Source organism: Bidens hawaiensis, unplaced genomic scaffold (assembly GCF_021521415.1).
Source record: "Bidens hawaiensis isolate Kalapana, Puna unplaced genomic scaffold, B.hawaiensis_p1.1 tig00002181_1, whole genome shotgun sequence".
NCBI lineage: Eukaryota > Viridiplantae > Streptophyta > Magnoliopsida > Asterales > Asteraceae > Bidens > Bidens hawaiensis.
In genome coordinates, this window is record NW_027491116.1 from 1,231,676 (window position 1) to 1,303,764 (window position 72,089).

The following is a 72,089-nucleotide window of genomic DNA, read 5'->3' on the forward strand; positions in this document are numbered from 1 at the left end:
TCTTTATTACGGGTGAAAGCTATGCAGGTCACTACGTACCTCAGCTTGCTTCCCTCATTTGCTCAGAGAACAAGAAAAGAAACCAAACAATTATTAATCTACGCGGGATTGCTGTTAGTACATATCATATATAATGATATACTTGGCACCCTCTAGAACATAAACACTAATTCAACAATTCACCATCTTATTGTGCAGATTGGGAATGCATTGTTAGATGAGAATACCCGTTATCAAGGGATGTATGATTACTACTGGACACATGCCTTAAACTCCGATGAGACGCATGCAGGAATCATTAAGTACTGTGATTATGTTTCTGGTAATTTCTCGAGTAAATGTGTTGCTTATCAAGACAAAGGAGACAATGAATACGGTGAAATGGACATATATAACATTTATGCTCCATTATGTCATGTCAATACACAAACTTCTGGATCCCCAGGATCTGTAAGTCTTCCGATTCCGCTACATAAATAACATACGTACATAAATAATTAGGAACCTCTAAGATGAGGCCCATTTGGTTTCAAGTCATTTAATGGTTCTCATGTGAACTTGTAACTAATTACCTGCTGATGTATACTTCTACATGTCTAATTTTGATCCTTGCTCTGATGCATATGTGAAAACCTATCTGAATAGAGCAAAAGTGCAAGAAGCTCTTCATGCCCAGAAGACCTTATGGTCTCATTACGGGTAATGTTTTTCTTTTTTTCCTAAATTTCCATAGTAACACTATAAGCTTAAATGTTTCACATGTTTGCTAGAAGTCATGAAGGGGGTGCCTAATCATTCTTTTAACATGTATAGTGGTGTTAAATACACGAAAGACCGCCCAACAACCATTTTGCCTACTATCAATCTGCTAATTGGGAGTGGTATTAGAGTCTGGATATACAGGTAAGTCCTATTTTGAGCGGTTCTGATGAATATTTGAACTTAGTAAGCACGCTGTATACACAAAAGAAGCATAAAATTTGTTTCGTGATGGACATACAGTGGAGACGCTGACGGGATGGTCCCAGTAACATCCTCAAGGTACGCAGTAAACAAGTTGAAGCTTCCTGTAGAGACTGCTTGGCGACCGTGGTACTGTAAAAAAGAGGTACTGTCAAACATCAACCATGTTGAATAACAACTGAATTGATATTACTGATACCGTAACATCCAAAATTAACAAAATGTATGGCATGAATGTAATAGGTTGGAGGATATGTGGTCGGCTACAAAAAAGGAGTGGTACTGATCACAGTATGAGGCGCGGGGCATATGGTTCCAAGCTACCAACCCGAAAGAGCATTGGTGATGATCTCCTCATTCCTTATAGGGAATCTTCCTCCATCTTTGACTGAATAATCTGGACAATCAAATAACTTCAATATGCAATATATCATGGACTTGATTTACTGTGCTTTAAGCTCTTGTTATATGAAAAGACTATTAATAGCACAGTGGAGAATACTTGTGATGCAGAGTTTTCAATAGTTCAACTTCTTGCAATATATATTGAGTACTTCAAATTATAATTATTATTTTTTTTTGGACCCAATTAGGTAACCTGTTAGTTTTAATAAATTGGATTCTAAGAAGAGGCAAATAACGTTACACCAGGTGAATTGCAGTCATGCAGAAACCTAGCTACATAATAGCCTAAGCTAAAATGTATGTCTAAGCCAAAATTAAAGAAGATACATTGTATGCTTAAGCTAAAATTATACAACTTAGTAAACACAAAGAAACAATATATCAAAATAATTTGGCATAACAAAATGCAACAATACCAAATTGCAGAAGGCGATGCAACCGCAACTATGGAAGAAGATAGGGCTTGCTGGAGAATTATTTGATCCACATGTTGAACGGTTCCTAATTAAACACCAGGTAAAAGCAGAAGTACAAGGATGTAAACATTAATTCAGTGCAAGTTTAACCCATGATATCCTTTAGTACAAGTTTAAAAGAAAGCAGATGTGATGTTGGATTATATATAATTAGCTAGACATATTATTAATTCATATATATAGTTAAGTAAAAACGTTCACATGTGGTGGTTATGGTTTGGTAGTTATAACCGTTACTTATGGCGGTTATACTCCAACCATCATGTTGCTTCGAGCTTCATTTCACACCCATTTAAAACTTGTATAAAGCATCGTAAACCTCATTTGTAAACACTGTGAAATGTACAATACCGATTAGGACAGTTTATTGGTGAGAGTCGTAACTCCTAAATAATAGCGGACCTAGGAATTTTTTTTCTACGTTTTTGGTGGTCAAATTTCGCACAGCCAAATGTTAAAGTTTTCAGGGTCTGAAAACATTATAAAATAGCGATGGTTTATTATAATATGGGTTTGGATCAAATACAAATGAAATTAACGTGCTAAACATGAGAATCAAATAGAGTTTTTATATATACAGATAGAGTAATTATGTAATTACACCATAGAGTAATTACGTAATTACTCTATGGTGTAATTACATAATTACTCTACTTGCATATATAATTACTCTACTTGATTCTCATGTTTAACACGTTAATTTCATTTGTACGTTAACCCTCTCCATTATAATATAATAGTTACAGAAAAACGGGTTTAACAAGACTAGATCTCAGGACTGTATAGGCTTCGCATGTTAGAATGACTAAGGGACAAGAAATTTACCATTAAAGCAACCTTTTAACTCTTTATTATGGGTACACTACTAAAATTCTTATTGGCTTACTCAGAAATTTTATATATCGATTCTACATAAAATTTTAAAACCGGACAAATTATCCGTCAGCAATGGTTTGGTAATCTTATCGAATGAGTTACCGAAGAATTACTGGCTAATTGCCCGTCAGCATTGGCCCCACACCGACAAACACCTGAAAACGCCTAGAGCAATTTTATCAGAACCCCATGGACGCTACAAAAACAGGTATTTGTTACGGCTAAATCCGTAGCAAACCGGGTGTTTGCTACGGATGTGGTCCATAGGTACAAGTCTCGTAGCTAACTTGTTTGCTACGGATTTTTGCTACATAATCAGAATTTTGCTACGAATTTAGTTACCAAAAGAGGCGTCATCATTTTAGCTATATTAGCTAGGGATTTTGCTACAAAATTGTTTGCTACGAACTTTTAGCTACAAATTATTAGTTACGGAATTTCGCTACATTTTTTTAGCTATGGACTTTTAGCTACGAATTGCTAGCTATGGAATTTGTTTTTTTAGCTACGGACTTTTAGCTACAAATTGTTAGCTATGGAATTTGTTTTTTTAGCTACGGGTTGTTAGCTATGGAATTTTGCTATGGATTTTTAGTGTTGCTACCGATTTTTAGCCATGGAATTTTGCTACAAAATTACGTGTTTTAGGTACGCATTTGGCTACGACTTTTATACTGATTTTTAGAATATACTAAAAAGGTTGCAGTTAATATTATTATTTTATTTACATTTTTTTGTTTTAAAAATATATTAGATCACATTAAACTGCAATCACAAAACCAATAATTTATATAAAATGACAATGATACAAATTATCCAAAATATGCCACTATTTATATAGTTTATCAAACTACAAGTATACACAGAATATCCATAAATATTATTAAGTGATGAAGCGCACAAAACAACACAACAACATAGTTATGCTTGAATGTCAAACATGCTATCATCCTCAATTCTTCATCATCAACCACATCAGAAGAGGGAGTCTTTTTGTCATCATTTGCATTGCACATCTTCTCACATAAATTGAAAATGATTACAAGTGGCATGGTGACTTCAAGGCTAAGGTCAAGTACAAATATGTATTTGGTCTGCAAAACCAAAATGGAAGATATCACAAGCAAATGAATGAACTCAAGAAGCGACTTATGTCCTGTTGTTCGTCTTTTTGGCTACCGGCTTATGCAATTGTAACTTTAATTGGCTGCTAACACCTACAAATGTATTTTTTGATATCAGTTAGTAATGACTAGCAACAAGAATGGAAAGTAGATATTGAGAATTGCTTTTTTTTTACTTACATACACATTCCATTGAAGACCACAATAGCTAGAGTAGCAAAATGGTGATCAAAGCAATTGAGAAATATGTATGCTGATGTAAATTCATATAAAGAATAATAAAGGAATTAATAGTCGTCTTTTGTAACCTCAACAGTCAACAACAACCTGCACTTGAGCGAAATTCATCAAACTGTTGGTATGCATCTTATTCGTAAACAAAACACTGATTCACGATGTTTCTGCACTAATTTAACTCAAATTAGTTGGATACATACAAGTTATAAGTAACAATGATATTAATATAATATAAACATTCATCAGATTGCATATACCAAATTATTAAACAAGTGCACGTACATAACCAGTCACCGCTTCGCTGCCAAGCATTAGTGATAAATCAATATTCATGAGAGGGCGAATTGAGAGACGCGAACAGAAATAACCTGCTAGTATCAATTGATATAGGTGAAAGTGAAGCAACAAGAGATATGATTGGGGTAGGTTGGGGAGCGGATGTGATGACCAATTGGGGTATGAACGAAATTGAAGGAGGTGATCGACGGATTTAGGGGGGAATAGGGGTGAACTGGATTTGGAATTGGGGGCAAATTTAATATTTTCGAGAACAAAAAATGGATGTAACGGAGGGAAACTAACTTTTAGGGACGTAAATAAAGTTATTTTATATAAATATTGTAACATACTAAAATAATATAAATAATGATCTATCTATAGTAAAGTTCATGGTTGGTGTCACAAGATCCTGATTGGGTTAAGTGACACCAACTCATTGGTCTAATATTTTTTTTATTTTTTATTGATGCGTAACGAACATTTTGTTATTTGTTTTACCCAATTCATGTTGACTCTTTGTCACAACGTTCGAGACAGACAATACTCGGGTTTTAAGGACCCCGAGTTTTACTGAACTTTATTTTAGTTTCGATACCTTAACAAATGTAAACGAAATTGACGAAATCCGCGTTGACCCACCATCAGGATGCTTGGAATTTTACCAGCACCCTGATTTTACCGACTCACCATCATAGCGCCCTAGTACGAGCCAACTCGCTGCTGCAATAATCGCGTTTAACAAATGCTCGGGTTTACTGAGCGAATATTAGATGTAAATATGGCTTTATAAATTGGCCTGATGGTAAGAAACTTAGGTTTTTCTTAGCAGAGACCTAAGTTTGATCTTTACTTGGGTTACTTTATTGGATTATGGTAATAAAGGATTTGAGCTAGGTCTTTTACAATGTTGTTAGTTCGAATCACAAGCCTACCCCAGGTTTTCGTCCCACCATATGTTATGCCAGAGAGTTCTGCTCTTGTGGTGGCACAACGACTGTCAAATGACAACAGGCGATATGGTTTTCCGGGGAACTCTAAAGCCAACGTGGGCCCAGTTAAAACAACATAATTAGTCTTACTAGAGTGAGCAACGGGGCTCTCCAACTTTGGAGCGCGCGGTGGCCTTACGCACAAGAAAGTCGTCATTCAAAAGAAATAATAAATAAATATGGCATAATAAAACATAAAACAAATTAAAGATAAAACGTTTTGGATGTAAAAATAACATAAAAATATAAAAAAATATAAACACATATGAAGTATAATGTTTTATATTTTATGAAAATATAGACAAGCTATATAAATGTTACATAAAATATGATGTATTAAACGATGTATAAGAAAAGAGAGATGGCCGTCGAATTCGGGATGGTGTCGATAAATGGAGTTGGAGATGAAAAAGTTTGAGTGCCATAGGCGCTAGTATATCATATCAAGGGCTTAATGTGTTAGATTTGATGAAAGATGTCCACTGATAATTAATGAATATTTCACCAACTTAACAGTGTTTTACTTTGACGATGGCAGACGTACATGTGTTAGCGAGTCATATTGAGTTGTAATAGTCGTAACAACATTTAATGGGGCATGATAACCTCTTTTGTGTTACATTTGGTTTTAATATGTTGGATTTGAATAGTTATGTCAATGTTCGACCATGAGAGACCAAAATGGACTCCAAGTTTGTAAGTCCCGTGTCGGAGGATCTTGCAATGTGATACCAAATGCACGATGAAATGCGGAAAATAACAACGTGTTGATTCAATACGTGAAAGATAATAGCATTAAGAACACACAAGAAAGGCTTCAAAACACATTATTATATAATAGTCAGGTGCTTAAGCCCTTTAGCATTACACAATGTCACGGCTTCAATACTAACAAATGACCAACCTTGAACCGTTAACATATGTTCTATATATATCCTACCAACTAGGCCCAAACCAACTAAAAGCCCACCGAGATCAATAGATCTCGGTTTACAAACAAAAGCCCAAACTATACAAAACTAAGCCCAAAATTATAAGCATAAACCACAAAATACGACCTAACAATCTCCCCCTTGGTTTATTGCTTGACTTCAGCGTTTAACATGCATATATATCTTCATCTTCTGCCTTTTGGCGTATATACTGTGGCTTCTAAAAAGACACTTGGAAGTTGAGTGTCTTATTTAGGGCCTTTATTCCGGTAATAATACCCCTGGCCAGTGATCCAGCACAGGTCATGCTACTTCCAACAGAAGTAGATAGACATGAGTTTTGTTAAAGAATGCAGCAACAAATATTAGGCTGGATTGACTCAGAAGCGTCAAACACGATGTATCTTTGGTAGAACCAACAAAACTTCGGTCACGGATTGACCGAGAACCCCTCAAAATATCTTTGATCCAAAGATCTCTCTGGTTGATCAAGAGAATCTGGTCAGTCCATACCGAAAACCTGAGAACACTATTCATCGTCATCTCCATATCACCAATCATCATAGATGACCAAACCTGTAACTGTAAATGATGACCTTTAAAGAAATCCGCTTGAGAGCATGAGGGAACAAGAAAGGATTGATGGCGGCGAGTAGATGAAGGATGTGATGGTTATACTTTAAGAGGATTTTGGAAGATATTGGAAGTTACAAATATCGAGAATGGTTAATAGAGTGTAATGAGTGACTTTTAAACTTCCAAGATGCCTCCATCTGTGCCGAGAACACATATGTACCGAGAACATGTATGGGCCGAGAACCATTATCATGAGCCGAGAACAAGAAGATTCGATGGGCCGAGAAACAAGACACCCGTTGGGTTAAAATTTAGCCCACTTTCTTTGAGGAATAAATCCCGCTTGAAAAATGATTTCTTAAAGATATTAGTTTCAATATGAGTAAATATGAGGTAAATAAAAATAAAATAGAATAAAACTAAACTTAAAAACAAAATTAATTTACCTATCCAGCCTTCAGAGCAATTAACATATATTGGGATCAAATTTCAGCTGTTTAAAAATGAGCAACTCTTTTTAAGAAAAGATCCAAACATGAAATCATATTGATTAAGATACTTTCACAATGATCCATTTTCAGCGTTATTTTGACATAGTGAAAAGGTTGATGGCAGGTATTTGGAACTTAGTATGACTTTCATTGTGCCAGTGATATGATTAGATTCAATTAGGCATAAAGCTTATATGAACATCACTTATGGACTTAATATACCCCTTATCTCTTCTCAAAGCGTATTTGGCTTTCCTCAGATCACCCCAATTTGACTCCAACCCCCTAGTGCTTGATCAAATAATTTTCTTTATACAAAAAAATTTTAAGCTTTAAGGTTGAACGTTGGACTTACATGCCATCCGGACTTACAAGCCTTACATTCAGGGTGTTTAGGACTTACTTGAATGCCCCACCCCTGTAGTTCCCTGGGACCCCTTTAAGCTTTTGGAAAACAAATTTGAATGACAATAATTTTCATAAATATTTACAGTTTTTTTTTTAGCTTCAAATGAAACATAATATTTTTGGTGATCAAGACACTAACGGGCTCGTGTATAACTGGGTAATTGCTTTTCTGCCTATCATTCGGAGAGATGTATCTAGGGACATGCACGCATCTTCAAATGTCTCCACAAAAGTTTAGCATATTTAGTTTATATTACTTCAAACTTTTACTTATCATAGAAAGCTACCATACACATCAATGACTTATCAAAAGCCTTTATTAGCTTAATAACTTCACACATTAGGCACGCAAAATCAATTTATCTATCATTTTTCAAAGGCTGGATCAATTTTCATTTGAAAATTTTTAAGCTTTTAATAAGCTTTAGCTGAATATTAATATCATTTCCCAGATGATAATCCCGAAGACAATTTTAAATCCAATCACCCTAGTTACCTTCAGTTTTCAGGTGAATGGCTATCATATGTGTCTACAAGTAGACGATAGGACCAAACACATAGTAAAATGTGTCCCTCAAACTTTAGGCGGCCGACATAATTTTCAGTGAGAGAACTTAAACCAATAGTTAAACCAAAAAATAATAATAATAAATTTTTTTTAAATGTTCAGTCGCCCCGTCAGTCCTTAGGTTAATGGCTATCCCGTGAGTCAAGAATTGATGACGGGACCAAACATATGAAATATGTCTGTTGAACCCTGAGCAACCGTCATGATTTTAAGCAACAGAGCAAAATGTTTTTTTTAATGAAAACACAGACGCACACTCTTTTTAAATATTTTTAATTTTCTCCTCATAAATTTGTGCAAAAATTTTACCAAAGACCAAAAAACTTTTATGTACAAATTTACCTCACATAAGACTCAATCATCAAAACGAAGCATCTTAAAGAATCCCACAAGCACATTGAACCTGGCTATTCCGACTGGTTTAGTAAATAAGTCCGCCACATTATTATCGGTGTGGACTTGTTCAAGATGAATCAGCTTCCGGTCGTAACAGTCACGAATAAAATGAATTTTGATATCTATGTGCTTGGTTTTAGAGTGCTGAACCGGGTTTTTTTAACAATGGCAATGGCAACATCATTATCACAAAAAATAGGAGTGTCAAGAAATTCCAAACCATAATCCAGCAATTGATGTTGCATCCAGATGACCTGTGAACAACAGGAAGAAGTAGCAACGTAATCAGCCTCAGCAGTGAATGTGGACACCGTTTGTTGTTTCTTGCATTGCCACGAGATGAGTCGATTCCCCAAGAATTTACATCCAGCACAGGTAAATTTCAGTACCCTTTTGTGTAATCTTTCTCTCCTCCCGCAAAGGAAACATACCCTCCATTAAAGATTTGAATGTCGTGCAGTTGAGAGATGTCACCTGTTATGTGCCTGGAACAGCCACTATCAACATACCATGGTCTGATGATATTCCTCCATAGCTGTTCCTACACGATGTACAAGATTAGTTAGTCTTAGGTACCCAGTCCATAGTCGTTCTGGGTAAACCTGGCTTGTTCAAACTTGTCACAGGTTGCCATGACATATCTTCATGATTATCAAAAATCGAACCAGAGGACGTTGAATACTTTGTTACTGGGAACTTAGGCAACCATCTGTATTTAGGTTTTAAAACTTTATTATTTGTACAGACGGTTGACTTTGTCTCTGGTTTGCGAACGGAATACACATTTGACTTTGATCTTCTAAACGATTTCGATTCTGAGGCCCAGTTGGGTCTCGCCGAGTTTACGTTCCGCTTTTAAATCGAATAAGTCTTGGGCTAATGGAAACTTGACCTTGACCTGTCAGCCTTGTTTCTCCTCCAATCACCGTTAGAGGGCTTTGCCTTATAATACCTTGTTTTATGTGAGTTAAAATTTTTGTAGGTATTTTAAGGCATAGTCCTCTGATAGCGTCTGTAATAAGGAACATACGGAAGACGAGAACAGTTTCTAGCAATGTGACCGGGAATGCCACAGTTGAAACAGGTTTGCCTTTTAACAAAAAAATCTGTGTGGCCGATTCCCGGTCTTGCTCTGTTAGGTGAGTCTGTTTGTCTACCTTTGGACTTAGCACTGGATTTCTCACAGTTATAAGTACATGAACTTCCTTCTTTAACAAACTTGGGTGATGAATATTTACGAAAATTCTTATTTTTATCAACTTTATTAGAAAGCATATCATTGTTTTTAGAAGTTTTAGAGAAATCAACCACATGATTGTCTTTGCTCTTTAAAACAGATCCCACACAAACATTTGTAGCAACAGTATTCGAAACAGGCAAATTCAAAGAAACATGAGAATTAATAGGTGAATTATCATCCTCGTCAGTCAAATCCTCAACTATTACTTCATCTGCACACGAAGTAAATACATTAGAATCGTTCAACCCATATTTTGATTCAGTTGCCGTGACTGAACCGACCATAACTTTGCTAGTTGCAGTTGACTTACCATACTGCATACATTTTTATTTTTCTTCCTCTTCTTTAGTAAGAGGAAGCCCAGTGTAATTATCGTTGTATGGTGGGGGGAACCATGTTGTACCCAATACCCACACCCTTATTCTCTTTCCATTTCAACTGGTTTTCTATCATTGACTCAACGACAACGCTAGAGACATCAAATTTTTTAAAATTGAATTCAGCATTTTCAAATTTATTAGTTAATTTAGCTATCTCCAACTTTTATGCATCTAACTCGGCGGTTAGTTCGTCAATTTTCTTTCTAGCATCAAGGTGGTGACAGCATTTTGTGCTGAAATCAGATTGAAGTTTTGAAAAATCCTTTGTTGTGCCTCTAATTTCTCTTTTAATACCTTTTCCAGTTTCTTAAGGGTAGCATTTTCATATTTAATTCCCTCCATTTCTCTAAGCATATTACTATAATGAATTTTATACAGTCCTACTTTATCAATACATGATTGAGAGCATAATACAGGACTTACCTCAGAGGATTTGGTGGAGGTGAAGGCCATGAAATTACCTCGTATGACTGGTCCAATGAATCATAAGCCCACTTGAACAAAATCCAAAGTCCAGCTAAGCGGGGCCCAACGCAACCAAAAACCCGAGAACCTTACAAGTAACCAAGAACCTTGAAAAGTAGATAAGAACGTTGAAATTTTACCAAAACTTTGAAAATTGGCCGAGAACTTTGATTATTGACAGAGAACTCTGATACTTAACAGAGAACTATGATTATTGACAGAGAACTCTGAAATTTTCACTAGAACCCAATAAAATCAGTCGAAAACCATCAAGGCTCTTGATATGGAAATCTTTGAAGATTTAGTCAAATCTCGAGAATTAAGGAATGTTCTTGATTTGGTAAACTTAAAGATAGAATCAAATCCCGAGAATGAAGGGATTTGAATTTAATTCAAAGATTGACCCAAATCTTTTCCAGAAAAACTTCAACAACCCGAAGAACACGAAGAACAGTCTATCTTCAAGATCCAGAATTCTTCAACCAAAACACGCACCGATAAATCACTGGTAGAATCCTTGATATCACCAATAATCGAGCCTAGAAAAGGTCTATAGGCTCTGATACCAATTGTAAGTCCCGTGTCGGAGGATCTTGCAATGTGATACCAAATGCACGATGAAATGCGGAAAATAACGTGTTGATTCAATACGTGAAAGATAATAGCAATGTCACACCCCAAACCAGGGCCTAGGAGTGTGACCATCAGTTGGTATCTGTTTTGTAAATATATCAGAGTAGCGGGTTTATTTTTAGCGGAAGTCTTTAAATATTAAAATATTAATTTACATTATCAAAACTACTCGAGAATTAAACACCCGAGTTTCAGTTTTACAAAACCGTGATATTAATAATACAAGGATTTGTAATATTCAAAAACGAGCCATCTCGAGCGATCTTCTATGACTCCAATCCTTGTATATCATCTATTATCATCTAGTTACCTGCAAGGGTGGGAAAAACACGTCAGCTATATGCTGGTGAAACGTTGACTCGATAAAACAGTTTATAACAGTCGTTAAATACAAACATAGTTTTCTGTTCACAATCTCAGCAGGAATGCCTGTCCATTCCCGGGATTTGTACCACTGCCCTACACACACAATTCAAAGGTTCCCCGAGTACATAGCCCCTGTTCGGAGACAACCTTCTCCTAAACTATGTAACCCTGTTGGAGAACCAATTATGACTGACTTGGTTTTGTATGACAATTATCAGTTATGTTTGGATCCAGACACATGTGTATTCGGTCTGAGTTGCTTTTTATTATCTATTTTGTATTATAACGATTTTAGAGATTATATCTCATGCAAACATTTATCAGACTCTTTGTAATAAACAACCAGTCTATTACAAGAGTAAAATCAGTTCAGACAGTAAAAGGTTAACGTGTTCACCTTATATTATCAGTAGGAAATATCAACCTCCTTGGCTTCAGTATGCTATTAACCTATATTCATAATAGGTATGCATAAGTACCTAGTTGGTATTATTCAGCAGACTTTAAGTCTGTTTCAGTTTCAGCAGACTCGAGGTCTGATCAGCAGACTTGAAGTCTGATTCAGTTCAGCAGACACGAGGTCTGATCAGCAGACTCTTAGGTCTGACATAACCTTAGGATAGTTATAGTCGTTTTATGAAAATACTTTGGATTTACATATAAAGTTTGGAATAGCACGCTTTGGCCTAATAAAGGATATCACATTGGCAAACTTCTCCAGGTAAGCAAACGGGTCCCGCGGTTGATTGGGATTTGTACGAATTGCTTTCCTTAGGCAAGAAAAGTCTACTAATGATACCCCCCTTCCAGTTACTACATGCCCATCAAAATAATAGTTTTGATAACATTACTTCGCATGGAAGCAACGTCTTTACTTTATAAAACATTACTTGGAAAATATTAACAGTTTAACGACTATGCTCTTAACTAAGTTGTAACTAGATATTTAAAGTAACTAGTAAAGTAACTTAACCTTATTCCTACCTTAACCGGCTTGACGGAACTTAAGAACTTAAGAAATCAGCAGCAATTCAGCTTGTACTTCGTTACAAGATCAGCAGCTCGTTAAACAGTGTAACGACACCTCGTTTCTTCATGAAAACAGCTCTCGACACCCTAGAACACCCTTGGCACGATTACCTAGGTTAAGTGTGTGAAATGAAGGTGAAAATGAGATGCATTGGCTTGAACCCATAGCTGCCCTTTTATAGGCGAGTTTTGCAGACCATCGCGTAGCGCGATGGCCTTTTCCCCAAGGCCGTCACATAGCGCGACGCCGCAATTAATCAGAAGCTGCCACGTGTTGACACGTGGTTGGCCACGTGTCCCGGGTTACTTAACCTGGTCATCGCGTATCGCGATGGACCAGTTAGGTTTGGCCGTCGCGTAGCGCGGCGCCCCCCTTTTTCTTGAACTATGTGATTCTCTGTCGTGTAGCGCAACGGAGTTAGTCAGGAGACCATTGCGCAGCGCGATGGGTCTAAAAACCCAAATTTTTCATTTTCAGTCCTTTATCTTTCAGAATTGGCATTTTTAGCCCTTTAACTTCTAATCTTTGACATTTTTGGCCCGAAACTAGATGGGGTATTTTCACGGTGTTACATCCTCCCCACCTTTAGAAAAATTTCGACCTCGAGATTTATGTAAACAGATGTGGATATTTTCGCTTCATTTCTGACTCAAGTTCCCAAGTGAATTCCGGACCACGTCGGGAATTCCATCTTACTTTTACCAATTTCAACCTTTTGCGCTTTAAGAACTTGATTTGACTATCTTCAATCTGTATCGGCTCCTCTACAAACTTGAGTTTCTCATTCACTTGTACATCTTTTAGAGGCATAGCAAGTGTCTCATCAGCTAAACATTTCCGTAGATTCAATACGTGAAATATGTCATGGATTCCTTGCATTTCTTCGGGTAACTCAAGTCGATAAGCTACAGGACCTATTCTTCCAACAATTTTTAATGGTCCAACAAAACGTGGACTTAACTTCCCTTTCTTTCCAAAACGAACCACACCTTTCCAAGGTGATACTTTGAGCAACACTTTGTCTCCTTCTTTAAATTCTAACGGTTTTCGTCTTACATCAGCATAACTCTTCTGTCTGTCACGTGCTGCTTTCAATCTTTCTCAGATTTGTATTACTTGGTCAGTTGTTCTTTGAACAATCTCGGGACCTGATAACTAATTATCACCAATTTCAAACCAACATACAGGTGTTCTACATTTCCGTCCGTATAGAGCTTCATATGGAGCCATTTGTATATTTGTGTGATAGCTATTGTTATACGAAAATTCCATCAATGCTAGGTGAGTATCCCAGCTTCCACTTAGATCTATAACACAAGCGCGAAGCATATCTTCCAATGTTTGAATTGTTCTCTCACTCTGTCCATCTGTCTGTGGGTGATAAGCAGTACTCAAATTTAAACGCGTACCCATTGCCTTTTGAAAACTTCTCCAGAAGTTAGAAGTGAAACGACTATCTCTATCGGATATGATTGACAACAGCACACCATGAAATGATACAATGTTTTTCACATATAGTTGCGCCAATTTATCCATGCTATATGTTTCTTGATGTAGGTTCCCAGCCGGATCTACACGAGATATCGCGTTCTACGTAGGTGCGGAATCCCTACGTAAGACGTTACGAGTATAGAAAACAATACGAGCTAACACACGATACGATAACCAAACACACGTTGTATTCCAACTGTAAACACGTGATACTATGATCACCGATACAAAACTCTCTGACTCGAATACACGAATAATCTAAACTGAATTTACTTCCTTTCGAATAAGCCGTAAACAATTAGCTTATATAGACACGACAACTTCGCCTGGCATGTTCAGGCGAAGTTGTCCCTAACTTCGCTTGTCTAACAAGTTCGCCCATATAAGCGAACTTGTTAGCAAGTTCGCTTACATACAAAACTCAAATCTAACTAACACGATTACAGACACTCGACACTGAACTACTGACATCATGCACCAACAGACTCCCCCTTGGCAGTAGCTTCATCTCTTTAGCTTCAAACACGTGTCTAGTAATCTTCAATCTTCTATCTTCAAGCATGCACTCCTTCTCGAACACAAACCGAGACAACTCTTTGATATTTCCTCGCTTCGTCTTTCCAAGCAGGAATATAAAATATCTTCTTATCATTCAACACCTGCAAATCAGCTTGCGATAAGTTTACCAAGTGCATCGGATCGTACACTCTAAGCAGCTCTTGTTCATCTTCGTCTTCCATCACTGCCTCAGCTGTCTCACAATCTACAAACCACCACTTCAGGTCTTTAAGCACATCCTTGGGCATTAGCTTCATCGGTACTTCTTTCAAACACCGGATCGGTTTATACTTCATAATCATCCAAGGCTTTCCATCAGCTCTCAAACCTCTATCCTTGTCTTCAACAAGTTTTCCCTTTTGTGGTTTCAACAGCTCAAATTTCTTCTCTTTTATACTCTCTTTCCACACAATTTTCCCAATGACTCTAGCCATATTATCGTCACTTCTGTTTATCAATCCCAATCTGGCTAAGTCTTTCACTTCACATTCTGGCAGTGTATTCAACGATCTTAACATCCTTCTAAAGTACTGAACACCATCATACCTTTTAATCACGAAGAGCCTCAACTGCTCATCATATATCCAGCATATAATCCCTTTCTTCGCTTCAGCATAACCTTTAATGTTGTAACTCTTCTTAAACAATGTAGGGACCGCCGGTTTCTTCGTTTTGACGAACCACTGAGCATAGCGTTCTTTCCATCTAGGCTGCTCTTCCCATTCAGTCTCATCATTTGCCATCTCTTTACTCATATCTGCTTTCTCAACATCTGGAATGTCATGCTCAATATTTTCCTCAACTATCTCTCCCTCTTCTATCTCTGTATCAATCACAATCTCTTCACCAATCTTCTCTATCACATCACTCGGTAGTACATCATCATCACCAACCAAAACATCATCCATCTCCTCTACATCCACCACCACCACATCATCACCACCAGCTGCAGTTGTCGACTCCCCCTGAGTTGTGGAAGTCCCAAGAGCTTGACCAGTTCTTGGCAACTCAACACCTGCATCTTTCGATGCATTGGGATCATCGTCTCTATCATTTCGTCTCTTGGTCCTCAACTCGTCGCCTTTACAGCTCGTCTCCCCCTGAGATGCCAAGAACTCCTTGAAAGCATCTATGATTTTTCCATGTTGTACCATCAGGGACGACTGCATCTGATTCTCTGCAACTAGGCGTTGAATAGCCTGGGTCTGGATAAGATTAATCCTTGACTGCTCTGCCACGACCCGTTCAAGTGCTGCTATTCGTTCAGAGTCTGATAGGGTTGCATCGAAATCGAACCTCATATGTGATATATCTTGAGTGTACTGAGGAGGGATTTCCGATGTCACCGGGACCTCAGAAGTAGAGATAGACGTAACCGCAGGTGGTATCGTCACCGATAGCCCTGCAGTGGCCACAACAGTCGACTCTATAAATTGTGCCACGACCTCCGATGGAGTAACAGTCGGAGGCGGCAATGAAACGATCTCAGGAGTCGAAAGTTGGAAAGTAGTGGGTGGGAGGCCAAATGTAGATGAGGTAGCCACCACGGGAACAACCGTAGCGCTTGGCCCTGTAACCTGTAGTGATGAGGGAACCATTGTCATACCGGATAGTGCTGGTGGAGTGAAACGTACCACCCTAGAGCTCTCACCGGCTCCCGATCCTGCACCTATCCGTTCCCTTCTTGACCTCCGGATCAACAGTTGTACCTCTTCCTCATAATCAGACTCGCTATCATCATCTGTTCTCTTTCTTTTCCCATGTAGTCTTTCTCGAGTTACCATAATCCTTCTTGCCTCTGCCACTTCATCATCAGAATCTGAGCCAGCCACCGTTGTAGCTGCCCTAGTAACATTCACAGTAGAAGCACGTTCAACCGGGACCTGTACGTTTTCCTCTGGATCCACCCGATCCATATCAAAGAAGCCTTGACCACCAAATTCTGCATCAAGGTCCACGTTCTCCTTCGGTGACACAACAGGAGCAGCAGGTATAGCTTGAGGTGCTCCTGCCTGTTGTGGTGTCGGGTCCCTAAACTCGTCCCCTCGAGCAGGCACATACCCCGGGTTGATCAAGTACCCAAAGAGTGGAGTATGTCGAGGACGGAGCTCAGGTTTGCTCCTCGCACTGGAGGATCTACATTGGGCGAAGATCCGTTTGTTCACACTCTCTACATATCGGATCGGACGGCGCTGAGGAAGCGTTGGAGCAACATGATTCAAGATCATTTGTAGGAATCTTGGATACATGATGAATCGCTCACGCGCCATCGCTCTTCTTTGACGATCAATCTCATAAAAGACCATCTGACTAAAGCTGAATTGCTTGTTGTAAGTCAGAGCAGTCATCGCTGACTGCATGGTCGCGCCCATGCCATCAGTGCCCGCCTTTCTCCCTGACATGCATGAGAAAGCGCCACTGGTCAAGTAAAAATCCCTTCCTCCTCTGCGTATCCCCCAAGGGACCAGAGTATCCCATTCTCAAAAACGCTCCATCACGGAAAGGAGCTACAAACTCTGTTGGGTCATCCCTTGTCTCATTCCCAAATCGTAAAGCCGCCCGGATTTGTTCAGAAGAGAACTGAACAATCTGATTGTTGACTGTTACGCGCATCACCGAGGGCTCGACTCTACAGTCGTATTCCACGGTCTGCCAAAAATCCTCAATATTGGGCAAGGATATTGGCAGAGTTGTTGTAATCGCGTGGAATATCCTCGAGTGTAAAAGAAATTTGATGATTTCGCGGAAATCATCAACTCCGCTCGCCTCCGGGTCTAATGTTATGTACATGTTGTGACCCGGGAAGAACTGTCTCTGGTGATCACCTCCGTCATCACCGCCTGCACCACCTGCTCCAGCAACAGCAGCTGTGACATCTGACCCGATCCGACCCGACCCAGGTACCCGTTTCTCCGATCCGATCTCTTTCTTTTATGATTTAATATTTATTTATACTTATACTTTATTTTTAATAATAATATATTTTCCTTCCCGCCTCTTTCTCTCTCTTTCTTTCCGCCGTCCCGTCCCTCTTCCTTCTTCCTCTTTTCTTTCCTCCTTCCTTTTCTCTTGTCGCCGTCCCGCCCTCCTGTTTAACCCCTCAGCCTTGTTTCCCTCTTTTTCTTCTAACTCTTTGCTTGTCCTTTGTTTCTCCCCGCCTAAGGTTGTCTGCGCAGCTCCACGCGCCAGACTCCTTACAAGGAAGCCTGCGCGAAGACCAGTTGTTCCTGCGATACGCGAGGCGAACTGTTCTCGCATCGCGCTAAGAATTGTAGTTCTTCTCGCAGCGCGCTAAGAACGGTAGTTCTTCCCGCGACGCGCTAAGAACGGTAGTTCTTCCCGCGACGCGCTAAGAATTGTAGTTCTTCTCGCAGCGCGCTAAGAACGGTAGTTCTTCCCGCGACGCGCTAAGAATTGTAGTTCTTCTCGCAGCGCGCTAAGAACGGTAGTTCTTCCCGCGACGCGCTAAGAATTGTAGTTCTTCTCGCAGCGCGCTAAGAACGGTAGTTCTTCCCGCGACGCGCTAAGAATTGTAGTTCTTCTCGCATCGCGCTAAGAATGGTAGTTCTTCCCGCGGCGCGCTGTGGACTGTTCTCTGTCTGCCTTCGCCCTCGCGCGTGCGCTCGATGCCTTCTCGCGCTAAACCCCTTTGAGTCTTTTCTTCTGTTTAATCCAGCCGTTTACTTTTGTGATGTCTTATCTTCTGGGCTTTTGACCTGACCTATCTTATGTCTGAAAAGCCACTTTTGGCGCAGCATGCGCACCAACCCCATTGGTTGACAGAAAAAGTGACTGACATTATCTTTTGAGATCTGCTTTTCCATGCTTGACCAGTACCTTTATCTGACCCGCCCATGCCTGTTTACTGTTACCTGTCAGCTTTTCCTTTGCCCCCTGCAGCTGCCATATCTTTTGATATCTTTTGCTTTTGGAATCTTTTACTTTTTGGAGTTTTTTCCCCTTTTCTAGGGATTGTGTTCCCTAGGGTTTCCCTATAAATAATAATGTTAATTTCCTAACACTACACACACAAAGCACTTAAACTCTCCTGTTCTCTCTTACTCCTTGCCGTTGTTCTTCCTCTGCCGTCTCCTTTCTCTTTGCCTTCGTCTTCTATCCTGTTCTGCCCTGCTTTTCCGGTAATATATATATATTATATATAATAATTTACTTATTAATTATGCTAACTTATAATCAAGACTTAAATCAAATCATTAAAACAATAATCTTATTTATAGGTTAACTTGTGCTTGTTTAAAGTTGGTTCTTGCTTTATCTTACACCGCATCGTTTATCAAGTGAGTAATCTCGTACCTAATCCCTTTTTATTTTAATGTTTTGGGATGTTCATGTGTTCGTACAAACTTAGAGTCTTAAACTTGTTTATGAACTTTAGTCGCGCAGTATCTCATGTGTTGAGGACGTAGACTTGGCTGTTTATTTGTATGTGTGGATCATTAACCGTCTTGTCGGTCTATTCCGCAGTTCTCATGGTACCATTAGATGAACACGGGAGAACAATCGTTTATGATTTTCTCTTTTGTTTACACGTGCACAGTTTTTCTTGTTTGTGAGCTCAATTGTGAGCACTGGCAGTCTATGAATCTTAGAGTTGGTCCCGATCGGATTACACCCATGTTGAAAACCAGACATACACATGTTGCGCGCAGATTTATTGATATCTATGTATTGTAATTAAACTTGATTTCTCACCAACACGCAAGTGTTTGACGTTTTATTTTAATACATGTTCAGGTTTGCTGTAGCTACATTTGGAGCTTGTGGACACGTAGGACGTTTTTACTTTTGGACCTAGATTAAAATGTATCAAGACAAGTTATTGTTGTTCGAATATTTTGCCTTATAATATATTGATTTATGTTGATTTATGTTATCTTGTGTTTACGTTGCGCGTGCGTGAATGAATATATTTATTAAATATTGACACCCAATAGTGTCACGAGTAATGAAACAATATGTGGCGCCCCGATGTATAATCCGCCTTTGGTCGGGGTGTTACAGATTGGTATCAGAGCTCGTTGACTTTAGGATAGGTGGTTAGACGTAACGGCCTAGAATACCTAAGAGTCCCTTCTCGCGCATGAGAGAAATCTCATGTTTGCGCGCTTATTGTTAATTACTCGTTATTTATAAATATGCTTGCGCAGACGCAGCGTATGGTTTTATGTTTTATTTCGCGATATTTCGATTTTTGCTGAATTTCGATTTTTATTGATTTTACTTACATATTCGTTTGTTGGATTTGAAAATCCGAAAAGTCATGGTGATACATGAATAGTTGATTTTCAAATTCCATTTACGATTATGTTCTGAGGTTGGAGACTTGAAAAGTCATGGTGATACATGAATTGTCAACCTCCAATACTCATTTTCTTGTATATTTTATATTGAAGATTGAAAAGTCATGGTGATACATGAATCGTCAATCTCCAATACTCGTTTACTCGTATATTTTAAATTGGGAATTCGGAAAGTCATGGTGATACATGAATTGTCGATTCTTGATTCGAATTAACCTTTATTAAGTCTGCATTTAGGGTCATTTATTTTACTTTTAACTTTTGACAGTAACTGACTCCGCGAAACCAAGCTTTATAAGATTATACTTTGCGCCAAGACATTAACCAAAAATTAAAACTTTTATAGAATGCCTCCGCTATCTCACCGATTTCAGAGAAGAGAAGCCTCGCGCAGGCGTAGACAGCAACGTTCCCAGGAAATGGCCGCCGCAATAGCCCAAGCTTTGAGCCAAAACAATACCTCCAGTTATAACATTAAGTCCTTTAATACGGGTAACCCTCCGAAGTTCACAGGGCTTGAAGGAGCCACCGTGATGCTCCAATGGCTCGAGAAGATAGAAAACACTTTCCTCCACACCCAATGCCCCTCAGACAGACGAACCCTATATGCCTCCAGTGTCCTGGAAGCAAGGGCGCTTACATGGTGGAATGGAGTAGCTCATGCGCGTGGCGCAGAAGCTGCTTCTAGCATGACATGGGAGGAATTCAAGGAAATTCTGACGCGAGAATTCTGCCCTCCCAACGAAGTTAAGCGCCTGGAGGAGGAATTTTGGAATCTTAAGCAATACAGCGGTGAAGCGCGCGAGTACGCGACGCGCTTCCATGAACTAAGCCTGCTTGTCCCTCACCTTGTTACCCCTTCCCGCCGAGCCATCGAGAAATTCCTTGGGGGTCTCCCCATGGAAATTCAAGATTCTGTATGGGCCAGAAACCCAGCAACCCTCTCTGACGCCATCGAGTTGGCCGCTGTGCTCAGCGACAACCATGTCAGAGCAGGAACCCTGTTCCTGCGGGGAGCTGAGAAGACCAAACCCACCAAGACTGCCCCTGAACCAACAGAAACCAAACCAGAACCCTCAAACCGTAACAACCTCAAGCGCAGGCGCAAAGCCTATGCGCTTACCAGCCCGCCCATTGTCCAGCAACCCACCTACCAACCTCCAGTATACGCTCCTAACCCACTGTCGACCTACCCAACACCTCCTGTAGTCCACAACTATGCCTTAACCAACCCCGCACTCCCTGCCCCGCCAACTAAGAAACCTTACACAGGAAACCACCCCTTTTGCCCAACCTGTAGATTTCACCACCCAACCCAAACCCCGTGTCGACTTTGTCACCGATGTGGCCGCGCTGGTCACATGGCGGAAAACTGTAGAGTTCTTCCCGCCAATCCAATTACGCCAACACCACCAGTCTACCCGCAGAACCCACAACCAACCTACCAAAACCCACGACCCAGATCGTGCTTTAACTGCGGTGATCCCAGTCATTTCCGGAACGCGTGCCCGAGACTACAAGTTCAGATTACGCAAGCAAATCCGGTGAACCAGATTTCGAATCAAGTGACGCGCGGACAAGCTTTTAACATAACCGCGCACCAAGCGCAGGCGAATAATGACGTAGTTAATGGTACATTTTTGCTTAACGGATTTTATGCTTCTGTACTTTTTGATACTGGCGCCGATCGAAGTTTTATTTCTCGCGCGTTTGAGCAGAAGCTTGCGCGACCGCGCAACGATTTAAAAGAAAATTTTTCAGTTGAATTGGCTAATGGCGAAACTGTTTTAATTAACTCAGTGATTAAAAATTGCACGCTTAACCTTAACGAAAACGATTTTCTGATCGACCTCATCCCCATGCCTCTTGGAAGCTTTGATGTTATTATTGGTATGGACTGGCTCTCGAATAATCGCGCCGAAGTTATTTGCGCCAAGAAGTTGATTCGCATTTCTCGAGAAAACGGTGATCTTCATATCTATGGCGAGAAACCCTCCAGTGGACTTAAACTTATGTCTTGCGCCGAAGCCCGAAGGCTCATGCGGAAAAGGTGTATTGCATTCTTAGCCCATGTGGTTAAACCTGCTGAAGAAAAGAAGCTTCGCGATATCCCTGTTATGCGTGATTTCCCTGAAGTTTTTCCTGATGATCTTCCTGGTATCCCTCCCGCTCGTGAAGTCGAGTTCCGTATTGATCTTGTCCCTGGTGCTTCCCCCGTAGCTAAATCTCCTTACCGTCTTGCGCCCGCTGAGATGCAAGAATTGGCAAGTCAACTTCAAGAGTTGACCGCTAAGGGATTCATTCGCCCTAGCTCTTCGCCCTGGGGTGCTCCGGTGTTGTTCGTTAAAAAGAAAGATGGTTCGTTTCGCATGTGTATCGATTACCGCGAGTTGAACAAACTCACATTAAGAACCGGTATCCCTTACCGCGTATTGACGACCTCTTTGATCAACTCCAAGGTGCCTCTTGTTTCTCCAAGATTGATCTCCGCTCTGGCTATCACCAGTTGCGCATCCGCGATGAAGATGTTCCGAAGACTGCTTTTCGAACTCGTTATGGCCATTTTGAATTCTTGGTCATGTCCTTCGGTTTAACCAACGCACCCGCCGTTTTCATGGATCTAATGAATCGGGTGTGTAGGCCTTTCTTGGATAAATTCGTGATTGTGTTTATCGATGACGTTCTGATTTATTCTAAGACCAAGGCCGAGCATGAGCAACATCTTCGATTGGTATTGCAAAAGCTTCGAACCGAGCAGCTCTTTGCCAAGCTCTCCAAGTGTGAATTCTGGTCTGATGAAGTACAGTTTCTTGGCCATGTTGTGAACAAGATGGGGATTCATGTCGACCCATCCAAAATTGAAGCAATCAAGAACTGGATTACGCCGACCACTCCTACCGAGATCCGTTCCTTTCTGGGCTTAGCTGGTTATTACCGGCGCTTCATTTCGAACTTCTCGAAGATCGCTTTGCCTTTAACAGCTCTAACGCACAAAGGTAAACCGTATATTTGGGGCTCGAAGCAAGAAGAAGCCTTTCTGACGCTCAAGCGTTTGTTGTGTGAAGCTCCTGTTCTTGCGCTACCTGAGGGTAATGATGATTTTGTCGTGTATTGCGATGCATCCAACCAGGGTCTCGGTTGTGTTCTTATGCAACGAGGCAAGGTTATCGCTTACGCATCAAGGCAACTCAAGGTTCATGAAAAGAATTATACAACTCACGACCTCAAACTAGGCGCGGTTGTATTCGCCTTGAAGATCTGGAGACACTACCTTTATGGTACTAAGTGTATCCTCTACACTGACCATAAAAGCCTTCAGCATATCTTTAATCAAAAGGAACTCAACATGAGACAACGCCGATGGAACGAACTCATCGGCGATTACGATTGTGAGATCCGGTATCATCCTGGTAAGGCTAATGTGGTAGCTGATGCGCTCAGCCGAAAACCCAGCCAGCTTAACTGTATTTTGCCGCGCACGCAGCTTCACTTCGCGCCGATCCAAAGCAACCTTGAATCGCGCATTCGTGACGCGCAGCGCGCATCCATCAGTAATGGTAACCTTCGCGCCGAGTTAGCGTGTGGCGCGGAAGCGCACTTTGTCCCTAATCTGAGTGAAATTCTCTGCTATCTCAATCGCATCTGGATTCCCTTTGATGAGAATCTTCGCGCTGATATCCTGAGTGAAGCGCATAAATCTCGGTATTCTATTCATCCCGGCGCTGATAAAATGTACAAAGATTTGCGCATTACTTATTGGTGGCCCGGTATGAAAAAGGATATTGCTGTGTTCGTAGCTAAATGCCTGACTTGTTCCAAGGTAAAAGCTGAACACCAACGCCCATCTGGTTTGCTCGAACAACCAGAAATTCCTACGTGGAAATGGGAATGTGTAGCGATGGACTTTATTACCAAGTTACCATTGACAGCAAGCAAACATGATAGCATTTGGGTAATAGTGGATCGATTGACTAAGTCTGCTCACTTTCTGCCCATTCGTGAAAACTACCGTGTTGAGCAACTCGCGCAGCTTTATGTCAAGGAAATTGTCTGCCGCCATGGTACTCCTTTGAGCATCATATCCGATAGCGATGGCCGTTTTATATCTCGCTTTTGGAAATCTCTCCAATCTGTGCTAGGAACTCGCTTGGACATGAGTACGGCATATCATCCTCAGACTGACGGTCAGTCTGAGCGAACTATTCAAACTCTTGAGGATATGCTCCGATCTAGTGTTCTTGATTTTGGAGGTAATTGGGATTCGCACCTGCCTTTGATCGAGTTCTCTTATAATAACAGCTATCATTCCAGTATTGGTATGGCCCCATTTGAAGCACTTTACGGTCGTAAGTGCCGCTCCCCGATTTGTTGGAGCGAAGTGGGTGAAGCTCAAATCACAGGACCTGAACTTGTTCAAGAGACAACCGATAAAATTGCCAAGATCCGTGATCATCTGCTGACTGCCAGAAGCCGACAGAAGAGTTACGCAGATCGCAGGCGAAAGCCTCTCGAATTTCAAGTTGGTGATCTTGTTCTCCTCAAAGTGTCGCCTTGGAAAGGTGTTGTCCGCTTTGGGAAGAAAGGTAAGCTTGCTCCTCGTTATGTTGGTCCATTTAAGATTCTCGCGCGTGTGGGAAAAGTTGCCTACAGACTTGACCTGCCGCCCGCGCTCAGTAATGTGCATCCAACGTTCCATGTATCCAATCTCAAGAAGTGTTTAGCTGACGAGAACCTTCACATTCCACTTGATGAAGTTCAAGTTGATGAATCCATGCATTTCGTTGAGAAGCCTGTTGAGATTATGGATCGCGAGGTTAAGCAAACCAAGCGCAGTCGTATCCCTATCGTGAAAGTTCGCTGGGAGTCCAAGCGCGGAGCCGAGTTTACATGGGAAAGGGAAGATCAAATGAAGATCAAGTACCCGCACCTGTTCTCTGCGCAACCTACTTCGAGATAAATTTCGGGACGAAATTTCTTAAAGTAGGGGAGACTGTGACATCTGACCCGATCCGACCCGACCCAGGTACCCGTTTCTCCGATCCGATCTCTTTCTTTTATGATTTAATATTTATTTATACTTATACTTTATTTTTAATAATAATATATTTTCCTTCCCGCCTCTTTCTCTCTCTTTCTTTCCGCCGTCCCGTCCCTCTTCCTTCTTCCTCTTTTCTTTCCGCCTTCCTTTTCTCTTGTCGCCGTCCCGCCCTCCTGTTTAACCCCTCAGCCTTGTTTCCCTCTTTTTCTTCTAACTCTTTGCTTGTCCTTTGTTTCTCCCCGCCTAAGGTTGTCTGCGCAGCTCCACGCGCCAGACTCCTTACAAGGAAGCCTGCGCGAAGACCAGTTGTTCTTGCGATACGCGAGGCGAACTGTTCTCGCATCGCGCTAAGAATTGTAGTTCTTCTCGCAGCGCGCTAAGAACGGTAGTTCTTCCCGCGACGCGCTAAGAATTGTAGTTCTTCTCGCAGCGCGCTAAGAACGGTAGTTCTTCCCGCGACGCGCTAAGAATTGTAGTTCTTCTCGCAGCGCGCTAAGAACGGTAGTTCTTCCCGCGACGCGCTAAGAATTGTAGTTCTTCTCGCAGCGCGCTAAGAATGGTAGTTCTTCCCCCGGCGCGCTGTGGACTGTTCTCTGTCTGCCTTCGCCCTCGCGCGTGCGCTCGATGCCTTCTAGCGCTAAACCCCTTTGAGTCTTTTCTTCTGTTTAATCCAGCCGTTTACTTTTGTGATGTCTTATCTTCTGAGCTTTTGACCTGACCTATCTTATGTCTGAAAAGCCACTTTTGGCGCAGCATGCGCACCAACCCCATTGGTTGATAGAAAAAGTGACTGACATTATCTTTTGAGATCTGCTTTTCCATGCTTGACCAGTACCTTTATCTGACCCGCCCATGCCTGTTTACTGTTACCTGTCAGCTTTTCCTTTGCCCCCTGCAGCTGCCATATCTTTTGAAATCTTTTGCTTTTGGAATCTTTTACTTTTTGGAGATCTTTTCCCCTTTTCTAGGGATTGTGTTCCCTAGGGTTTCCCTATAAATAATAATGTTAATTTCCTAACACTACACACACAAAGCACTTAAACTCTCCTGTTCTCTCTTACTCCTTGCCGTTGTTCTTCCTCTGCCGTCTCCTTTCTCTTTGCCTTCGTCTTCTATCCTGTTCTGCCCTGCTTTTCCGGTAATATATATATATTATATATAATAATTTACTTATTAATTATGCTAACTTATAATCAAGACTTAAATCAAATCATTAAAACAATAATCTTATTTATAGGTTAACTTGTGCTTGTTTAAAGTTGGTTCTTGCTTTATCTTACACCGCATCGTTTATCAAGTGAGTAATCTCGTACCTAATCCCTTTTTATTTTAATGTTTTGGGATGTTCATGTGTTCGTACAAACTTAGAGTCTTAAACTTGTTTATGAACTTTAGTCGCGCAGTATCCCATGTGTTGAGGACGTAGACTTGGCTGTTTATTTGTATGTGTGGATCATTAACCGTCTTGTCGGTCTATTCCGCACTTCTCAGGGTACCATTAGATGAACACGGGAGAACAATCGTTTATGATTTTCTCTTTTGTTTACACGTGCACAGTTTTTCTTGTTTGTGAGCTCAATTGTGAGCACTGGCAGTCTATGAATCTTAGAGTTGGTCCCGATCGGATTACACCCTTGTTGAAAACCAGACATACACATGTTGCGCGCAGATTTATTGATATCTATGTATTGTAATTAAACTTGATTTCTCACCAACACGCAAGTGTTTGACGTTTTATTTTAATACATGTTCAGGTTTGCTGTAGCTACATTTGGAGCTTGTGGACACGTAGGACGTTTTTACTTTTGGACCTAGATTAAAATGTATCAAGACAAGTTATTGTTGTTCGAATATTTTGCCTTATAATATATTGATTTATGTTGATTTATGTTATCTTGTGTTTACGTTGCGCGTGCGTGAATGAATATATTTATTAAATATTGACACCCAATAGTGTCACGAGTAATGAAACAATATGTGGCGCCCCGATGTATAATCCGCCTTTGGTCGGGGTGTTACAGCAGCCATATCTGCAACAAACAGGTTAAGTTAGATAAACGTCAAAGCAAATCACAAGTTCGCCTGTTACCATGAGCGAAGTTGTGATCAATTCTGTATAGGCGAAGTTAAAGGTGGGGCGAAGTTGGGAAACAACTTCGCTTCAACTTGAACTTCGTCTGATAACTGTTAAGTACAAAGGTCCAGGCGAAGTTACTGATAACTTCGCCTAATCACAACATCGCCTCATAAACTGTTTTAAAAATTAATAATCAGGCGAAGTTACGGATAACTTCGCCTAAACTGTAACTTTGCCGAATTCGAATTGGCAACAGTTAGGATTTACGAACGACGTTTAGAGGATGATTTCGGAGAACGAGGACTCCGAAATACATGATTTTATGAAGTTTTAGACGTTCAAGTAGTTTACTATCACGTAAAAACAAGTTTGAAATCGGGTGTTTAAGGTGTTTATGTTCTTGATCGTTATCCCTAGTGATTGAAGATGCTTCGGATTAATTAATGGTCATGTGTGTTAGATTCTGTCAAGGTGGTTTTGTGATGAAATTGATCACTTGATGTTGAGTAGTTGAAGATTAAACCTTATCGTATGCCGACGTGTTGGTGAAGTTGTGGAGGGAGCCCAACTTCACGTGTTGGTGAAGTCAGAAGGACTTCACGTGATTGGTTGAGATGATCAATTAGGCACGGGGATGCATGCATTTCAAAGACCTCAATCTATATAATCGGAGAAGCTTACACTGAATGGGAGATCTGATATGGAAGACGCTGGGTGATTGGTAGATTTGTGAAGCTACAAGACAGTTTCAGACACGGCTGGTTGAAGAGCAAACAGAAGATCATCAGTTAAGAGAAACCGAGAGGGTGAGTCGTGTGGGACGACCCGAGGTAGAGCTCACCTCGGGTCGGCCGTCATTTGTTTTCGTGTTTGGTATGTAACGAGTTATGATTATGATATAAAAGATCTGCAGATGTGTTTATCCCATTCGTGTGTTTGTTCGTGTGTTTGTATGTGTGTAATCGTGTTCTTCGTCTTCTACACCATTAAACGAGTCTAGGAGGATTCCGCACTCCTAGACCTCGTGCGGATCTCGTATCGATCAGCGACGCCCCGGGGGGGACTTACAAGATCCGCACGAGTTCCCCCCGGGGCGTCGCTGATCGATACGAGATCCGCACGAGGTCTAGGAGTGCGGAATCCTCCTAGACTCGTTTAATGGTGTAGAAGACGAAGAACACGATTACACACATACAAACACACGAACAAACACACGAATGGGATAAATACATCTGCAGATCTTTTATATCATAATCATAACTCGTTACATACCAAACACGAAAACAAATGACGGCCGACCCGAGGTGAGCTCTACCTCGGGTCGTCCCACACGACTCACCCTCTCGGTTTCTCTCTAGACAAATAAACTGATCACAAAACTCTAACTTTTCTGGATACCCAAACCTAAACAAGACACACACACATATATATATATAAACTTCGCGGGCTTGGGCCTGTAGGCGAAGTTGTTATAACTTCGCCTAAGGCGAAGTTGTTCGCTGAAGTTGTTACAACTTCGCCTATGGCGAAGTTGTTACAACTTCGCTATGGCGAAGTTGTCCTAACTTCGCACTTCGTTTTCGCTTAACAGAATTGCATAGCGACGGTCACAAAATGCACCAACAGACTCCCCTTTGACCGTTGCTCTCAATTCTAACAAACACAAAAGATCATCTGTTACAAAACATGCACCAACAGACTCCCTCTTAACTGATGATCTTCTGTTTGCTCTTCAACCAGCCGTGTCTGAAACTGTCTTGTAGCTTCACAAATCTACCAATCACCCAGCGTCTTCCATATCAGATCTCCCCTTCAGTGTAAGCTTCTCCGACTATATAGATTGAGGTCTTTGAAATGCATGCATCCCCGTGCCTTATTGATCATCTCAACCAATCACGTGAAGTCCTTCTGACTTCACCAACACGTGAAGTTGGGCTCCCTCCACAACTTCACCAACACGTCGGCATACGATAAGGTTTAATCTTCAACTACTCAACATCAAGTGATCAATTTCATCACAAAACCACCTTGACAGAATCTAACACACATGACCATTAATTAATCCGAAGCATCTTCAATCACCAGGGATAACGATCAAGAACATAAACACTTTAATTCCCGATTAAATCCAACTTGTTCCAGAATTTTCACTTTAATAAATAAGCATCACGTTTCCGGATCCAATTCTCGAACGCCTTGAAAATAACATAAATAATATGCTCTGACCGCAATCCAGTAATGAAGAAAACCTTCAGTTCAATTTGACTTTCTTCAGTTGGTCAACCTCGAACAACAACAATTTCATTGCCCACAAACACCCAAATATGTGTCAATATCCAGTATCAATCAATATCCCATTCACAACCTCAACTCCATATCCAGAGTTGACACGTATTTGTTCACACGTAAGACCAAGAGATAACAAGTTTCACTCGTTGACGGAACAACGTCTTCGGTCTCACAATAATCGTGTACACCTGGCCATACAGACGAAAACTCCACACACTTTTTTTTTTTTTTTTTTTTAACTTCGCCTAAAAGTTAACTTCGCCCCTCTTTAACTTCGCCTGTTCATAACTTCACCTGGCAGATAACTTCGCCTGAGATAAGCGAACTTGTGAGGTAGGCGAAGTTGTGAATAACTTCGCTTAACCTTATATCTTCGCCTTAACCCTAAAATTTAAGCGACAACTTCGCCTGAACCCCAGTAACTTCGCCTGCGGCGGCTGTTCGGCCAGAAACGCATCAGAAACGTGCCAAAACACCAAAACGCAGATCTCGAACCATAGCATAAGAGCCTAAGGCTCTGATACCACTTGTAAGTTCCCAGCCGGATCTACACGAGATATCGCGTTCTACGTAGGTGCGGAATCCCTACGTAAGACGTTACGAGTATAGAAAACAATACGAGCTAACACACGATACGATAACCAAACACACGTTGTATTCCAACCGTAAACACGTTACTATGATCACCGATACAAAACTCTCTGACTCGAATACACGAATAATCTAAACTGAATTTACTTCCTTTCGAATAAGCCGTAAACAATTAGCTTATATAGACACGACAACTTCGCCTGGCATGTTCAGGCGAAGTTGTCCCTAACTTCGCTTGTCTAACAAGTTCTCCCATATAAGCGAACTTGTTAGCAACTTCGCTTACATACAAAACTCAAATCTAACTAACACGATTACAGATACTCGACACTGAACTACTGACATCATGCACCAACACTTGAATTGGAATGAAATGAGCTGACTTAGTCAATCGGTCAACGATAACCCAAATTGCATCGTTTTGGCATTTTGGTAGCTTCATAATAAAGTCCATGGTTATCATAACCCAGATCCAAATCGGGATCTCAGGTTGGGTTAACAATCCCATAGGCTTTTGATGCTCGGCTTTAACCTTTGAACATGTCAAACACTTAGCCACATACAAGGCAATCTATTTCTTCATTCCGATCCACCAATACTCATCCTTGAGATTATGATACATCTTATCGCTTCCCGGATGCATCATATACTTAGATTTGTGAGCTTCTTCCAATATCTTCTCCCGCAAGCTCCTTACCATTGGTACCCAGATTCTTTTCCTTAATCTGAGTATATCGTCGTCACCCTTAACTAATTGATCTATTGTTCCATTTTCTTTTTCAGCCTTTATGTTATTTTCTTCTAGTGCCAACTTCTGAGCTTCCTTGATTTCAGTTAATAGATCAATTTTGAGTTTTAACCTCAAAGCTCGTACTCTTTTTGGCCTTTCGTGCTCTTTTCTACTTAAAGCATCAGCTACCACATTAGCTTTGCCTTCATGGTAAACTATCTCACAATCATAATCGTTCAACGTCTCCATCCATCGCCTCTGTCTCATGTTCAATTCTTTCTGATCAAATATATGCTTCAGACTTTTGTGATCAGTATAAACTGTAAATTTTACACCATATAAATAATGTCGCCATAATTTCAACGCGAAAATTATAGCTCCAAGTTCAAGATCATGTGTAGTGTAATTCTTTTCATGAACTTTTAACTGTCGTGAAGCATAAGCGAGGTGGTGGCGGTGGGTGACGGTTGTGGTGGCGATGGGCGGTGGAGTGGTGGTGGTTGTAAGAGATGAGTGAAAATGTAATTGAGTTTTATGTAAGTGGGTTTTTGAAATTAATTTAAGTGGGTTTTGAGATTAAAGTAAGTGGGTTTTGATATTAAAGTATTAGACTAAAATACCCTCCTTCCTAGCCTTTTTAGAAAAATCAAACTTCTTATTTGAACCTAACCCTTGTTATACTTATCTAATACCAAATAAGCATTTAAAGAAAAGATGTGAGGAGCACCGTCTGTATTGGTATATAAATCCAGTAGATCATAAACATGCAATCATCTCCCGATCCATTTGTGATTTTATTGTTAGGAGATAAGCCAAAGCTGATATATTGATTTTGATCCATCCATGAAGAAACAAATGGGTCAGCTTTAATTGGGTAGGGGTTGACCAGAAATAATAGTTGTATTAGAGAGTTTGTTACGTCGATCTAATTTATTTTTGTTTTCTTGAATTTGCTACGAAATTTGTTACACACTTCATAAAATTAGTCTTAAAGTTTATTGTTTTGATATTGCTATGGATTTTGTAACGAATTTTATTTTGATACTTTTTCAATATTTTTATTTTATAAATTTTGCTATAAATTTTGCCACAGATTTTACTAAACGTTTTTTTTAAATTAAGTTTGTAATATTCATTTTCATGATTTTGCTACAGATTTGATACGGATTTTATGAAATTATTTTTATTATAGTTATTTTCTCAAGTTTGCTACGGATTTCGCTACACTTTTTTTTTTTGCAACGAATTATCCGTAGCTATATCGTAGCAAAATGTGTCCCTAGCTAATCCGTAGCTACTTCGTAGCAAAATTTGCAACCAAATTTTTTCGTAGCAAAAATCCGTAGCTTATACTTGTTTATGTAGTAGTGATAGAGACACACAGCAGGGGTAGCCTCCGCTTGCCCTCAACTTTTTGTCGATGGTGTAAAAAAAATTGATCGGTTTTCGAGTTTCATGTCACTACCCCTTAAAAATAATAACGTTACCCCTTTGTGTTTTAAGCCCAACCAATTTAAAATTTCAACCCAACTAAAGCCCAAGCAAAATGTAAAGCCCAAACAAATTAAACCCATTTATTAACCCTTTTGAAAAAAGGAAAAAACTCTTTAATATTAAAACACCAACAGCAGGTAAAAGCGACATTCACAATTCACTCCATCAATCCACAACCTGAACCACTCCGACACTCCACCAGGTCCGCACCTATGGTCCAACCAATTGGGAGAGAATCAATAGATTCCTTTTCGGGAGCGATTCATCATTCCCGAACGCAGCATACAACTCTCCGTTGTACTGCGCTCTCCAAGTGTGCCTGTTCCCCCCTTCTTCCTTACCATGGCAAGTCTTTGTGAAAGAACTCCGATGAGAGGAAAAAAGAAGGCGTTAAGAGACCCTCCTGGCCCAACCCTAGACACTCTAAGATCCTTTTTCAAAACTCCTCTTCCGGTCATCAAAACTCCGATCACCACTCAGGCACTCACCAGTACCACCACGATTCGACTCTTAGTGCTCAATTTAGGTATTCTTACTTATAACTAAAATAATAATTGTTTATAAATTCACTGTTAATTTGAAATTGTTTATTGACAAGATTGATTATGGTTTATTAATTTTGTGTTTTATATATACTTGTTAGACGATATTTTAGGCCACAAAAATACTTTATCAAAGCATCTTCAAAAAAAGAGTCAAGAATTGTTAGAAGCATCTAAGTTGCTGATGTTCAAAAAAAGAGTCAATACTTTATCAAAGCTACTGATGTTCATATGTTAGTAATTTTTCAGATTTTGTGGCTGATGTTATGTGATTACGTTTGCGTGGTTGCATTTAGTACAAAAGTAGAATATGTGTTCATTTACTCTTACTCGATGTATGCTAGGATAGTATTTGTTCTTGATCTCTAATATTGAGTTAGTATATACTGTATAGTGCAAAGGGCAACCTGGCTAACTATTATGGTCGCAAGTAAGATGACAACCACAAAGGAAGTCGGAAAAGCACAAAGAAAGACAACATGCCTTATATTAATCGACCAAAGAATCAAAGATATTTATATCTGGTGAGATGTCGGTGTAAAGTTATAACTTATAAGCCGCTAGAAGTTTAAAGTGTCTTATTGACCCAAAAAAAAAATCAATAAAGTTTTGCATTTCCTCTCTTTATCAAAAGTTTATTTATTAACCGAAATCAAACAATATTTTTCCAGATGTTTACAAACTCGTATTGAATGCATTTCAGATCGAATGAAACTTAAATTGAAAAGGATAGTAGCTAGGAATAGCTTGACTACTTGGAAGCACGGGAAAAAATATATATTTTTAATAACCTTTAAATATATTGTTTTGATGTTGACAAAGATTGTTTATTATAATACAAGAACTTAAATCTTTTCATTTGCATAAGCTCTATAACCTTGTTTCTTTACTATTTCTTTTTTAATGGCAAATCTTGTATGCACGTGGCTAAAATATTAACGGCTTTACGTGATTGGCTAGTTAATAGCATTTTGCTACGTAATTCCACAAGTGTTTTTGTTAGGTTCAAATTGCCTAACACATATTTTGGATGTCATACTAAAGTAGATTCTTTTCTATAATTTCATAACACAACATATGAGTATGTTTGATAAAATTTCTTATTTAGCATCGGACTTCTTATTAATACTTGTCGTTTATGGGACTTAAACCCAAGACATTTCAAGCCCTTCTAACCTAAGGTATTTAAAGGCATTGTATTTATCAATGAACCACTAACAACCTGAGCGAAAACCCGAATAATTAATTTAGCGTTAAAAACAAAAGTTTTTATTTTTGTAAGGGAGAAATCCAGGTAATAGTAATTAGTAATCAAGTTCTCGTCCTAATAAGGTCACTTAATTTTGTTTCATCTAAAGTCACTTGACTTTTGATAATGTTCCAATGTGCTATCAGTATGTCATCTCAAAAGTGTACATCGGCTTGTCTGTCACATCATACGAGTCACAATATGACATTTTCACCCTATCAAACGAACTGTATGATATTATCTGTGCCATATGATAGGCAAAAATTGATTATACATGTTAAATATTTTTGTTGTCCAATTTGCTAATCTTGTTGTTTTTCTTTTCATGTGGCCTTATGGTTCTCAATACCATCTCGAGTTGGTAACTACAAGATTGTGCCAAGACAAAAACCGTGTAATCGACCCGATTGATAGAGGTTTCTTTTTCCATTGTTGTCTCGTCTCGATATTGTGACTCCTTGCTTCCGAGTACCAAAGGAAAACATGACGTTCTTACTCACTTTCTAATTGAAGATTTTTAAATTATTTTTCTGATCTATGTACTTGTATTAGGATTTCAAGCCCATGTCATCTTTATTATAATTTCACTTTAAATATGTTGATTTCGGAATAAGAACCTTGATTACCAGTTTGTAACAATACGGGTCGTGCGGCTTTGTTGGTGGTCCCAGCCATTAAGTCTTTTCTTTCAGTCAAACACACCATACGAGTTGTATAATTTGTCTCACGTACATCCCGTTTTACCATTTTGGTCATGTCATGCGACCCATATGAATTTCAGACTAATTAGTTTCATCACTTTCCCCTACCATATTGCTTGCATGTGTGGCACGTCAGTGAATAATATGTCACTAGTATCTATTGACAATTTTTCATCCCTAACTTACCAACCTCAACCGGTTTGATTAGATGTTTTACTTTTTGATTATTTTTTCCTTTGTTTAGTTAATTATTTTGTTTAGAGAAAATTACTGTTTGCGTCTCTGTGGTTTGAGGGCGGGGACACATTGAGTCCCTCGAAAAAAAAAATGAACTTGTTGAGTCCCTATGGTTTAAAAAACGAAATGTATGAGTCCCTGGCGTTAAGCTTCTGTTAACAGCCCCGTTAAAATGAGGGGTAAACTTGTATTTTCACAGCAGAAAAAAAAACAAAAAACATCGTTCAAAACTTCAAACCCATGCCCGGTTTTTGGGCCGTGAGGCCCGTGCAGTGGCACGAGGCCCAAATTTCTATAGGGCCCAAAAGCTTCAAATTTTATCCTATACTGTTTAATATGCAGAGCCCAAAAAAAAACACGGTGACTGAATACCCAAGCGACGGCTGAACGAGAATTCCGGGATTTGAAGGTATGATACTATGATTTTTAATTTTATTACTTTCTGTTAATGGATGAATCGACCTAATTTTATGCTTGCAAAATTGAATTTGGGATTTAGGTGTAGTTGAACAGAAGCATCGATGTATATATGCTTCAAGTGGGTTTTTGTCTTTTTGATACAAAATCGTTTTTTATATGATACAAAAGTGGGGTTTTTATGATATCGCCAGATATTCGTTCATTTCTTTGGAGATGGAGATTTTTTTTTTTTTTTTACTATTAACTATTTGAGAGAAAAAATTTTGTGTTTGTTAGTCAAATAGGAGTTTTTTTTTAAATTTAATGAGCAGATGACTTTTTAGGGATTTTTTTTAATACTTAATGACGAATACTTTTGTTTTTCTCTAGAAATCATGCCTCCCGTTCTCAAATACAAATACCTCTCCGATGCCCAAAAACATAAAAAGAAGAAGCTAGAGGAAGAAAAATCAAAGGCTGACAAAGGGCCCCTCTAATAGTACTTTTTTTGATACACTACTTTTTTTGTTTATTTTATAACAATTGTACTCGTATTGTGGTTTTTTTATATATAATCGATGTGTTATATTATAAGGAGGAGGCCCAAAATTTGTTTCGCACGAGGCCTAAATTTTTTTTATCATTCTCGGAGACGGCCTGTTCAAACCCTAACTCACTATTCATCATCTTCATCCTCAAATTCTAATTTCTGGACTTAAATCTTAAATTCGATGCTCAAATCAATTAAATCCACACTCTGATTCAACGTCACGTCTCAATTCGAACGTTTGAGATCCTAATTTCACTCCACATTCTTCACACTCTATGTTATATCTATTGATTACGGTTGCTGGAAGGGTGAGGGTGTTCTCCGGCGAGTCTTTCTGATGGCACCTCGGCAGCACGGCGGCGACGACAACAAAGCCACAGGTGCACGGCGGCGGCGGCGCAAGAGCTAGGATTTTTATCATGGTATGTCGATTATGGTGGAAGTACTGTTGCTAGACAGCGAGACCAGACGAAGATTCCGGCAACTGAAACATTTTATGATAAACCTTGCTTTTCCGGCGACATCTCCGGCGAACCCACCTGATTCCGACACAACGGTTTGATTAGTTTTGTTGAAAAAGTAGACCGGTTTGATTAATTTTGTTAAAGAAGTAGTTTGGTTCTATTAATTTCGTTAAAAAAATAGTTCGGTTGTATTAGTTTTGTTAAAAAGTAGTTCGGTTTGATTAGTTTTTTGTTAAAAAACTAATACGGCCCATTTAGTTTTGTTAAAGAAGTAGTTCGGTTTGATTAGTTTTGTTAAGAAAAGTAAGTTCGGTTCAATTAGTTTTGTAGAAAAGTAGTTCGTTTCGATTAGTTTTTGTTAAACAACTAGTTCGGCCCGATTAGTTTCTTGAAGTAGTAGTTCGGTTCATATAGTTTTGTTAAAAAGTAGTTTGGCTCAATTAGTTTTGTTAAAAAACTAGTTCGGCCCGATTAATTTGTTAAAGAAGTAGTTCGGTTCTATTAATTTCGTTAAAAAAAATAGTTCAGTTGCATTAGTTTTGTTAAAAAAAGTAGTTTAGTTTCGATTAGTTTTGTAGAAATAGTTCGGTTCGATTAGTTTTGTTAAAAAAAAGTTTGCTTCGATTAGTTTTGTAGGAAAAGTAGTTCTTTTCGATTAGTTTTTGTTAAAAAAACTAGTTCGGCCGAATTAGTTTGTTGAAGTAGTAGTTCGGTTCATATAGTTTTGTTAAAAAAGTTGTTTTGTTCGATTAGTTTTGTTAAAGTAGTTCGGTTCGATTAGTTTTGTTAAAAAATGTAGTTCGGTTTGATTAGTTTTGTTAAAAAAGTAAGTTCGCTTTGATAGTTTTTGTTAAAGAACTAGTTCGGCCCGATTAGTTTTGTTAAAGAAGTAGTTCGGTTCTATTAGTTTTGTTAAAAAAGTTGTTCGGTTCGACTAGTTTTGTTAAAAAAATATTTTAGATGAAAATTTATAATAAGGGACTAAAACTAAGCACACCATAAACCACAGGGACTCATAAGAATTTTATGAAAGGGCATATTGGTAATTTCAGCCTTTTAATGGATGGAAGTTTAACTACAGGGACTCATACAGTTCGTTTTTTATACCATAGGGACTCAACAAGTTCATTTTTTTTCAAGGGACTTAATGTATCTCCACCCTTATAGGGATGCAAACAGTAATTTTCTCTTTTGTTTATTAATAAATAATATCTTTTATAAACTTGAATACATTGTTATGGACGATCGATGTGTATATAAAGAGAGAAGAGAAGGTTAACACCAAAAATATATTAGTTTGGATGGATGTTAACAAGCCAACATACTTATTATTCTTCCATCAGAAGTTGTTTGTTTACTATTTTCACTCTAAATCGGTAGATATCAATATATCATCATATACAACTCATCTCTATATGAAAGCAGAGTCACCTCGACTTATCTCAAATGAGGTAGAGAGCCAGCTTTTTTACTCCGTTGTTATAAATTGGAATCAGTTACCAATAATCATCTCACTAGCTAGTTGCATAGTTACCACCACATAAAAGTTACTATATTAAGTTATACAATGAAGGTACCAGTAACTTATATGTTCAACCTACTGATATTGATCTTGATCTTTTTCTTTTCTCAGTAATGTTTGGATTTTGAAACATATATCAAGTGAAGAAAAATAAGTATCCTAGTTTTTGAACTATTAAAATGTTCAACCTATTGTGAAAACTGAAAAGACTTGATTATAAAAGCTTTTACAGGCAAAAACTTTGTTGTGAAGTAGTTATAAAAGAAAAGTTATTAGTATTTTATTAAAAAATCATTTACGAATTTTATAAGACTGACTTTATTTTTAAAATATCCAAAGTACTGGATATTTTTGTAATAATAATATTTACTCTTACAAAATGATATTTTAGTTTATATGGCTGTCTTATAACTATTTATTATTATATGTTGGAAATTTTGGACAATAATTAATATTTATTAGTACTTGTACTAATAAATAAATTAATTAATTAAACGTGTTCAAAGAGTAAAGATGAATGCGATATCGATACTCTAAAATGTATAGTTGACAACTTGAACATTGGTAAAAATAGAAATGGGTTTGTCTCACATTGGTAGAATGCTTGAGAGCCGCCTTAGCATTTTGGTGGTTGAGCCAAGTGACATGCGTCGATTGTGTAGCATGAACCCGTGATGAGTCAGCAGCTAGGTGTCGTCTTCTAGTTGTCCGCGCTCCACGTACTGCCAAGTGTCAAACTCATTGGTGAGTCGGATGACACGTGTTGTCACATGCTTTATCTTGCGCCAAGTGTCGAACTCATTGATGAGTCACGGGACACGTGTCACGTGGATAGCTCTGGATGTGACACGTGTCATGCTGACTCATGACCGGAAATTTCTATAAATAGCAAGGCAAGGAGCTCATTTGGAACACCAAAAAAAAAACTCGGATAAGTCACATCACTATACACACTCGACCTGACCACACAACGCCAAACCAGCTCGTGTTCTCAATTCCAACTCTCTCTAGATCCCGAACTCTCGTTACAAATAAAGTTCGGGTGCTAGGGTAATCCCGGCAGTACATACTGTTTCGGCTGTTGTACCCTGGGAAATAGACGGGCTCGCGGAAGTTGCCCGAAATCTGTTTTAAGGGACCTCTGTTTAACAGAAATCTCCAGCCACAACCGGGAACCACAGTTTGTTTAGTTTTGCAGCTAGAAAGGTGTAGACGTTTTCAGGTAATCAAGACGGATTCACCAAGGAAAGAGATGTACAAGAAGACATGACTCTGAGGTGATGCTCGGATCTCGGTGAACACGAGCTAGACGATGTGAGCGCGGTTCCGGTGCGGATTCAACACGATGATTAACTCGGCTCCGGCCCGGTTTCAACTCGTCAAAGAATTTGGTGTTAGAGCACTAGTTAGGGACTTTGGTATGAATCAAGACATACATATATGAATATATATAAATGTGCTATATTTTTTGTTATTCTCGTTTAAATTTGTATACGGTATATGTACCACAATTTCCCAAATTGTATAAAGAGATTATTTATTTATTTTATTAATATTGTTTAATAAAATCGTGACCCATGTCCTACATTATAAAACTTGTTTAAACTTTATAGAATTTTCCAAATTAACTTTTTATCATTTACTTTTTTTTTCTCTTTTTCTTCTCTGGTTCTAGCACACGCTAGGATTAGAGGCCAAAAGTTTGGATAAACGCTACAAGAAATCTTCTCTGACCCGGCGACCTATACCGACAACATTTGCCGTTGGAAAGATCAGCAATCCTAACAACATGTCGTCAACAAAAGCAAGGCACAAATCTTAATTTTGGGAACATGTTGTCGGGGTAGTGTTAGCAGGATCACCAAATATTTGGGCGCCAACTGGAAACCTTTTCCCATTAGTTTTTATGAAAATGTAAAACCAAACGGTCAATTTTTGTTACGGTTTGTTGTCCCTTTTTTTATTATTGCATTTTCAGTTTCTAGCCGGTTTTTTGGGTCCATAAGCAGCGCTATGGCTAGAGGCCAAAAAATTGGATAAAGGGCTCAAGCCCAACCGTAGGTGTAAAGTGTTGATGTATGAGTCCTAACAATCTTTATAGGTTTATTAAAAGTTTTTAAGAATGTGCTATTTTAAAATGATCAACAAATTGTGATCAGATTCATACAACAAATTGGAATCACAAGATGTTAGTGATGGAATGGAGTTACAAAGGAGATACGTGGCCCATAATTGGACCTCAATGAGGATCATATAAGGATGTTGAAGTCTTTGAATTGGTGAATGAGAGCTTACACCAAATGAATGTTAAGTGACTTTAGATGAACAAAAAAATCTTTCAGAGTGACTTTAGTGGAACACTTGGAAAACTTGGTTATTGCTGTATAAAGTTACCCCTAAAACTAATTCCATATTAGAAAACAAGTAACCAAACCATATATTAGACGGACCTGTGAGTTACAAATACAACGGGTCGATCTCCAATGCCTGCAGTAATTAGCTTTTCCAATAACATGGAGCTCACTTCCTGCATGATAAAAGTGCAGTTGCTACACAGTTACACAAATAATCTTTATTATACAAAGACATATGAAAATGCAAACCTGAAGAGGCAAGCTTGATCCAGACCACTGTGTTAGATTCGTCTGCAAAAGTTTTATAAAAACAAGACGGCTTTTATAGCTTTATAAACATGTCAATAGAAAAGAGTGCTATTACAAACCTTGTATTTTAGACTAAACATACGCGCGTGAGGAAAATCAGCCGAAAGCCATTCAGCAGGCCAAAAGGTACCGTGCTTTCCTGCTTCTTCATCAATCTTTTCCACAAGTCCAGATTTTGATGAGGACTTGCATTCAGATAACCTCCATGACTTAAACGGGCCACCACGCAGCCCGTGAACAAACACAACATCAAACGAAGGATCCATGTGACTCACTGACTCACTATTGCTATCATCATACATTCTGGTATCATAGTCAAGATAGCCCTCATTGACTTCTAAAAATGGGTTGACCCGACCCTTAGCCAGTGGTGCACTAACAGCAGATTCCCACCTATGTTCTACCGCGTACTTCCATTTCCAGTGAGGCAAGTTGGGATTGATTAAATAAATCATCTCACTAAAATGAGGACACTTATGTGTTTCATCATCATTACAAAAAATATTTAATAATGTCGCTCTCGCATAGCTTCGAATCTTGAGATCATTGCATCCAGATATTTTCCCATTTGCACAATCTTCAAGCCAATCACACCAAACTTTATCGTTTAACATAAATTCTTTAACTTTTGGATGGACCGAAAGAATGGTTAAAAACTTGGCTGCGTGTCTGCGAATATGGGCTGCAGGTGGTACCCGGACACTAGACGGGTTTTGATCGGGTTGATCACTTGATTTCATATCAGTTGATGCATTGTATGCTTCACTTGCTGCTAATTTCTCATAATCATCTTTTAACATCAGGCGACGAAGTAAAGAAACAACACCATAATCGATTATTCTCGTTTGACAATCGGTGTCATCACTGCATATTTCAGACATGGTTTTGATACCCTTAAGAGTTGCTAGTGCAGAATCTACAGCATTCACTTTGGGTGCATTTTTCTTAATGTTTTTAAATGATGTGTGAAAGGGTTCAATGGAAAGAAGATCTTTTAAAGACTCGGTTCCCAACCGACTAACTGTTAAGTTAACCACTGCACTGGCTAACTGCTTAGCTGCCTGTGTGCCGGATACAACGTTTGCCTGGTCGATTTGAGTCTACGAGAATTAAATAGCTTAATCAGTTACTGTAAGTCCATGATCAACAAATCAATACAATGCATGTATTTGGTTTATGCTGATTATAATTATTACTAGTTATTATTTGGGTTTATTAGTTTATATATTGAGTGTAGGCCTATAAACGGACCAAAAATTCAGTGAATTGTTCGTGAACCATTTGGTGGGAAGTTCGTTTATTTAATAAACGAATTAACATGAACGAAACTTTTTGTTCATTAAGTTAAACGAACGCACATGAACGCATGTCTCTTTCATTCATTTATGTTCGTGAATGCTCTTTGGTTTATGTTCCTTAGTTTACGTTTGTATAAGTTCGTTCGTTTATGTTTTCATATAAATTGTCAGGCCATTACAGTTTTGTCTAGTTTTATTACTTTGGCCGAACATATTGATATTCACGTTTACTTTTAATTGGTGTTTGCTCAATTATTTTCTTTCATCTATGTTCAGTTGTGTCATTCATTTACTTCGTGAACCATTCGTTTATACTAACAAACAAATATAAATGAACACGGACACGCTCATTTTCTTAACGAACGAACACGATCAAGAACAAGAACAAGAACCCTGTTCATTTAGTTGTTCGTGTTTGATCGTTTGTTTGATTAAAGTTAAACGAGCGAACACTAACATGCCTCTCATGTTCATTCGTTCGTTAGAGGCCTAATTGAGGGTTCCTGTTCATTCTAATTGCACGATTTAGTTAAACATGTAGCCACTTTTACAGTTTAAGACAAAAAATGAAGCTACAAACCTTCACTTTATCTTTAGGTTGTCCTTTAAGTGATGCAGTTCTATGCTTCAGAATATCACTCAACAATATAGCTAACCAACCTTGAGAAATTGGTATAGAAGAAGGTGCATAATCATCAAGAACACGCGAAAGAATCTTTATAGCCGAAGAGCGCGTAGCATTGGAAGAAGTTTCACCAAACACCCATTGAAGCAGAATGCTTGACCACTTTTGACCTTCATCAAGAGACAAATGCATGTTCCCTGTGCATAATGATTCTAAACCTTTAGCCAATGCTTCTTGCACAGACTCATGTTTCTTCATTCTTTTAGCAGTTTCCCTCATTAAATAAAGACTCTTTTCCATGACCGCCTTTGGAGCCCCGGGGCATCGTTCAAGTGATAACAAGAAGGCAGATAAAGCCACACGAGTCAACGGGACATCATCACTTTTGCTTGCTTGTGACACTGTGGACAGAAGGCTGGAGCCCCAATCGGGTACAAACTCTTCTGAAGGAAGGTTTCGGTCTTCTAATAATAACCTTGCAACTAAAGTCCCGTGCCATTTCACAGACCTCTCGGGTGCAACCAAAGCAGTCATGATGGCTTGACCATCATGGTCCAGTTCTTGGATATGTGACCGGTTAACATCTGAAGCCATGGCCCAATTGGCTAAAGCCCATGCAGCAAAAGGGACCGCAACATGTTGGCAATGCAAATCATCCCATAAACCAGGGATAAAAGTGGCTGAGTTAGCACCTATTTTGTTGAATAACATTCTTTTGTTTTTCTGTTTGGGTTTAACATGAGGTGGAGCTAGCTTCTTTGAATGGTTCGGTCTAGAAGCGGGTGGTTCTGGTTCGCTCCAGTTTGTGCCGCCTTCTTCAACCACTTGCAGTGCAGCTGCAATGTCTCTCAATGCAGCTTTTCTTGATAACTTTGGTTTCAGCTTGATTTTATCCACATTATCATCATGTGAAGTGACAATATCCATTATTGCTGCAACAAGCATGCTCCTGCCTTTTAGTGGATCAGCAGTTTTATACGAATTAGGGCTTGCTTTCTGCTTAATTGAAAATGCAGCATATCAATTAATGTTTCTCATTAGATATTTTGAACGGGCCACGCTATATCTACACCATCCCAGTCTGATTTCATACCATCAAACAGTCATCCCAAAACACTTAGACGGCCATTTGACTAAAAAAAGTCAAACTTTGAAAAATGTTGGTCAGAAGGCCGATTGAACAATATCTAGATAGCCATTCTGACCTTAAAAGATCAAATTAAAATTTTTTTGGTCAAACCGTCCGTTTGACCTCTCTATCCGGACGGCCAGATGTCGCAGGCGGACAGACGTATATTATATTTTTACTGGAAAGTTGTCTGATCTGTGACATCTGGCTGTATGTTCTTTAAAAAACTAATCATACCTGATCCTGACGGTGACGATGGGTCGAGAAGATGAACCGGAGGAGATTAAGAACCGCTTGAGGCCGCCTAAGGACCGCCTCAGAAACATTAGGATCTGCAATCAAGTAGGCCAAAGCCCTAGCCGATTCCGCCTGCGTACCATAACTTCCGCCTCTATTCAACGCCACGGAGTCCAACAACCAATTGACCACCAACCCGCCGCCCGCACCAACAATGGCAGACCTCCGGGTCTCATCAGCCGCCACAATATCCGCCAACAAAGCTGCAACCCGAACCTCAAACCCTTCACGAACCTCATGGTTAGCCGATGACAAAACAGAACTCAACGACTTCCATAGCACCGATAGAGCAACGCCGGTATGCTTCATGGTGTCCATGATCCTCCTGACTGACTCGTTCGAACGTTCGATGGTGAAATCTTCGATCATGCGGGTTTTCTTACGTCGGACTTCGTGAAACTCGTCGTAATCGTAGAAACATACGGCCACGGCGGCGGATAAAATACTCGATACAACGGCAACGCGGGAAAAGCAGTTTGGTCGGAGACGGTAGAGGAGGGGGGGCGGAGAACATGCATTTTGTAGCTTCTTGAGGATTCTGTTACAGGTGGATGAAGGTGAGGAAGAAAAGAGGCGTTGGTGATAGTTGATGGTGGTTTTGATTATCAAGGTACGGGAAAGCATGATATTGTGATTTACGCATGCATGAAACAAATTAAATCTTTGTGGGAATTTGTTTGTTTTAGAATTTAGAATTTAGAACGCCGAGACCGAAGATCTCGTGGGGAATATGCGGCGGAGTGGAAATTTTCTATGTTTTATCCGGTTTGGAACCATCACACATATATTAACATAAATGGGGTTATGTATTAACTTCTTCAAATGCTTTATGTAATATAAATTAAATTAACTTTCTAATTGCAATTATAGTCATAGTGTAATGTAATTCTTACACCTACGGTGGAATGTTATGGCACAATTAATTGCACACGAGCTTGTAGGACACTATCAACATTAATATAGAATTTTTTTCGACATACTAAAATGTATAAGGGTGAAATGGTTTCTAGAAGAGAGAAAGTGTAGTAATAGTTTCTAGGAGATCTGTTATTTGAAATGGCGGATCTCAGATAATATATGGCCTGTTAGTTTTTGTCGGATGAGTTGGATAATTAGTAGGTGTTCCGCCATTTCAAATGGCGGATATAATACATTTTTTGTGTGTTCCGTCATTTAAAATAGCGGATGTCACACTTTCTGATCCGTCACTTTGACTGGCAGTTCACGATACCTAAACTAGCTTACCCATATATGTCAAAATATCTTTTGATAGACATTTGCCATTTGAAATGACAAGTGTCAACTGAACATCCGCCATTTCAAATGACACGTGTGAACAGTAACCGTACTGCCAGATTTGACCATCTGATTGACAACCCCGGTCTCATTTTTATTTTCATATTCAATATGTTTTTTACTTTTATTTTAATTTTTAAAAAGACATTATTTATAAAATAATAAGTAATTATTAAAAAATAATTTGTATCATTAAAAATTATGATTAATATTTAATAATAATTATGACAATTAAGTGGGTTAATATAATGGTATGAATCTCTTTTTATTTTAATTATTAATCTTTTTATATCAAAAATTATGATTAGTATTATTAATATTAATTGTTTAATCTACCTATATTATTAAAGCAACACAAAATATAATTTCTTCTTCATTAGTGATAAAAGAAAAAAATTTGTTATTGGTGGAAATCAAACTCACTACCTTACTTTTAAAATGCATGTTGCTTAACAACTCAACTAGGATGAATTGGTGTTAGCCTTTTGTTTTCTTAATTGTTATAGATTCATAACATTTCATTTTGTTTTATTTTTTAACCACCCGTGTATTACACAGGCTATATCCTAGTTATATTAATATTAATTTATTAATAAACGTAATCTGCCATATTTTTTACAAGGGATTTTTTTATAAAACTGAGTTCTGCCATTTAAAATGGCAAGTGTTGTCTGGATATCCATCATTTCAAATGAGAAGTGTAAACAGTAACCGTACTATCAGATTTGACATTTGATTGACAACTCAAGTCTTGTTTTTCTTTTTATATTTAATATGTTTTATTCTTTTATTTTATTTTTTAAAAAAGACATTATTTATAAAATAATATAAGTAATTGTTAAAAAATAATTTGTATTATTAAAAATTATGGTTAGTATTTAATATTAATTATTAAAAAAATTAATAATTACTTATATTATTTTATAAATAATGACTTTTTAAAAATTAAAATAAAAGTAAAAAACATATTGAATATAAAAAAGAAAAATGAGACTAGAGTTTTCAATAAAATGGTCAAATTTGATAGTATGATTGCTATTCACACATGCTATTTGAAATGATGGATGCCAGTTGACACATGCCATTTTAAATGGCATATGTCTGTCAAAAGGTATTTTGACATATAGGGATAAGCTAGTTTGGGTATCGTGAACCGCCAGTCAAAGTGGCGGATCAGAACGTGTGGCATCTGCTGTTTGAAATGGTGGAGCACACAAAAAATGTATGACATCCACCATTTGAAACGACGGAACACGTGCTAATTATCCAACTCAACTGACAAGAACTGGCAGACCCTGTATATTATCTATTACTACACTTTCTCTTTTCTAGAAACCATTTCACTCTTATAAATTTTCCTATTTTGAAAAAAGTTCATTAATATGACAATATCTATTTATTCAAATTAAAATAACCAAAGTGCATCACAAAAATGCAAAACATTATCCAAACTTTCAAATTCAACAAAACATGATAAATAAATTGTTTATTCGATAAATAGCCTAAAGATATAATCTACTCGCTTATCTTCGATTATCTAAGATGATACCTGCAACACGTATGAAAATAATTTTATCGACACAAGGTTAGTGAGAAAAAACACAAATTTAATACATATAATAATAAAAAACAATTCTTATGCGAAAACGTAACTACAGCAAGTAAATTGTAACAATACAAGTAATAATCCGTTTATCATGACACTAGGTCAAGCTACTAGGATGGCGTAAGATCTTACTAATGAGGATGAGGACGAGGACGAGGCCAGCAACAATAACACATAAACAAATAAGCACCTTTCATGTTCACAGTTACTTGAGTAATACACAAAACGCATATATTAAAATTGTATTTGAGGATGGGAAATAACATCATTGAGATTTATATAATACATGTTACCCCCAAAATAATTAAAACTAAGGGGGGAAGTGATTTACTCACCTTAAAAATCGACGAGTGTGGGATAATAGAATATAGAAGAAATCGACTTAAGCGAGCTAACGAAGCCGAACTTGATGATTTCCTGAAAATTGAGTAATACACGAAACCAAAACATATAAGCACCTTTCATGTTAACGGTTACTGAGTAATACACAAAACGCATATATTAAAATTGCATTTGAGGATGAGAAATAACATCATTGAGATTTATATAATACATGTTGTCCTCAAAATAATTAAAACGAATGGAGGGAGTGATTTACTCACCTTAAAAATCAACGAGTGGGAGATAATAAGAATATAGAAGAAATCGACTTAAGCGAGCTAACGAAGCTGAACTTGATGATTTACTGAAAATTAGGTAAATATTTCAAAGTTAAAACAAAACCAAAATGGACCAAAATTAATAATAAAATCTAAGCTTAAACTTAAAATTAAAGAAAACAAACTTTAAATGAGTGTTTGGTCCGTAGTCGGTCCGAATGTCGTTATGAGGTCGAATTCGGTTCTAGCACGTCCAAAACTTAATTATAAACATAAAATATTGAAAATTCAGAAGCTAATTTGGGTCAATTTTTAGTGTAATTGAAAAGTCCCAAATTAGTTTCCAGCATAAACCCTAGATTGATTTTGATTAAACTGAACATGAAATCCCTTAATTCTTTTTAAATTGATATTCTAGGGTTTATAACAAATCATAAAAATACAAACTTACGCGGAAATTAGAAGTAGAACTTGATTAATTAAATCTAGAGCCGTTTGACTTTGAATGTCAACTTTAAGGAACACTTGACAAATTAACTTGAAATCGTGAAAGAAGAGGATACTTTGAGAGCTTGTAGCAGATTATGAATGACCTAATGCTCTTGTATATATAGGGTTCGAATCTAGGTCGTGTTTATCATGAATTAAGAGATAACTTACTTGAAACTTAAAATGAATGGGATAAACACTAATCTTCAATCTATAACTTGAATTTGACGATAAGATTCAGAGGTATAGGATGAAATATACTTAGGATTATTCTAGAATTCTCACATTTAAGTTACCACATGATTAAGATAACGTTTGAACCTTAAATGAATCGAAACTATGGTTTTACGAATTAAGCCATGAACCACCACGAAGCTGCTGCAACATGGGTCTAGTTGCGTCGAGCGGCCAGCCCAGCCACTTGCGTCATGTGACGTTGCGAGGTACAGCATGCCCGCTTCCGTTTTGTCACAAATAGTCCCTCATGTTTAATATGTTGCTTCTTTATTGCTAAAACTTGATAATTAAATACATAAAAGAGTTATGATGACATAAAATAAACTTTCATTAATATTATCAAAACCCAAATTATAATACGGGCGGGTACAATGAAAACGGAAAATAGCGAATGTTACGGTAATTACATAATTACACCACTTGATTCGTACAGTTAGCACGCTAATTTAATTTATATGTTAAATTTCCCCTATGTACATACACATTTTGTAAAAAATTTATGTAGTTTTGAGTGTTTATTTGTTATAAATACTAGGGTATTGTATGTACTTCTTTCTTGATTGGTTCATTGTGATTAGAGTTTGTTCTCAGTTCCCATAATGAGTTATTTAATTAATCCTTTGTTTTTCCACCAACATTAGTTCTTGATTGTTCTTTTAAACAACAAAACAGTGTTTCAATCTAGGTGTTTGAACTTTCAGTTAATAAAAATTAAACCATTTAGAGCATCATTTTAAGATAAGTTTTGCATCAGTCGACTTGCGTCATTCTTTCGATCAAAATGCTTAAAATACCAGTTTGAAATTCAGATAAAACTTAACACCGTTGAAATTTTTTTTAACGAAGGTCGAATGAGAGTAAGTTTCTTATAAGTTCGGACCACCAATAAGAATATTCTCAGTTGGGATTATTATCGGCCAATGAGATTAATTTGAGACTTTTAAAATCCAATTTGCCAAAAAAAAAAAGGAAAAAAACAAATTGGATTTTAGTTTAAAAAAAAAAATTTGAAACTCTTGCTACCAAAGAAAACTGTAAAATTATAAAATAAGAAGGGGGTAAAGTGTAAAATTGAAAAACTTGAGTGACCTATTTAAACATATCAAACTCAGAAAAACCTTGTATTTGTGCCATTGTGGGAAGGAGATCTTGTCTTGCTACCGAAGAAACCTCAAATCACTTACCTGATAATGGCCGGAATGGAGAGGATACAGCGGATGTTCGGCGGAGCCGGAGGCGCGTTAAGTCACCCACCACTGGACTCACCCACTCTCGATACCTCAGAGCAAGTTTACATCTCATCTCTTGCTCTTCTCAAGATGCTTAAACACGGTAAATAAATACCAATTTCTAGGGTTTCTTTTTATTTATTTATTATAGGTGTTAGTGAATAAATAAGTTAGGGTTTTTCCTTTAGGGAGAGCTGGAGTGCCGATGGAAGTTATGGGACTGATGCTTGGGGAATTTGTGGATGAGTATACCGTTCGTGTCGTCGATGTTTTCGCTATGCCGCAGAGCGGGACTGGTGTCAGTGTTGAAGCTGTTGATCATGTCTTCCAGACTAATATGCTTGATATGCTTAAACAAACTGGAAGGTAGTTTATTGATATTTTTCCCCTTTTACCCGAATTAATTCTTTATTTGAACAATGGGTCATGATTGCCACCTACAGCATCTGTATATACTTACTCAATCTATCTATTAAAGGTTGGATGCTTGGATGTTAAACTTTTATTCCACAACCATAAACTGTATACTCTGAATTATCGTGTTGCAGATTTTCAATTCTGAATTATTATTAACCGATCTTTTTATGTTTGCTTTGAGTGTTCTTTAAAAATCATAATATCATCAGACCTTTCCCTTGGTTTTTCATGATGATTTTGTTTTTGTAACTTAATGTGATCGATAACTCTGAAATGCTCATTGCCTTTATGTCTTTAATGCCGATCTAATAATTTTAAAATATTGTTAAATGTTTATGGGAACACATACTGCAACTTTATTTCTACTGGTTTTTGTTTTACTCCACAACAATAATCGAGTCCTGCAGTTTACTAATATTTCTGTTTGATCTCACAGGCCGGAGATGGTGGTTGGTTGGTACCATTCTCATCCTGGATTTGGCTGTTGGTTATCTGGCGTCGACATCAACACACAACAGGTTCTGCATTAACTTTTCTTTTATTTATTATCCTACCAATTATAATCATTTAAAATGTAACCGTCTTGGTATCACCATTGATTTGCAGAGTTTTGAAGCTCTGAATCAAAGAGCTGTTGCGGTGGTGGTGGATCCAATCCAGAGTGTAAAAGGAAAAGTTGTAATTGATGCATTCCGTCTGATTAACCCACAAACCATGATGCTTGGTCAAGAACCACGTCAAACAACTTCAAATCTTGGTCATCTTAATAAACCATCCATCCAAGTGAGTCTTTATAAGTTATAACATATCTCAAATCCTTGACAATGAGGATGATTTAGTGATTTTTATTGATATTGGTTTTGCAGGCATTGATCCATGGGTTGAACAGGCACTACTATTCAATAGCTATTAATTACAGGAAGAATGAACTTGAAGAGAAGATGCTATTGAATCTTCATAAGAAGAAGTGGACTGATGGACTGAAACTTGAACGGTTTGATATCCATTCAAAAACCAACGAGCAGACCGTCCAGGTAAGATCACAAGTTCACAGCCTTGATAGTTGTTACATGTGCCTGTTGAATTCGGTACACACTTGCTTGATAAAATAGTGGTTTAGTTTATGTTGGTATGTGTTAGAATCCCCACAAGAAACACAAAATAAAACATGAGAACTTAATCATGAACATAAAAAAACTGAGTTCAAAGCTTTTGTAATAGTGCATGGTTGCCAATTGATGGTTTTAGTTAAGGGTGTAACAAGACGAGCCGAGCTTGAGCTTAGCTTGTTTAATTTGTAGAGAGCTTGTTTTGAGCTCTAGTTTCAAAGCTCGTGAGCAGTTTTTGAAGCTCAAACCTGGATTGTTTATTATTTATTAAATGATTTATATATATTTATAGTTATTTTTGTATATCTTTTATTATAATATTTATGTATAACACAAAAATGCCATATATATTATTTAGTTATCTTTATTCTTTATCATAGTTTATATGTATTATATTAATATGTTTTAAACAATAAAATTGTATAAATAATAGGCTCATTTAGGCTCGCGAGCGTTCATTAAACAAAACTTAATTTGAGGTTTGAGCCAAACAAGCTTATTTTTAGGCTCGGTCCCTCTTATTAAACAAGCTTACTTTTAGGCTTGTGTTCGTTTATTTGACAAACTTATTTTTAGCCTCGGGCTCGTTTAAGCTCGATTCGAGCTTTTAGTATGCCAATCTGGACTAGCTCACGAGCGGCTTAACTCGTGAGAGATGACTTTAACCACTTTTTATGCCTTGTGGAATAATCAAATATGATCGTAAAAGCTGTAATTATTTAATAGTTACATAATTTGTTAAATGAAACGACCCGGATAACTTGTTGGACCCACCCATATGATCCGTTAGAGATAAGAATATTAGCATAATCTTAATTGGGTTGTTTATGTGTTGCAGGAGATGTTGAGTCTCGCTATCAAATATAACAAAGCAGTGCAGGAAGAGGACAAGTTGTCTCCAGAGAAGTTAGCTATTGCAAATGTGGGAAGACAAGATGCAAAAAAACATCTTGAAGAGCATGTCTCGAATCTAATGTCATCCAATATCATTCAGACACTTGGTATGATGCTCAATACCGTCTCGTTCTAGATTCTAGTCTGTATTTTCTGTTTTGGCACTCTGATTAACCATTTTACTATTGTAAGCGATTTGAGGGGAAAAAAGACTTTTTATTATCATTATCTTGATGTTCGGCCCACCTCGTCATCTTCTTGTTATTAGTTTTCACAACATGTTCAAAGTTTAACAAGTTCGCGAATGCGAGTCTAACCTATGTGGCAACCATGCGTTGATTTTCAAGACCAAAGTGTGTTGGAACTTCATCTCTTCTAAAACCAAGCTTTATTATGGTTAAAGTAATATGATATAATCAAGTCATTAGCTTCAATTTTTAGAAAAAAAGAATTATTTTAATAACATTGTTTGTAAGCGGTAAGCACAAAGAAAAGTGGGTGATGCTATTCTTTTAAACTACATCAAAATTTTACATTTAGCATTTTGGTTACTAACGTATTGATACAAGAGTTAAGGAGAGTCAAGGACTTGATGCTTAAACCAGCTAGGCAGATTTTTACAGACAAATTATCCTAAATAGTAGATCTCTTTTGAAAAAACACATAGCTTACGTTAGAACTTGAGACCTATAACAGACAAAAACGTCTAGTGATCTAGATAATGTGACAAATTCCCTTGGTGAGTTGGTACGTGGTTAATAATTTTATTTTTATAAAAAAGATGATTAACTAAATAATTATTTATAGATAAGAGAAAATTACTGAATGAGTCCCTGTGGTCTTTTAGCGGAGTCACATTTAGTCCCTGTGAAAAAAAAATGACATGTTTGAATCCTTAAAGTTTAAATATTGAACTGATTGAGTCCCTCTGTTAGATTGAGGTTAGTTTTTCCATCCAAAAACCTTTTAAATTACTGCTATGCCCCTGCCTCCTTAATTATAACTTAAACATATGAACCCTAATTCATATTTCATTTGTTCGTTGTTTCTTCTTCTTCTTCTTCGTCGCTGCTTCTATTGGAGCCCTAAGTGGCTTCAATTGGAGCCCTAAGTACCTGTTTATTTTTCTTCCTCAATTCGATAGGATTTCAAAGTAATAATCGTTTACATAATATTGATACTGGTTGAATACACATGACCTATTGATACTGGGAAAAACAAGAGTGATGCTCCTAGTCACTTTTATTGTCCAATTGTTCATGTATAATAATAATAATAATAATAATAATATAAAGGACATAATATATTGATTATTATTACAAATTCGATTTATGTGTCAATATAGGAAATAATGGATGACCCTCACATTGCTGCTAATGGTTTAACATATGAACATAGAACTATAAAAAAAATGGCTTGAAAGACAAAACGCATCACCTGTGACAAAACAACGTTTACAACATAAGACGTTAACTCCCAATCACACGCTGCGGTCTGCCATACAAGACTGGCGGCTACAGTCAGCATCTCCAATGAAGAAGAAGAACAACGATGATGAAGATGGAGAATGACAATGACGGCTGTTAATTTGATGTTAGGGTAAATGAATTTTAGATAGGGTAAATTTGATATAATAGGGGAATTGACAAAAACACCTTTCAACTTAACAGCTTGGTTAACCTCTGTTAGGCTGCGGGACTCAATCAGTTCAGTTTGTAAACTTTAAGGATTCAAACAGGTCATTTTTTTCATAGGGACTAAATGTGGCTCCGCTAAAAGACAACAAGGACTCATTCGGTAATTTTCTTTATAGATAATTTATGAAATAAAAGTGATGAAAAAATAAAAGAAAAAAAATTAAAAGAAAAGAAAAACAATTTCAAAAATTACAAGTTTGGTTATATAATTAGGGCAATATCGTCATTTTCAAAACAGTAACAAAAGTTTTTAATAGAAGTTAGTGTAATGAGTAATATAACACAATATTAAGAAAAAAGACAAAATATCAATGGAAAAAAAGACACAATCAATGACTAAAATAAACATAAAACACAACGATATTTTTCCCTCAGCAATGTGTGTTCTGTTTTTATTTTATTTTTAATGAGAAAAACGGTGGAAACATTTTGTGCTTTTCGTTTTTTTTATCAAATTTTGAGTTATTATTTTTTTATTATTTTTAGGGGGCTTTTTTGTGTGAATATAAATCCTTCTCATTTTTGTCTCAATTTATAAAATAACTTGACCCTTAGTTTATTTATTGATGAAAAATGAATACACCGGATACATTGTTGTAGGCACATACACAAAAAAACATTTTGTAGCAGAGCCAATAATAATGTTTTTATATAAGAAACAATAATAAATTGAAAACTATCTTATATATACTTCTTGGCTAGATTACTAATTCGTGGACTTAACGGTATAGTTCAGGTCGTCTTTGGGCATATGTAAGGTGCAATAATAGTATTGTTTTGTTTAACAATATCACATTTCTCATGTTATTATTATTAGGGGCCCACTTTTCCCCTTACATAGGGCCCTTGAGGGCCCACGAACTCTCAAAGATGTCCTTGGTTTAGTTCGCAATTCAAAATTCTTTTAAGACCCCTAAATATCCATCAGGGTGGCCTACTGGCATTTTATTTCTTTTTATCAAATGTTTTATATGTCTTGCAAAAAGAAAAAGAAAAAGAAAAAAAAGGATATGGAAGATGAAGTTGTTATTTGTTCGGTAGCTTGGCGATAAGCTTGGTGATGAAAGCCTGAAACAACTCTAATGATCAAAGTCTTCAAAACTAGATTGCATGGCGGCTATGTGACACCTTCATAACAACCTAGGAGATAATGTCAATGCCGCTTCTATGACCACCTCATACGATGAATTTTCAAGTTTTCAAATTCTATATGTAATTTTAAATTTTATGTGTTATGTTTATTTATACTTATTAATTAAACACATATACAAATTAATTACAGAATAAATGATTTAACTTTATAGTGTAAAAATGTTTATTGAAAATAAAAATTTAACATTGATATTTATATCTTAATCTTAAATATATATAAACGAAACCTTTAAAAGTTTACTGGTTGATCTTACATTCTCTCAAGCCACTATATTGTTTTATTTGTAAGCTAGTTTTTGTACCCGGCGCGTTGCGCCGGGCCAGGTCGAAGCTGTTTATGAACCAGTTGCGTTACAATAGTGAGTCGATGCGAATTCGGTCAATATCAATTATGTTCGTTACGGTATAAGCAACGTTGGTAAAACCCAAGCTTTGAAACCTAAGAAAAAGTTCTTCAAATTAATAAACAAATAAAATATTTAAAACGAAGTTTACTCGGCCGTAAAACCCATACGTTGGTAAAACCCGACCGTTGTCGGTGTTGGACATTGGGGTGGTGAATCGATAAAACCCATACGTTGGTAAAATCCGAGCGTTGTCGGTCGTGGGCATTGCGGCGATGAGTCAACATGAATTCGGTCGGTTTTAGTTTCGTTCATTATGGTACCGGAACTAAAATAAACATGCTGGTAAAACCCAGTTGTTAGTAAAACCGGAGCTTTGTCGTTCCGGGTGTTGTGGAAGTGAGTCGGTAGAACCTGAGCGTTGTCGGTCCCACATGGAGAGAGGACGTGAATAACCGTTTAATTATCAATATAAAACAAAAAAAAAACAAAAGAAAAACAATAAAAATCATGTAGCCCAACCAAAACATGCCAAGTGGACCGATCGTTGTTCAACGTCACCAAACTTCTTGTTTATTATATATAATAATTAACTATTTTATTTTATATTATAGAATTTGTTATGTTCTAGATTTCATACAGTGAAACAATCAATTTATACCCCGTGTCACACACGAGATAATTCAAATTATAAAATTATAAGTAAAACAAATAATTACATAGCGTATATAAAAAAATGTATTACATCTATGCTTGTATCTATATAATGTGTACATAAATTGATTTTATTTATATCACAAAATGATTTTTTAAGTGAACTTAATAAAAAAATGTCCGTGCAAAAACGTACCCGAGAATGCTTCTTTCTATTGAAAAATTCATTCTCGGTGTCATATATGTATGAAAGAATTTTGGTTATGAACTAATTTCAGAAATAAAACTTCTCATACGATAGTAGTTCTAACCATTCAGCCTAAAGACAAAAGGAGCGTTACCTTTATTGATATATTTATCAATTTACTGCCAATCACAATAATTGATAAAAGTTAAGCATTGATAGGCATGGGGTGGCATGTCGAAAGTGTTCGCAATGTTTTCTTAAATTTTAATAGTTGAGGGGAAAATAGTCAGTTTGCCAAATCCCAAACCTTTTGATGATTTCAAAAAATACCCTTAAAAATAAATTTGAAACCTGATTCATATTTAAAATTTTAACTTTCATATTTTGACATTTTTAAGTCAACACTTTGAACCTATAACAAATTTGATGATAAATCTATTTTGCATTCTCAAACTTTTAAAAATATACTCAAAATTTTCATTTTTGACCCTAACAAATTTTGACCAAAATGTAGTTAATTTGTACCAAACAATCTATTTACCAACTTTTGACCCATAAAATCTAATTTAACTTCCACAAAAAAACCCGAAACAATTTTCATTTGAGAAACATGATTTGTTGTTGATTTTTGAAATTCACCAAGTATTTTGAATATATAGTAAAATAATATTAAAATAATATGTTAATAATTATATTTATAAAAATATATAGATATTAAATAAATATAGTGTAAAAGGAAAGTGAATAATTATTGATTTATTACATATATTAGGGTATATTAGTTTTGAAAGGAAAAAATTATGAGAATTAACCAAAACATGACAAGTGTCCACATTTATTTTATTTTATTTAGCTTGAACCCAGAGATGCCCCAACCATCCTAGCATTTTGTTATTGAAGTTATAATAGAGCAAGTCTTTTTCTTTTTTTTTTAAGTCAGTCGCTTGATTTTACTTTACGTTATTAGCATCTCATAAATGTGTTTAAATAAAGAGAGAACTGTGGTTTTCGTTCTTGTGGTTTGACCAAATCTACGGTTTTATTCTAATAGTTTCAAATTTGTGGTTTTCGTCTAATAATTTTGTTTCACTTGCCGTTAAACCCCACTCAACTAACACTTAAACCTATCAACGTGGGCAATGTTACGTATCATTTTATAACATTGGAATCCGGAGACCAACAAACTATATCCAAGATCTTGATGTACATCTAGCGAGCAGCCTTTTTGAGATCACGGCACATTTCTCAAAATCATGACACCATTATCGACTTTAGCTTAGGATATTCTCACTTTGACCAATAGGCTATTTACGCGATTATCGCATTATCCTATTATACTTTGAAGCCCATTTACTTTATATTATATAAAATTTTAAACCCAAAAAATTCGTGTAAATTTATGAATAGTAGACTCATGTAGGAGTTTTTTTTTTTCTTTCTTTTTTTTTATTGTCAAAGATGTTATTAAGAAAAACGTATCTAGTAAGAAGCTAGACAAAGATACAACCGAACTAGAAAAAAGACCTCTAAAGATAATTGGGAGTTATTTTTAACTTTTTTTTTTTGCATTTTTAACTTTTTTTTGCACCTATTTGTATTCATATTATTCTTTCTAAAAAAAACTCGTAGCTCAGAGCTCGCTAGGTAAAAGGTCAAAAAACAAATAACTCGCTCAAATTGAATTCGTTTGAAACCAAGCTGCGTGGAGTTGGCTTGGTTTGCAATTGAGTTCAGCTCGTACCAATTGCCAAGGATGGCCCTCTTGATAGCTCGTCTCGATTTGACTCGTTTCGCTTGATCAATTTCACTCAAATTACTTTATTGTTATACTTTATTTCACTATACATACACGTATATGCATATCTATGTTCATATAAATTATAAGAAGTTTAAGATATTTTTTTTTCATTGGGTTTAAATTGTTTATTCAACGGGTTTAAAAATTGTTGATTCATATGGGTTTATTTTATTTTTCTTTATTAAAAATTGGTTTGAAGAACTATATCCATCTATTCTATATCTTTTGTTCATTCTATCAACATATTGCAACTTGAAATTACAAATCGAATGCTTGAAAGCAATATTTTCCGTTTTATTTATCAAAAAACATTTTTAAATTTGTTTTTAAACTGATCCAAGCCAGCTCGACTAAAACCGAGTCGCACATGAGCTTATTCTGATTCAGCTCGGGTCATGAGTTATCTCATATGATACATTCCAAAAATTATTTATTTCAGGCGTCATATTTGTGTTAATATAACATAATTAAATATTGTTTTGTTCATTTGCTCGAGATGTAACTTTTTGGATCTTACCTAATTAGCATTTAGCAGAGTTACCTAATGTCGTTACTTGGGCATATATGCCCACGTACGTTATTGTAAGATGGCTTTCACTTGACGGGCTATTCCATCCTTGGTCACCGAGCACCCGCGGTAAAATAAGGGTCCATGATCGTCCGTCGGTAACCCATTGAGGAAGTCTTTATTCCACAATAAGTTTGTCTAGGACCTTCAATGACGTATTACCGAGGTTTCTATCTTGATAGACGGATATAAAACCGACGTTGTCCATCAATGAAAGTCCTCTAATTTGTGTTGATGATACACAAACATGTTTGTCGAGATCTCAAAGGTTCAGTGGCTCTAGTAACCGGATTCTCATATTTTACAAATCCTGTTGTCATAATCATGTAAAAAATTTAGTCTAGTCGTTCAAAAGAAAAAGAAAATGGTAAACCAAAGGGCTAGTAACCTCGTGGTATCAGTCAGGTGTATGTAGTTAAATCGTTTTTCTATAGTTGGTTGAAGGGTTTAGCGTACGTGCCAGCCTGCTCTAAAAAACAAAATTATTTATATCATAATTTTTACTACTTATGCTTGTTTCATTGTTGAATTTTATTTTTTTTCTTACAAGACTAGTAATATATAAAACAAGGAAATAAAAACACACACTTTCAATGCGATTGTTTGAACGGTATCGTTTTTCACCTAAATGGTCAGCAACTGCATGACATCAAGCGTAACAGATGTATTTATGTTGCAGTATCCATTTTTTGACCCGAAAGTTGTTTCTTTGTGTCACCAAAACCGACTTCTTTGACACCTATACGAGAACACAATCCGAACCCGGTTAATGATTCACATGGATCTTCTTTAACACCATAAATACTCGCCCAATTCATTCGACTCTTCAAAACCAAACAGTATAATTAAGGAATTAACCTTGTAACAAAATTAAACATATTATATTATCCATTATGCCTTCTAAAGAATCACCAAGAGTGCCTTTACAACGACCAACATATGGAAACTTGATCACCATCTTAAGCATTGATGGAGGTGGAGTACGAGGAATTATCCCAAGCGTTATACTCAGCTTCTTAGAAACCGAACTTCAGGTAAACTTTTTTACAATGCTTTTATTCGGATGTTATTATTAGCTAGCTAGGTTTAAAATTTAAACCAAAACCGAACCAAACCAAACCAAACCAAACCAAAACTGATCATAAAGCATTATAGTTTGTTATAAACTAGTAATGGTTTTGGGTTTTGGATCTCAAAATTTGAATTCTATTCAAACTGAATAACCCGAAAAAATTGCATGATGAAAATAGTTTCTTTTTTTGAAAGGGCATTTTAAAAATAGTTATTTAAGTTTTATCAAAAATTATAATTTTTCGATGATCATAGCAACCAAATTCAGTAGCAAATAATGGTAAAAAAATTCAAAAATATGTATATGAAAATTAAAATGCAAATAGAAATTTATGCGATTTATTTAGTCGGTTTAAACCTTATGGAATAAAACTGAACCACGAACACCTCTAGTTTTAACACAACATGCCATTTTATAAACAAAATAAGTGCAATTGCAGAAGCTAGATGGAGAGAACGCAAGGCTAGCAGATTACTTTGACGTAATTTCTGGGACAAGCACCGGCAGCTTAGTGACAGCGATGCTAACCTCCCCAAACGAGGAGAACCGTCCCATGTTTGCAGCTAAGGATATAACAGACTTTTATCTTGAACATGCTCCGAGGATCTTCCCGCATGATTAGTACGTACGTTAATAACATTAATTAAGTTACATGTTCTTTAAGCTTTTTGGTTGTAAAAATTGTAGCAATCCATTTGGTCATGCTGAAAAAGTGATCAAAGCTCTATCTGGACCAAAGTATGACGGTGTTTATCTACATGAGCTTGTTCATGAACTACTAGGAAAAACACAACTCCATGACACATTAACTAATGTCGTTATTCCAACGTTCGATATCAAACGCTTGCAGCCTACCATCTTCTCAAGCTATTAGGTCAACAGTGATACTGGTTTTCGTATAGAATTTAGGATTGGAAAATGTAATAAATCAATATGGTAACTTCATGTTTCAGCTGAAGAAAAACCCGATCTTGATGCATTGTTAGCGGGCATATGCATCGGAACATCAGCTGCGCCAACTTATCTCCCTGGCCATACTTTTGCAACCGAAGATTCAGAAGGAAATCTCCTTGGGGAGTTCAATCTTATCGATGGCGGGGTGGCTGCAAATAATCCGGTATGTATATTGCATGAATTTTTCTATCAACAAATAGTCTTACTACACAAAATATATTAGTCAGGGTTTATTCTATTAGTTATCTCTATTGTAATAAAATAAATGATTTGATTAGATTTTTCTAAAATTACTCTCATCATATCTATATATAATTGATTAATTAATAATACATAATCATTATTGAGTTTTCATTAATTATATAAGTTTACATTAAGCAATTGTAATCGATATTCATTTTGTAGACTTTGGTGGCCATAAGTGAAGTGACACAAGAGATAACCGGAGGTAGCATTGATTTCTTTCCGATTAAACCAACTGAATACGGGCGATTTCTAGTATTGTCCTTAGGGACAGGCTCACCGAAATTCGAAGAGAAGTATGATGCTAACACATCATCTAGTTGGGGAGTTTTGGGGTGGTTGACAAGTAGTGGCTCAACTCCATTAATAGATGTATTTACTCAATCAAGTAGTGATATGGTTGATTATCATCTCTCAGCTCTCTTCCAGGCCCTTCATTTGGAAGAGAATTACCTTCGTGTTCAGGTATATATAAATTAACAAATCATAATTATGAAAACTCTTTAGTCACACAAACGTTAAAATAAATATGTGTATACGTACATATGTGAAATGGTTTAGGATGATACTTTGAGTGGAGATGTGGCTTCAATGGATCTTACAACGAGAAAGAACTTGGAAGATCTGGTGCACGTTGGCGAGGAACTTTTAAAAAAACCAGTGACGAAGGTCAATTTGGGGACCGGCATATACGAACCTTATCGTTGCACTTCCAATGAACAAGCTGATCATTGCACTAACAATGAACAAGCTCTTGTAAGGTATATACTATATTTGTATACATATATATAGGATGAGGTTCATAAAATATATGTTAGTGTTCTTAGAATATATATAATGTTCTGTGTAGATCTTTTCACTATGCATAATGGTTTTTAAAAACTTTGATAGTATATTTGATTATTTTGACGGATGTTGGTTTAGGTTTGCGAAAATACTTTCAAATGAAAAGAATACGAGAGAACTTAGATCACCAGGTGTTAATGAGCAAACAATGGTAAACAATATTGTATTTTCGAAGGCAAAGCCAGCGCTGTCGAATGCGATTTCTCACTCTCTTCCGGATTTGAATCAACTCAAACTATCTTAGAAACTAGTTTGATGTAAGCTTTTAGTTGTTTGATGTATGCTTTTAATTGTTTTTTCATAGTTATTTCTTATGAAGAAATTCCAAGAATATATGAAATTCAAAATCTAGATCATTTGAATTCATGTATGTGGTGTATGAAACTTAGGGGTGAGCAAGATAAGGGTTGGACCCTTGAAACCCGGTTACCTAACTCGTAAAACCCTTAATTAGACCCGAATATATAATAAGGGTCGGGTTAAGGGTATTTAAATTTCACCTTAAAGGGTAAAAGGGTATCAAGAGTCCGACCATTTTTCAAACCTTTGACCCGTTTCCTAATTTCTAGATAGATATACATCATATTCACGATTAATCTGAAATTTAGGAGAGGTTTGTATTTCATATATAATTCATTAGAATTTTTTCAACTACTAAGAAAAATAAAAATAAATGGCCATACTATTGATTGGAAGTACATATATGGGAATTACTGAATTGTTCTCTACATGTAATTTGTATATGTGAATATTATTTTGTATCAGTTCAAATGGTTAATAACTTTCGAAGTTAGACTTTACTATGCTATTAAATGAAAGTATGATTGTTCTAGAATTCATATATTAAAGTCATATATGAGATATGTAACTAGTAAACAGTGGCGGAGACAAGAATTTTTTCTATGGGTTCGGGAATTTTCAGTGTTCGATTTTTTCTAGCGTCAAAGTTTTCGCGCCCGGATGGGTCGGGTCAATCATTCAGTCAAATAACTAAAATGCGATATCATTACCATAACAAAAGTACATCGTCACCAAATACAAAGTCATATTAAATAAAAAAAAAAGTTTACATATTATAATTGTTACCTACGCGTTTTCACGTATTGAAAACGAATCATAACATCTTCGATTGCGACTATCAGAAATAACTCATTTTCAATATAGCAAATGCAAGCATCATTCATATAACCGCTACCCATCCGAGTAGTTCGAACATGTTTTTAAAGTGATGATAGAGGAAATCCAAAGGAGTACATTCTTTTGGGTAAAAAATAGCAGCGACGAGAAGAACTTGGTCGAGTTTGTGTAATTTTACAATTAAAAATTTTAAAATTTGGTGTTGTATGTTTCTCTGTTTTAAGCTTCTTATTAGGTGTTGGAGTTTTCCAATAATATTTTAGCCTTTAAAAAAATAAAAAAAAATTATGGATGAATGATGACCGCTATTAACAAAATACGGTTCTACAAATATTTTTATAATAAAAACATTAGTTGTTTGGACGTATATTTTTTAAATTAGAGAAATTGACAAAACTCATCATACCAATTTACTTCTCCATGGGTGCTCTAAAATTAAGTGGCGTGTACTCAAAATATCACAAAAACGACAAAGTAGCTGAAGAAAACGACATAGTTGTCTCTCTGTAAAATTCAAGTTTTTGTTTTTTCACTGACGAACGGTGAAATGCTTGCGGAGATTTCGTGGCACTGGGTTCGTTCGCTGAAAAATAATGGGTTCGCTAGTTAAATCATACATTTAAGTTATATATAAAACCGAAAATGGACCGGGTTCGGTCGAACCCGGTGATTTGAACGTGGCTCCGCCACTGCTGGTAAATGAAGAAAATGAGAAGTGATTACTGCCTTAAAAAGGGTAAAGGGTTGGACCTTGAAACCCTTATTTATACCTAACCCTTTTATTGTTTAGAGGGTGGGGTCTCGGGTCCACGATTCTTCCTAAAAGGGTAAAGAGTCCGGATAGGATATTAGGTAAAAGGGTAGGATCTTACCCTTTGAACAACCCTAATGAAAACTGGGTATTGTTGTAATTAAATTAAATTAAAATAACAAATAAAGACATACTCTTTATTTATGGAAGTAGTACAATGTTATTCAATAATTAGAGGAAATAAACACAAACATTCTAGAGTATAGCGCGATTGAGAATTCGTGTACAGATTTATTATAATTGATGTGTACCTTCTTTTGAATGAGTGCGCATCCTTTTTCTTAAAACATTGGTTGGTATGAAGTTTGAATGTACAAGTTAGTTTGTATCTTGATACATAAAGCTAATTTCTAAGGACATGTCTGGAAAATTATATATGCAAGGTGGATTTGTAATATAGATTACTTCTTGTGATTTAAGGTTTTAAATTAAATCAAAACATTTTTGTTAATTTTCTATAATAGAGCTTGCCGTGCATAATGCCCGAAAAAAGGAAAAACTTTGCCATTCTAGTGTCACCGGCCTCACCCCAACATGATCATCATTACAATTTTTGGATGTTTTTAATTGGTCCAACAATACCATCACACAAGTTCGATGGGTTAGATAATATCTCATTTCCTACGTGGTAGTGACATAACATTGCTTTTGATTAACTAACCATCATCCACAACTCCACAACACATAGTCTTGAGCGAGAGAAATCCCATGGTAGCTAATGGTAAAATTAGTGGGTGGGGATTTTTTCACATGATGGCGAGAGAAGGCCCTCATATACATTAAACGATGTCTTGATTACATTCGTCTTATCAACCACCTCGTTGATTCATGAACTTCTTGTTGTAGATACTGTTAAACTTGGTGATTTTTAAGTTTATCTAGAGTTGCTTTATGGGAGACAACTCACTTTAAGAATGTTGTGTTGTGTTGAGAGTTGTGAAACTTTGACAACATTGCTAGAATATGAGTTGATTTTGTGAGAGAATTTGAATTTTGATATATTTAAATGGTGTATTGATTTTTATTAATCTCAACTATCATCTTTTGATCGTTATCGGTTTCAACTAATGAATTGGCTGCTGATGGTCCTAACTTTTAACCTATTTGTTCCCAACGGTCGACGACTAACAGAATCCTAAAGCCATTACTTGCAGGTCACCGTAAAAACGTTTTTGCCTGGAAAACTCACATTTTTTCGGGAAAAACTCAATATTTTTGTCCTAAACACCTTTTTAACCTTAGATCGGACATTTAAGAACATTTTTCTAGTAAAAGCCTCAATTATTGAGGTCGTCAGAACCCTAAAACCATTGTCAAAATTGATTGGTAGTGCTCAAATGGTGGTGGTTGGTTGGTCGTGAGTCAGTTGGTGGTGGTGGTGGTGTTCAGGTTGAGTTTACAGGCAAAAAATGTGACTTTTCGGCCAAAATTGTTTTTCCGGTGACCTACAAGTAACGGTATTAGGATTATGTTTCTCGTGGACTGTCACACCCCGACTTAGGGCCTAAGCATGTGACCCATTAATTGATACATGTTTTGTAAATATATCAGAGTTACATTCTTTTAGCGGAAGTCTTTGAATAAAATATTATTATATTGAAAACTTGGAGTTAAATATTGTAACATTCGTTACTTTTCAAACCCGAAAACCTAACTCATTTCAAATTTTTCAGTTTTGTTTATATATATATATATAATAATAATGTTCTCAAGTTTCGTTCATGTGACATTCGTTAATGTTTTTGAATTTGCATTTGTATTCGTTAAACCGACCCGTTTTGTTGTTTTAATGTGTTCCTGTTCATCGTTAATCATTAATATTATATTTCCAATGATTTATGATTATCGTTCGTTCATTTTCTATTCGTTCTAATCAATTAACGAAACTCCAAGAATTTAAAGTTTATGTTTAATCAATTTCCAAACTATACGGGTTAATACGAAAATTATCCAAGCTTTATAATTTATATTCCAAGTTTTATCTTAATCCAAAGTATATATTTTTTATTTAATTATGTCACATTTTTTTACTTAGTTTTAAAAAATGAAGAAAAATACATTCCTACTACATTAAAATCTTGGTCAAAAATTCTTTATGATGATAATAAATTTGTTTGAATATAATTTGTATGCTACAACTTAATTTTTATGATCAATTACAAGCTTTGAATGGTATTCATGATCCATTAAGTATTTTGATCAATTTAATCCAATTGAATTCATTTATAAATAGAGCTACATTCCTTCTCATTTTCTCACAACTCAATTTACAAAAGATTGTTGTTATACGGGTCAGTTTAGTTACTTTCTTTATCCAAGATCTTAAACTAATTCTTTTCATCTCACTCTGTGAAATATAATATTTTTACCATGTTGGAAACGAACCCAGCCTAAAGTTGAGTTCGGGTTCAACCCGAAATAAACCACTCGCTTAAACTCATTTTGGGCCGTGTCGGATTATTCTCGAAATGCATGTGACTTATTAATGTGACTAAGATATATTAGAACCCAACTTTTTATAAAACAATTAAAAGTAACCAACTTATAAAGTTTACGACGGAAAGTCTAAAAAGACAGTTATCGAGTAAATATATATTTTTTTCTTTTAAAGGTTTAAAACACTAAACCATGAACCGAATTCTTTTAAGTATTCTATTTTCGTCTATTTTCTTGAATCCTATATTGAACCTAGAAATATTTGTAACATTTCGAGTTTTCTGTATTCGTACTTGTATTTGTTTTATCGGTTTGCGAACATTATTCGGATCTTTATCATTAATAATATCAAGCATTTATAAGTATTTAAGATTTGTATTTTCGTTTTAGACCCTTTATACTTTCTAAGTTGTTCATTCCTTGTTTTAATTCTAAAATATTCAATATTTAATCATTTTTTATAGTACAAAGACTTATATTGACAAAAACCAAACGTTTCCCCCTTGGACCACACATGGTCCTAGCCACCTCGCGCCGCCGTGGCCTAGCCGTGCAGATCCGATAGTTTGTTAAGCCTTCCTAGTTCGTTTTTGGCACAAAATCGATTATTTTTGGACTATATCGAGTGAATTAAGCCCCCAAAAAAGTAGTATAGCCTAAGTACATATCCATATTCATTACCCTTGTTCAAGAACGAATTTTACTGTATATAATATTGATTTGGTCATTAAACGTTTATTCGGTTTCTTAAACGGGTAAAATGGCCATATTTGGTTCGTTTTTGCATATATTATATAAACAAGACATATATCATTTGCCACAAATTTTCCTAAACCCTAATTAAGCATTTCCAGCCTTCACTTACTTCTGTCCTTCACCATCTTCTTCGTTTTAGCCATAATACTCGGATAAACAAGCTTTGGAGGTTGACTTTGCTATTGTGTTGACCTTTGACTTCAGTTTTCGGTTGATTCATTCACTTTTCGGGTAAGTTGTGAACTGTAAAATCATTCATACATATTCCATAGTTAATAACCTTCAATCAATTTATAAGATTGAAGGGTGTTAACTGGTCAATTCGTTTAAAACCCGTTCAAGGGCATAATAGTCAACAAGTTTGACTACTCATTTTCTCATGCTTCTAGTCGGAACCGACGTTCGGTCCAGAATACTTTTTTTTCGTAACGAGATTTAAAGGCCACTAACCAAAACCCAACTTCCAATTCACTGCTCGGATTCTGGTCAGTACCAACTCGCTTAAACGTTTAATTTAACATAACCGGAGTTCTAGACATTCGTTTGGAATGCTTCCAGTGGCAACGAGTTCGGTTTTACTCATATTTTCTTATCTCAAAGTTTCAGGTTCATTTGTTTTGTTTCGTTCGACACGTTAGTACTTAGTGGACGACTCGCTTATTTCTTAATCGTTTATTATTGTTCTTTATTCACCTGCCTACGATTTAATGTGAGTTTTATCATTCCCCTATTTTATTGAATTTTTACAAGTTTTGGGGACATATGCGTATCAATCCGTATTTCGTAGTGTGTGTGTGTATATATATATATATCAAACTAGCAAACGTGTAATTGTGTCTAATCGATAAAATATACTTGCTACATGTTTATTTGCTTACTTTATCGCATTCGGAGAGGTCCATCATATTCTCATTTATAGTATGATCATACGACTGTCACAGTGACTAACGCCCGCTCGCATGGCAATGGTTTAATGACACCTTATTTGCTTAAGGTTTGGTTGTATTTACCGTAATTTATTACGTTTTGCTTATTTATTTATATTATTATAATAACATGCAAAAACTGGTGATAATCTCACTCAACCTTGTTGACAAACTCTATTATATTTTTCTACGCATATGCAGGTTATCGTTTGACTTGAAGTTTGAAGTGATGGACATCTAGAAAGGACGTTAGGGAATAAATGAAGACAATTTTATATTTAAATTTTGTTCGGATTATATTTACTTGTTTTGGATTATTTGTCATGCTTGGATATTGTGTGCACCTTTTAATGAAATAATTAACTTAATAGATATCGTTGTTTATTTTATGATAGTACCTTTGAGCTGTGAACAATCAGTTCACGCCCCGACATTTCCGCCTTAGGTTGGGGTGTGACAGATTGGTATTAGAGTCGAAAGTTTTAAGATATGTCATTAGAAATTGTTCTACACATATGCTTAGGACCCCATACGTGCTTATATGGCTTCCTTATGTCCTTATAAATTATTTATAGCTTATTTAGGTTAATTATTTTATTTTATATTGTATTTTATTTTATTTATTGCACACACACAAATTTCAAGGCTATGCCTCACCTTCAAAAATATTTTCCAAATCTCTTATTTTTTTAGTAGGTTGCCTTTTTATTTTGGAAAATTCCTTAAGAATTCCCGAGTTTTGTTTTTACTCCCTCACCTTTGGGCATGGGAGTATGACATGTTCGGTAGTAACCCTAGGGGATGAGAGAACTGTGAGTTGGGCCTTGGCAAAACGGTTCCAAGAACCAAAGGTAAGATGTTATTCCTTACCTAGAGGATCCTCTGACTAGAGTATTCGAGCCTCTAGGCCAGAGCAGAACAAGATGTCATACGATCGGAAACCTAAGCGGTCAAACGTAACCGGTTAAACAGTTACATTCCTTTTATAAAAACCGAATTCACGGTGGTTCGTGGCTAAATTCAGAAACTTCCAATAATTGGTTTTTAATTATTTTTAAAATGCTTTGTTGGGTGAAAAATCCATGACAACCCATGGACACTCCAACTATCCATTTCTCAAATCGTTTTGATTCGATATTTGGTTGGAAGTATCACCCATGGTGGTTCACGAGATACTCCGACTACTCATTGTTATTGATTTGATAATTCGTTAATTAGTTGGGTCAGCTAAAATGCCATGTAACGCTCGTGGGCCGACCAACTCAATTGCTTGTTACTTGTTATTTAATTGGGCCAATAAAATGCCATAGAACGCCCATGGGAGGCCCAATTCTTAAAATTTAAGTTGCATTATGTAATTGGGGCCATTTAAACTGTCGTGGATCGCTCATGGGAGGCCCAATTCACAAAGTTTATATTATGTTATTTAATTGGGCCAATTAAATTGCCATGTAAAGCTCACGGGAGGCCAACTCATTTAATGTGTTTCGTTTTTTAAATTAGGATCTCAAGCTACCATGATAAGCCCATGGAAAGCCCAACCCAATAACTTTTTCTTTTTGAATTTTAAATAAACATTGTTTATTTATTTAAATACCTCAAAATCATTCACATTATTTTAAATCGCGACTCATCCTCGAGACATGGCAAGTCACTAGAACAAATTTATTACATTTCCTCATTTTCTCACATCGACTTATTTCACAACTTACCCATCATCTCATAAAATTTCACATTTTGTCCCCGCAGAATGTCTTCCCTACTTTATCGTTGTAACAATCGTCGTCCATCGGCTGCTCATGATCACCATTTAGAAGCTAGGATCACGAGAGAATTTGCTGCTGCTATGCCCGAGATTGTGACCTAGCTGCGAAGCATCAACTCCAATGGATCCGCTACTTCAGCTGCCCCGAGCAATTTCCATTACAAGAACTTTACGAGTGCTAAACCACCCCCGTACCTTGGCGAGAAGAATGCCACTAAACTCCTCTAGTGGTTTGAAAGGATGGAGAATATTTTCATCCACTGTGAATATCCGAACGACAAGCATACTAGGTTCGCCTCGAGTGTCTTCGAGAAACGAGCTCTCACATGGTGGAACTCTTTTAAGGTCCGCCAAAGTGTTGAGGTTGCTACAACTATGCCTTGGGATGAACTTAAGGAGGCTATGAAGAAGGAGTTTTGTCCCGAGCATGAACTGTAAAGGCTTGAGACGGAGTTTTGGAACTTAAACAAATCGGTGGTGACAACTCAAATTACTCGAACCGATTCAAGGAACTGAGCCTATTGGTACCCCATCTTGTGACCCATATGTCCCGAGTATCTGCAATATACCCGGGGACTACCCACGATTTTTCATGATGCTGTGGTCAGTTGAGATCCTCTCTTGATTGAGGAAGCTATAGCCCTTGCTGCTTCGTTGACTGATGATCATGTTCGAGATGGAACCTTATCTCGTAAGGATTCCAAACCTTTTACCGAGAAAACCAAAGCCGAGTCTTCAACCGATGCCAAAGTTGAACCTAAGCCTACCCAAAACAACAACTCCAACCGTTACCACAAGAACAACAACAATAACCACAAACGAAAAACCAACCATGAAAACTATTCGGTTAACCAAGCCAACCCTCACCCTCAAAAACCAAAATGCTCCGAACAAAAGGGCTTATACTAGACCCCACCCATTGTGCTCCATATGTAACCACCATCATCCAGCTCAATCCCCTTACCGTCTGTGTACCCAATGTAATTTCCATGGTCAACTTGCCAACGTTTGCCGTGCACCTCCTAATGCACAAGCCGTTCCACAATGGTCTGCTCCGCCTGCTCCTAGACCTGCTACTACCCCTCATGCTCAAACCGGCGTTCATAATACCCGTGATTGCTACAATTGTGGAGATCCTAGTCATCTTCGCAATATGTGCCCTCTTCTAGCCCATGCATATCAAGCCCAAGTTATGCCTGCACCATATTATGCTCACCAAGCCCAAGTCATGTCTGCACCTTACTACACTAGCCAAGCTTACCAAGTTCAAACCTACCAACCTTCGATCCCACAAAGTTTTGTACCCCACAAGTTCCTCAAATCATGGTTGCTCCTCATGCAACTGTTCAAGCCCCTGCTATCCACGCCCCTCCCACCAACCAAGCTGCTCAAACCCCTCAAGTTCGAATGGTCATGCCTTTATGATGAATGTGAATCAAGCTCAGGGTTCTAGCGATGTGGTGAATGGTACGTTTCTTATCAATAATCATTCTGCTTCAGTGTTGTTTGATACTGGTGCTGATAAGAGCTTTATTTATTTGGATTTCGCATATATTATTGATAAGCCTCGGGATAGGTTGTATAAGCCTTTTACCGTAGAAGTAGCGAATGGGGACTTGATTAGTATTGATTCAGTTATTCGGGATTGTGCCTTAACTCTTAATAAGGTCAAGTTCCGTATCGATCTTATTCCGATGCAAATGGGTAGTTTTGACGTCATAGTTGGGATGGATTGGCTAACTTTGAACCATGTCGAGGTTGTTTGTTTTGAGAAATTTCTTCGTATACCTCTCAAAGATGGTCGTATTCTTAAAGTTTTCGCTAGTACGTTTGCTTCTAAGCTTAATCTCATGTCATGTTTCCAAGCTCAACGTTATTTACGTAAGAAGTATGTTGCTTTCCTGGCGATTGTGGTTGTTACCAACTGGAGTACGTTGGTTGTTACCAACTGAAAATGACCTTGCATGGGTTTATCTGAGTGCGTTGGTTGTTACCAACTAGAAAGGACATTGCCTGCATTTTCACATGTTCATAGAATTGTATGATTTTCTTTACGTATATATCAAACTTGTGTGATTCTCACCAACTACATGTTATTTGACTTTATTTTATACGCATGCTACAGGTACCGTTAGTAGAGGACGACGCATGGAGAAGATATTAGTACTTAGAATATTTTAAACAAATGGACAAATTGTTTAGTTGTGTTTTCTTTTCTTGTAGTTCTTGGCTTTAAAATTTGTGTATTTGATGTTGAAATTAATTAATGATAATATTGTCACTTAATAGTGTCACATGTATTTTGAGCAATCAGTACGTCACACTAAAGGCGTTTTCTCTTAAGATGGGGTGTTACAAATACCCGTTTGATAATTCAAATACATGCCTTTTGAAAATATAATTCTTTATAACATTCTAAAATAAAATATGTAAGCCACCAGACAATCTTCTATCATGTCTTCATATCTGTTCTAACCTTTATTGATTCCCTGAAAAATGGGTCGGAAAATACGTCAGCATACAGCTAGTGAATGACACTGACTCTTTTGTAAAATCTTTTCAATACCATTGTGAAATCAACAATAATACCTTTGTGACTAATCATTAGGCACCCAACTCAATTGGGATAAAATTACCCTAAGTACAATTAATCATATACACAATATCATTTCTTTGAACAATCCCGTAGACTTTTAGAGGCATGTTTGATGATATGCATGGCCTTAGAAAACTTTGAGTCACCATGTATCCAGACACATGTATACTTT

General features: G+C 37.0%; 3 protein-coding genes and 1 pseudogene across 4 annotated transcripts in view; 3 read left to right on the plus strand and 1 right to left on the minus strand.

The window, feature by feature from the left end:
- The window catches only part of LOC143609385 (serine carboxypeptidase 1-like), a 1,316-nt gene extending 178 nt beyond the window's left edge, over positions 1-1,138 (plus strand). Inside the window, exons 1-4 of the mRNA XM_077084151.1 lie at positions 1-113; positions 199-322; positions 771-903; positions 1,003-1,138. The exon at positions 1-113 is cut by the window's left edge and continues 178 nt beyond it. Of these exons, the coding sequence (XP_076940266.1) occupies positions 1-113; positions 199-322; positions 771-903; positions 1,003-1,138 (506 nt within the window). The remainder of the gene's footprint in view (positions 114-198; positions 323-770; positions 904-1,002) is intronic.
- A 2,332-nt stretch (positions 1,139-3,470) lies between these two features.
- On the minus strand, positions 3,471-48,541 carry LOC143609394 (uncharacterized). Its single transcript, XM_077084159.1, has 13 exons — positions 48,386-48,541; positions 48,194-48,266; positions 44,051-44,458; positions 42,629-43,665; positions 40,810-41,850; positions 40,691-40,732; positions 40,538-40,614; positions 10,371-10,429; positions 9,878-10,171; positions 4,029-4,097; positions 3,900-3,937; positions 3,575-3,814; positions 3,471-3,485 (listed from the first exon to the last, which is right to left on the minus strand). The coding sequence occupies exons 1-13, from the start codon at positions 48,539-48,541 to the stop codon at positions 3,471-3,473; spliced, it is 3,549 nt and encodes a 1,182-aa protein (XP_076940274.1).
- Positions 48,542-49,516: 975 nt separating this feature from the next.
- On the plus strand, positions 49,517-52,236 carry LOC143608883 (26S proteasome non-ATPase regulatory subunit 14 homolog). Its single transcript, XM_077083800.1, has 6 exons — positions 49,517-49,658; positions 49,744-49,921; positions 50,409-50,490; positions 50,579-50,755; positions 50,839-51,006; positions 51,920-52,236. Exons 1-6 carry the CDS (start codon positions 49,517-49,519, stop codon positions 52,109-52,111), a joined length of 939 nt encoding a protein of 312 aa, XP_076939915.1. The 3' UTR covers positions 52,112-52,236.
- A 6,985-nt stretch (positions 52,237-59,221) lies between these two features.
- On the plus strand, positions 59,222-61,813 carry LOC143608891 (patatin-like protein 2; annotated as a pseudogene). Its single transcript, XR_013149347.1, has 7 exons — positions 59,222-59,409; positions 59,887-60,068; positions 60,135-60,328; positions 60,407-60,564; positions 60,807-61,109; positions 61,206-61,405; positions 61,569-61,813. The product of XR_013149347.1 is annotated as a patatin-like protein 2 (transcript).
- Positions 61,814-72,089: the final 10,276 nt, after the last annotated feature.

Bases quoted from the DNA above. Each gene is read 5' to 3' on its own strand.
- LOC143609394 (XM_077084159.1), bottom strand. From the start codon at position 48,541: ATGCTGTACCTCGCAACGTCACATGACGCAAGTGGCTGGGCTGGCCGC. The intron at 4,098-9,877 runs GTAGACAAACAG...AATTTACATCAG, and splicing joins ATCCAGTGCTAAGTCCAAAG to CATACATATTTCTCAATTGC. The intron at 3,815-3,899 runs GTAGCCAAAAAG...TTGGTTTTGCAG, and splicing joins AGTTACAATTGCATAAGCCG to ACCAAATACATATTTGTACT.
- LOC143608883 (XM_077083800.1), top strand. From the start codon at position 49,517: ATGGCCGGAATGGAGAGGATACAGCGGATGTTCGGCGGAGCCGGAGGC. The intron at 49,659-49,743 runs GTAAATAAATAC...TTTTTCCTTTAG, and splicing joins TCTCAAGATGCTTAAACACG to GGAGAGCTGGAGTGCCGATG. The intron at 51,007-51,919 runs GTAAGATCACAA...TATGTGTTGCAG, and splicing joins CCAACGAGCAGACCGTCCAG to GAGATGTTGAGTCTCGCTAT.